Source organism: Chrysemys picta, chromosome 19, assembly GCF_011386835.1.
Source record: "Chrysemys picta bellii isolate R12L10 chromosome 19, ASM1138683v2, whole genome shotgun sequence".
NCBI lineage: Eukaryota > Metazoa > Chordata > Testudines > Emydidae > Chrysemys > Chrysemys picta.
The window spans coordinates 1,634,685-1,705,468 of record NC_088809.1 but is presented as its reverse complement, the minus strand read 5'-3'; the positions used below and the strand labels follow the sequence as shown (position 1 = coordinate 1,705,468).

Below are 70,784 nucleotides of genomic sequence, written 5' to 3'. Positions count from 1 at the left end.
GGAAGTTGACAACCGCCAAGCTCTGGGCCAGCAGGGGTCTCTGGTTCCTGGTCAGAGCCGTGGTCAGGGCCCAGCTTTGTAGCCCTGGGCTGGTTGTTTGGTGGCCCACACATGGAATGAGTTTAGTGGGTCTTAGCCCAGCTCCTAGCAGACGGGTGCCCTGGCCCAAACACCATGGCTATAACCAGCCCAAATTGGAACTGGGGCCTGTTCTTGGCAGGCTGGGCAGAGAGTGGCCCCTGGGGCATGAGCACCCCTGGCCCTAGCGCTCCTCTCTCCAGGATACGTTAGTGGGGTGGGGGGAAGAACTGCTCCGGCTGCTCGGTTTCCAGGGCCCCTCCCGCTGGTGCCCAAGTCCCCCCACTCTCGCAGTGTGCGAATGCGTGTGCTAGCCCTGGAGCAGGGGCCAGGCCCCTGGGCGCTGCTGGCCGTGGGCCAGGGCACTTGGGCTGGGCTCCTTTTGACATCAGTCCCAGGGGAATGTGTGTAATGACACCCCAAGTTCTGGTGCAGCTATCACAGGCCATTTACCAATGGGAAGAACTTGCCCCTGCATCCAGGCCTTGCCAGTGCTTCTCTGACCCAGGGGAGCAAGGCGGGGGGCAGTGCTGCTGGGCCAGGTGGTTGGTGTGGGGGTTGTGCCCATGTGCAGGGGGCTAGCTCCACACCAAGCAGACAGGAGCCCAGGAAGCAGCCTCAGTCGCTGTCCCCACAGCTCTGTCGTTTCCTGGGCAGACTCTTGGTTGCAGCTGCACCAAAGCCCCGAAGGAAAGGGTTAAAAGGGGGAGGGGCCCAATATGAGCAGATACTTGATATGCAAATGAGGCCAGAGTAGGTATTATAAGTGACTCAGCGGGAGGCCCTGGCTCTGGAGTGGAAAGAAGGAGCCCACTCCCCCAGCCCGAGCCAGGTAAGTGCCCCGAGCCTGCTCTGCCTTCCTGAGGCTCACCAGCAGGGGCCTTGCTCTCTTTGATTCTTTTGATTCTTCCCTTTAATGACATGTCCGTAGTCCCCAGGGGTGAACCTGCTCTGCTCTGGCCCATCAGGGTGAGTTGGCTGCATCCCGTCCCACCCCACTGGAGACTCCCGTGGGCGGGTGGGTCACATTTGAAGAGAGCTTGGACTCTGCTACATGCTACTATCCCCTGGCCTGGGTGGTAACTGCCATGTGCTTGTTCAGTCTTCCTGGGGCAGGTTCTGCCAGGGCTGGTCCCTGGAGATTCCAGAGGGAAGCTGGTTCTCCTGGTGATGGCAGCCAGGCTAAGGGAAAGGGGCTCTGGCAGTGCCCCCTTAGACTTCCCCAGAGCTGCATCAGTGGGGCAGCCGCAGCAGAGAGGCCTGGGGCCCCTGGTGCTGCTTTATCACAGGCTGGACTTTCGTGGTTTGCTCCCTTAAGTCCCAGCTCCCTCTCAGCAGCCAGCAGGCATCTGACAATCTCTGCACTAGGGAACAGAGAGGGGCCTCTCGACATGAGAGGGGGGAATGTCCCCAGGGATGCAAAAGACCAAAGCCCAGCTCTGTGTACCCCTGACTTGTGGGGGGCCAGGAAGCTGGCTCTGTGCCCATCTCTGCACTGTGGGTGTGGAAGCTCTGTTTGGAGGCTGGGGCATTGCGTGCGGAAAGGCCTGTGTTATGGGGCTCCCTTCTCCAGGAGCACTCCCTGCTCTGTGTGTCTGAGGGGCACTGCCACGTCCAGTGCTCATGCTGCTCTGGGAAGCCCTTTGGCAGGAGGCTGGTGCTGGCTGGGGATGGTAACTGGAGGGTAATGCCCCACATGCCTCCCTTGGATGCCAGGAGGGCAGGACAAGCAAGGCCAAGATCCAGGCATTTCTTCTCTGGAGACTATTCCGCACCCCCATAAGACATCATGCGGGGCTCTGGCACCAAACTGCCTGCCCAGGAGCTGGGAGGCCCAGAGTCCAGGCCTACCCTGGCTTTATAGTGTACTCCGTGGCTTTAGGAAGTCCTAGGGCAGCCGAGAAGCTGGTGAGAGGAGGGAGTAGTGGCTGCTCTCAGGCAGGCCGGCCGGCCTGGCTTCGTGCTGTCCTGTCTCAGCAGCTATCTGGTCTCGCTCATAACGCTAATCTCCTGGTGTTTTTCTAGGTTCCCTTTTCCAGCGCAGGCAGCAAGAGTGTCCACCCGCCATGGGGGCTCTGGGCAGGATATCATCGTATACTGTAAGTTTGCTATGAGACACTACAGTATAGATGATGTACTATCCTGAGCTTCACCCCTCAGCCAGGAGCTCTACTGCAGGTCCAGCGTACGGGAGAACGCCTGGCCAGCTGGGAGCAGTGGCCCAAAGCGCTTCTAGCACAGCACAAGTTCCTCCCCCTCCCACAGAGGGGTGGAGGGCTAAGCACTGTGGGGGGGCAAAAGCCTCCCATGAAGGCCTGGCCCTGCCTGTGGCAGCCTCACCCCTTCAGCCTCTTCCTGCATTCAGGGAACTCCTTTTCCCTGGGTTTCCAGTGTGGGACGGAAACAAGCGCTACCTTCGCTGCTGCTCTGGAACACCTGCATGAACAGGCTGCAAGTGGGGAGGCAGCCAATGGGAAAGAAAGGGTTAACAACCATTCCTCCCGCCAGGCTGGGAGGCACTACCCTGCTAAGCCATGGGGGGTGGGAGAGGGAAGAGTCCACTGCTGCATGGGCAAGAAGCCGCTTTCAGAGTTGGCGAAGGCACCTGCCAAGAAGCTGAGCCCATGGGGCGTCAATGAAACCGTTACCATTACTGACTTTAGTAATGGTAACGGTTCTACTGCCGCCCCAGCATCCGGCCAGCGAGAGCAAGAGGAGCAGCACCCCATTGCCGGGGGGAGCAGCACCCCTCCAGGGTGCCAGCCTCTATGGGAGGCCAGCAATGAGACCCTCCCCCCACGTCCTCTCCAAGCTGTAGGGGGGAGAGCTTGGGGTGCCCTGCCTGGGGGTCACATTCCCTTGGGCCAGACCCCCTCTCCCTAGTCCCTCTGCCAATCAATGAGAAATAAAGGTGTTTTCTTTGATGTCTGGATTTCTTTTCCCTATTTGTATAATCCCAGAAAACAGCCCTCCAAAGGTAGAGCCCAGCACTGGTGCTGCCTCTGCCCCCTGCAGGGTGGGGGGCAGCGAGTTTCCCCTCCTGGAGTGAGACCGAGCACACGAGGAGAAACCTGCCCTGGGAGCTCTGTTCTTCTCTCCTAGAACCTGCACCCGGTGTCTCCGTCTGCCATGGTGCTGGCTACAAGCCTGCAGCGAGAACCAGCAATTCAGGCAATTCATTTAGCTGCTCAAGGGGGGAAGGAAAGGGTGGTATAAAAAGTACTCAGCAGTCTGCTCCCCTCTAGTGAGGCACCCTGCTCCTGCCATGCAGCCCCCCTGCTCTTCTGTTCCTGGCCTTCTCCTTCCTTACTCCACTGCCCCACTGCGTATCCTCAGCTCGACGCCGGACAGGTAGGAGCTCTTGTGCTCTCCCCCAGCTCAGTACCCCCTCCCTCTGGGGGTTTGGGCACCTCACTCACCTCTCTGTGCCTTGGTCTCTATCCAGCTGGAAAGACGATTTTCCCCGCTCCCCGCAGGGGGGTTGTGAGGCTAAGCAGGATTTCAGGGGTGAGAGATGGCCAAACCCCTCTGCCGGGTTCCTCCTTCAGAGAGAGGCCATTCTCTCACTAAGGAAAGGTGATTGGATCATATGGGACACTGCCACCTGCTGCTCACCGCATGCTGGCTGCATGGATCACCTGCACGCCGGGGGCCCTGTCCCCCTATTCTTCCAGGTGGTGCAGTAAATAAAGGCAGTGGGGCAGGATCAGGCCAGCACATGGCAACTAGTCCTTGTCCAGACACAACAATGCTACCAGGGGGGCAGGTGGGTCAGCAGCCCGCTGTGCCTGCCAAGCACGGGCTGGGCAGATCTAGGCTGGGCGTGTATCAACGCTGATCTTGCTGGGGGCATTGAGAGTTTACGGCCCTGCAGGGCAGAGGTGGGGATGCTGGGGTGGGGTGGGCTGGGCAGCAGCAGGGCGCTGGCTGAAGGTGAGCATCACAGGGTCCAGAGCTGGGGGGTTCTGCAATGCAAACAGCAACACAGCCGTGGGGTGCGTTAGCTGGGGGAGCATCTGTAGGTCCACGAATTGCTGGGGGCTGCAGGAGCAGAGGGGTAGGGTGACCAGACAGCAAGTGTGAAAAATGGGGACAGGGTGTGGAAGGTAATAGAAGAAGCCTATATAAGAAAAAGCCCCAAATATTGGGACTGTCCCTATAAAATCAGGACATCTGGTCAGCCTATGAGGTGGGGGTTTGGGGGAGGTCAGGGGGCACTGGAGGGGAACTGGGCGGGGGTAGGGACCATGGGGGCTGTAGGGGGCCCTGGGGGAGTCGAGAGGATTGCACTGGATCGAGGGGGGGGGGCTGTAGGGAGCTGAGGGGATTGTAGGGGCCCTGGGGGAGCTGAGGGAATTGCAGAGGGCCTGGGGGGCTGTAGGGGTCCTGAGGGGATTGTAGGGGCCCTGGGGGGGCTGTAGGGGCCCTGGGGGAGCTGAGGGGATTGCAGAGGACCTGGGGGGCTGTAGGGGGGCTGAGGGGATTGCGGGAAGTCTGGGGGGGGGCTGTAGGGGCCCTGGGGGAGCTGAGGGGATTGCAGAGGGCCTGGGGGGGTGTAGGGGCCCTGGGGGAGCTGAGGGGATTGCGAGGGGCCTGGGGGGGGGCTGTAGGGCCCTGGGGGGGCTGAGGGGATTGTAGGGGCCCGGGGGGGCTGTAGGGGCCCTGGGGGAGCTGAGGGGATTGCGAGGGGCCTGGGGGGGGCTGTAGGGGCCCTGGGGGAGCTGAGGGGATTGCGAGGGGCCTGGGGGGGCTGTAGGGGCCCTGCGGGAGCTGAGGGGATTGCGAGGGGCCTGGGGGGGCTGTAGGGGCCCTGGGGGGTTGAGGGGATTGCGAGGGGCCTGGGGGGGCTGTAGGGGGCCCTGGGGGAGCCGAGAGGATTGCACTGGATGGGGGGGGGGCTGTAGGGAGCTGAGGGGATTGTAGGGGCCCTGGGGGAGCTGAGGGGTCTGGGGGGGCTGTAGGGGCCCTGGGGGAGCTGAGGGGATTGCGAGGGGCCTGGGGGGGCTGTAGGGGCCCTGGGGGGTTGAGGGGATTGCGGGGAGTCTGGGGGGGCTGTAGGGGTCCTGGGGGGTTGAGGGGATTGCGAGGGGCCTGGGGGGGCTGTAGGGGCCCTGGGGGGTTGAGGGGATTGCGGGGAGTCGGGGGGGGCTGTAGGGGCCCTGAGGGCAGGGACCCGGGGGCGGCTCTGCTGGGCGAGGTGCTCAGACCCCTCCCCCCCAGCAGGGGGCGCCCCGCCCGGCGCAGACTGTGTCTGTGGCGCCCCCGACGGCCGCCCCGCGCCCACACTAGGGCCGGGCCCCGCCCCTCGATGTTCCCCCAGCCAATGGGGCGGGCCCGTCGCACTCCGCTCCCACAATGCCCCGCGGCGGGTGAAGATGGCGGCGCCCGGAGAGCGAGGCGGCGGGGGCTGCAGCTGCTGAGGCCCGGGGGTGTCATGGCCGCCGTGGTCCGGGCTCTGAGCTCGGCGCTGCAGGCGGGGAGATCGGGCTGGGCCCGCACAGGTGGGAGAGCCTGGGGGTGGGGCCGGGCTGTGGGGCCTGTTGGGAGAGGGAGGGGGAAAGCTGGGGCGGGCCGGGGGGAAGCTGGGGAGGGGGAAACTGGGCCGGGTTTGGGGGGGAGGGGGAAAGCTGGGGGGCCTGGGCCGGGGGGGAAGCTGGGCCGGGTTTGGGGGGGAGGGGGAAAGCTGGGGGGCCTGGGCCGGGGGGGAAGCTGGGCCGGGTTTGGGGGGGAGGGGGAAAGCTGGGGGGCTTGGGCCGGGGGGGAAGCTGGGCCGGGTTTGGGGGGGAGGGGGAAAGCTGGGGGGCCTGGGCCGGGGGGGAAGCTGGGCCGGGTTTGGGGGGGAGGGGGAAAGCTGGGGGGCCTGGGCCGGGGGGGAAGCTGGGCCGGGTTTGGGGGGGAGGGGGAAAGCTGGGGGGCCTGGGCCGGGGGGGAAACTGGGCCGGGTTTGGGGGGGAGGGGGAAAGCTGGGGCGGGCTGTGGGGCCTGGGGCTGGGGGAAGCTGGGGAGGGGGGCCGGGGCCGGGGTGTGGGGCTGTGGGGGAGGAGGAGCCGCGGGGCTGTGAAGCTTTGGAAGGCCCCTGAGGGCTGGTTCTGGTGCACTTAGGGCGGACTATGGGGCTGCTGTAGAGTGATTATAGGACTCTGGTCCCCTGGCAGCACAACCGTCCCAGATGCTCTGCTGCCGCTGCTCAGACGCTGATAAACACCGCGGACTGTCAGCCTCAGCCGCCAGGAGCCAATCTCCCCACTCCCTGCAGTGCGCAGCCCCCGTCTTCTGATCAGGGAGCTCTCCCCAGACCTGCAGAGCCACAGACCAGTGGGATGGGTCTGGGGGTGGGGATGCTATAACTGACAAGTGTAGAGGAAACCTCCATATACAGTTACTCAAATAAGAGTTTTTGCCCTTTAATGCTTAGGTCGCATGTAGAGAAACTCTCCCCTATGGTTACTCATCATACCCTGACACCCGTTATACAAACAGCACCCATGTTCAGTTTCCTGGCAAAAGGAGCACAACCAGCTCTTCTTCCTGCTATCCCTGTGAGAGTTCAGTCCTTAGGAGTCATTGTTCAGCACTTTTTTTTCTGTTGGTATTGAGTGCAGTTGCTATTTAGCTTTGTATGACCCACCTCAAATCAGTCCATAAAGCCAGCCTCCATCTCCCAAACAAGCCCCTTTGTGCTTTCTCCCTTGCTGCCCCTCACTTGTCAGGAGCTCCCAATACATATCTGCAAAGCCATCTCATTATCCTCTGTTGAATTCTTCCTTTGGTGTGATGTCTACAAAAACTTGATAGTGGCCGGGCCACTGGTGTGAAACCAGTGTGTCTTGCTGACTAATATCCTCTCGTTGTTTCTTTGCACTTGTCCGTCTTTTGTCTTCTACTTGGATTGTAAGCTCTTTGGGTCGGTTCTATCTTCTTGTGTGTTTTTACCGCAGCTAGCACAGTGGGGTCCTGGTCCAGGACTGAGGTTCCTAGGTGCTAGCATGTTACAAATAGTAAATCTCAATGTACAGGCATAAAGGACAAGTTACTAGCCCTGAAGCATCTTGTAGAAAGTGAGAATTCTTAGCAGTCTGACAGCATTGCAGCAATGCTAGAAGTACTAGTGTAGACTGGGCTCAGATGCCTTTATCATCATGTTATCTAATATACTCATAGCTGAGCTTAGTGACTTGGTGGTAAAAATGCTTGTGCCCAATCTGCACTTGTGGTTCCATTGTTAGCACCAATGCTAGACCAAAGGTGGGAGAACTGGTAAAACTTCTCTCTGCACAGGTTGCCAAAGAGGCTGCTAGATTTGGACAGTACAATTCAGACACAATTCCCTAAACGAATGCTGGGAAATGGTGCTGACCTCTCTTCAGGTCATTGTTGAACTTGAAAAGCATTGTGGAAGAAGCCGTGTGAACTGGCACATGAGAAGGCATTCTAAGTGTAATGGGCAGCAAGGAGGGAGGTTGGGGAGAATTACAGGCAGGGGCTTCAGCCACAGTGTTTGCTAATATCTCTTCCGAAGTGATTAGTCCTTTGTACATAGTTCATACTAATGGTTTAGGAGCCTTGATTATGGAATTCTCTGGCTACGTAGTGTGTGTCCTTGTCATTACCATCCCAACTGTAACTGTAATCTGTTAGTGGGATTGAGGAACCCATATTGGTAAAATAAATCCAATTTCTCGGCTGTGTTTTGAGGCCGTCTTGCTTAGAATTTCTTGTAACATTTTTGGTCCAGCGTGCAGGAGGTTTAAGTTGGTATTTCTGTGTTGGTTTTTCAGTCAGTGGTGCCTGTTTCCTGGAGAACAGAGTCCAGAGGGTCAACATTTTTCCTGCTTGCTTTTATGGAAACAGTTCTGCCCTGGATACCATCCTAGGCATTTCCAGAGAGAAGACAGAATGTGCACTAGGGCAGCATCCACCACCAGTGTCTTACTGCAAAGGTAAACAGCTGCCTGCGTGATTTTTCTCAGAGGTGTTGAACAATAAGCATTAGGGGCAACCCCTAAAGAGGGCATAGTGGAAAGTTGGAAAACAGCCTTGGAAGAAGTGACTTGTAAAAGAAAGTTCAGGCAGTTGTAAATAGCTGGATACCCCATGAGGTGGGGATTAAAGGCTGTACATTCTTGTAGTCTCTCAAGATTAATCTCTTAGCCACTTAATATTGTGTTTTGTGCAGTGATATCTTTTTAGTCTCTGGTGGACTAATCCATTAAATGTGTACAGTCTGGTGTGACTGCAGTGTTATTACTTGAACACCTTTTTTCTCTCTCTGCAGCTGAGCAAGATAACTTGTTGGTGCACCAACCAGATGAGCCAGAGAACCCCAAGGTTCTGAGAGTTGCCATCATTGGAGCACCAAATGCTGGGAAATCTACCCTCTCGAATAAACTCTTGGGCAGAAAGGTAAATCTGTTATACCTCAGTCCCTGCAGCATCTGAGAACCAGGTTACAGATCGTTTTTGTCGACATTTCTTAGATGTTGTACACATCTTACTTGTTTCCTGCAGGTTTTCCCAGTATCTAAGAAGGTGCACACCACACGCTGCAAAGCCCATGGGGTCATCACAGAAGAAGACACTCAGCTGGTAGGTATTCCACATGTGATAAGGTAACTATCAGCAATAGGCATTATTACCCAGATGATCCATAGCATTTTGCTTACCCCCTGCAGTCTACTTCAGTTACACAAACATGAGTTTTAGCTTCCTGTCAGTAATTACAAGGCGATCCTTATTGGTTTGGCTTTCTCGTTCTAGATCATCCTGGACACACCTGGCCTCATCAGCCCCATGAAAGCCAAAAGGTATCTCTCTTAATGTGGGTAGATGGAAAATCCAAGTGGGCAAGGTTTGAGGAGACCGGAACATGAGTTCCACTGTAGGAGCTTGTAGAGCAGAATGAAAGGGGTGTAATGGGTACTTACTTGGGATAGAGGTGTGGTGTTCATAGAATGAGAAGGTCTTTGAGCCCAGTTCTTGTCTCTGAACTACCTTACAATTACCAGCATTACAGTAGCACCTAGAGTCCACAGTCTCTGTTGAGAATCCATTGTGCTAGGCACTGCACTCTCAGAGAGATGATGTAGGTCAAAAGGTGGCACTACACTAGCTGGGTACTAAAAGGGAATGTGAAATGGAAAAGAGAATGTGAAATTCTTCCACTGTGCCATGGTGTGGAAAAGGAGGCAGTTTATGAGCAGATGCACGTGTAGTTCCATAATTGATATTTGTCTTTCAGGCATAATCTGGATAAATCCCTGATACATGATCCATGGGACAGCATGAAACATGCAGACTTAGGTGGGAACCCAATTCTCATACTATATCAAGTCAAATCCTGATGTGTCTATGGTGGGTACTTATATGGCTGCCATTGTCCTGGTATCCGAATGCTGCTCCACTCAGTATAGGGGCAATGGCAGCTCCTGGGTGTGCGGGGATAGAGTGGCGGGGAAGTACATACAGGAACTCTCCACATCTGTAACTGGGGAAGAGTATGGTACACCTGTACAACGCTTAAAGAGGCAGTGTGGATGATTGGGCTGGCCTGGGTTGTTGAGGATTAGTTTGTATGGCACTGGGAAGATGTGGAAAAGTGCATTATTTTATCACACTCGCACTTTATCTACACTCACACTCAGACATACACACGCTGCTGTGGAAGTAAGAAAGGCAGTGATCTGAAGAAAGAGGCCACAAGCTGAGGGGCAATTAAAGGCAGTTGTCTGCCAAGAGGGGTTTCAAATGTCTCTCTCTGTTTGGCAGTTCTGGTTTTGGTGGATGTGTCAGAACGCTGGACACAGAACCATCTGAGTCCCCAGGTGCTGCAGTGTCTTTCTCAGTTCCCACAGATTCCGAGCGTCCTGGTCATGAACAAGGTAAATGAGAGAGGAGTCCGAGTCTTCTGTTTTCTACAGTGAGTTAGTGCTTGGGCATTACGTACAGGGCCTCTTTCCTTGATACCTCTATTGAAGGTTAAACTAAATGTTGGTTTCTTGGCAAATGCCACAGAAGAGATCAATCTATCTGAAGGTTTCCAGTGTTTTGTAACTTACTAAGGGGTGACTTAGGCCTGCAGCAAATAGTGCCAACCTTACAGCTGTGATTCATCTCTCTTTCACCTCAAGACTTGGATTATTACTTGAGACAGTTACATTTGTCCCAGTTCCAGCTGGAACAAATTCCTGATCAATCTCTCTATTTCAGGTGGATCTGCTGAAGAGAAAGGCCCTTCTGCTGGACCTGGTCACTGAGCTCACAGAGGGAGTGGTAAATGGAAAGAAACTGAAAGTGAAATCTACATCTAAGATGCATTCAGACTCCACCAGAAACAGTCCCCTTCAAAGCATCCAAACTTGTCTGTCTGAGAATACATCCAAAGAGTCTGGTTATCTCCAGGATGCCAGTGAAGTCCAGAGGGGCTCTGGCTCAGATACAAGTTGTAACATGAGGGCATCAAACTCTGATCATATGTTGGAGGGCACAGAGAAAGCGCAAATTGCAAACCACCAGGTATCTAGAGACTTAAAGAACAAGAAAGGCTGGCCGCACTTCCAGGAGATCTTCATGCTAGCCGCTATTCATGGAGAGGCAGTGGAGACACTGAAGGTAAATTATCCTGAAATAATTGCATTATACCTTGTGACTTGCACCTTCTCATTCTTGTGGTCACCCTAGATAGCTTAGTTATACTGAGCCTCATATCGTGTGAGGAAATAGCCAAATAGCCTTTCTTTGTCTGACCTGTCCCCTTTCTCCTGGCCTGCGGTCTGCAGCTCCCTGAGGAGTCCCTGGTAGGTTGGTGATGGGGTGCCATCTGACCAAGGGAACTGTATCATGTCAGACTACTTAAGAGCACAATCTTTGATTTATTTCCACCTAGGACTTTTACTGGTGACTTTGGATCCCCTTTAACTGCCCCTGTTCTTTGTGTCGACAGAAGTACCTCCTGATGCAAGCCAAGCCAGGTCGATGGGAGTACCACAGCAGGGTTTTGACAAGCCAGTCGCCCCAGGAGATCTGTGATAATGTCATTAGGGGGAAGCTCCTGGAGTATCTGCCACAGGAAGTGCCCTACACTGTGCTTCAGGTAGGAAGTAGCTCAGTGAGAGCAGCCTTTCCTAAGTGTCCATATGATGAGAGAGACCCTTCCTGGTACAATACTCTGCTGAAACCTCTAAAGCTTTGGGTTTAACGTTGGAGGGCATGTGGCACTGCATTATCCCCAAGTCCTTCACTGGGGAGGGGGGCCCTCTTGATGCCTGCTGTGCATGTGTGCTTGGCCACGGGAGGACAGGCAGCTGGGAATAGGAGTCTCTGGGGCCTGGAGGCAGGGGAGTTTGCTCTTCTGAGGGGTTTGCTGAGTGGTTGGGTTTGTGCTCTAATGTTGCAGAAGACGGAGATGTGGGAGGAAGGGCCGAGTGGGGAGCTCATCATCCTGCAGAACCTGCTGGTCCAAAAGGAGACCCATGTGGTGAGTATTGTGGGAGAATCTCTCTGCTCTTTTGCTGCTGATTGGGGGAGTCCATGGGGCATTAGAAAGGAGGGTCTGCAGACCCAGTGCAGGAATAGGATCCTTTGTGCATCCATGGAGTTCAGTCACATTAGCCTATAGCAGAGAACTGGCTAAATGTGCCCTGCGCTAGGCTTGCTGTACAGACTGAGTCCCTTGGGCTGTGAATTGCAGGTGAGGCAGAGCGTAAAGTGCATTAAATATCTGTAACCCTGTGGTACATCTAGACAGAGGGAGGCCAAACCTCCCATTATATACTAGACAGGGTCTACTCTGTACCTTCCTTACCTTCTGACTAGAGCATGAAGGCACAGCATGGGCCAGCCTCATCTGTGAGTTGGCCAGTCAGTCACTCAAGGTGCCTCTCTCCCCTTTGGCACAGATCATGCTCTGTATCGCAGGTAGAGGGTACAGGCCTCCTGGTGCCAAGCAGTTGGTTTCTCTACATATGGGGCACGAGCCTGCACTGTTCTGTGGTGACAGATACCCTACAGGCAGGGTTCAGGGATGCTCCAAATCAGTGTTTCTCAACGACCGGTCTGTGGACCAGCATCAGTCCCTGAGATCTCCTTGACACAGTTTAGGAAGGCAGCAAGCTGATCTCTGGTATCAAAAAGCTTGAGAAACACTGAAATGAAACATCCTCTTTATCTGCTTCCCCAGTCACCACGTTGCTCTCTAGGGCTGCCTCTCCCTGCAGTTAGGTGGCACTGCCAGACGTAAGGGAGGTGAATGTGATAATCCTCTGTCTCTGTTTTGTGGTACAGAAGATGCTGATTGGTATGGGAGGCCAACTGATCAGCAGGATTGCTCAGGAGGCCGGTGAGGACCTGATGAACATATTCCTGTGCGACGTCCGCTTGAAGCTCTGTGTGAAGCTGAAGAAATGAGCTGCTTATTTAGATGTTACCAACTCTTGTCTGACCACTAATGAAGCGATGGACGTGCTGAAGAACATGGAGACGCCCCTTTCTGGCGGGCTGACGCCCCCTGGCAATATCAGGGCACTGAGATCCCCCCCGGGCATAGAGAGGGATGCTGAATAAACCAAAGAACTAAAGTAGAATGTTGTTTGTGGGGGTCTGAACTGCAATGAGTTTAATGTTGGAATGTGGTGAAATCTTCAGACATTGACCCACCCCAACAGATTATCCAGCGAGAACTTGGAGTGGATGTTGGGGAACCCCCCCCCCCCCCACACACACACACAGTTTTAGTGCTGCATTTACAGAGCCATCTGTCTTTGCTCCCTCTGCTGCTTCTTGGCTTTTGTGTCCTTTGGACTACTTGCCCACTATCTGTACTGCCAAAAGCAAACAACTGTGGCTGGATGTTGTGCTGAAAATGATGATGCTGCAGTGGCAGAATATGGGGTGGAGAGAGAAGGGAGGAGGCAAGAGCAAAAATTGAATCTCTAAGGCCAGGGTCATTTCTGAAGGTCTCAAACAGGTGCCACCTGCATGCATGTCCAGATACATATATTGTATTGCACCTCAGTGGGCATGAGTGATATGAGCACTGGTCTGTCAAATACTCCCCAGACCATTAATGTCCACTGTGAAGAAGTAACTCTCCAGTTTCCCTCAGGCAAGAGCTTAAAACACTTCTACAGTAATTAGTGTTCTAGGAAAACTGCAGACTCAGCTATGAGTAGGCTGAGTGAGTACTGTCAAGTGAATGCTGCCTGTATAGTGCTTGGGGGTCCTTTGGCCTGAAAGTGGCTTTGTAAATATAACTGTCCTTTAAAGTTCAAAAGGACTGCTGTCTTCTGGCAAAGAAAGGGTTATCGGGTGTATTCCCCTCGTCTCATGTCTTCAGTGCTGCAAGGCCGAGTAACGGTACAACTTGGAATGGTGGCGTTCCAGCTGAAAAGGCTGCACCAGCCCAACTCACGTGCTGATCGTCCCTGTGATTGCAGCACGTCGTGCTGTGTCCTGGCCCTTCTTCTGCAGGCTGTGGAAGATGAGTGAATGAGGGATCATGGAAACGGCCTTTAGGAGCCAGATGTTTGTTGACGGGGGCTGGAGCAGGGGATGTTGCTTGCAAATAGAGCCTCTCATGCCTTTTTAGTGTAGCTGGGATAGCAGGTGGGTATTGCTGAGGGAATCACTCTGTTGGTCACCCTCAAAGAGGGACGTGTTGGCTAACAGCGGTGGTTCCCAACTAGAGTGCACCTGCAATAGATGCATGGATACTGTCTCCCTTCCCCAACGCAGTTGGCACCCTGGCCTCTTCATTCTCCTCTTTTCTATTTTGCAAGCATTTTTGTTGTCTTGTTTTCTCTCCCTTATCGTCCTTTTCTCCCACTCACCAGAAGGCTGTGGGATGTTGATTGGGGCTCTGGGGAGGAGGGGCCAGGCTGCACCTGCTGTTGTGACTGAGCGGAGTGTCAGGAGAGCAGGGAAGGGGAGCGTGGGTCAGTGGGCCGCTGTCTGAATATGAAGCTCTGTATACCCGAGGGGCTGCTGCAGGAGGCTGGGGGAAAGGGAAGTGCCTCCCAAGGAGCTGCCTGATTTTAGAAGCCGCAATTAGAGCAAATTGGCATGGGGTGGAAAGTGGATCCACTGACAGGCTCTCTCTACTCCCATTGCTCCTTATCTCCTTTGCACTGCCCCAGGGGATTCTAGGTGTGTCCGGCGTGGCCTCAAGAGTTTGCATTTCGCTACCAACTGAATATTCAGTAGCTTCATATAAAGGTGCCCCCAGCAGCTTACCTCACTCTTCCCCAATTGTGTGTTGTCATGGCAAGGCAAGACTAAAATGGCACCCATCCCTTACTGTTGTTCCTAGTGAAACTTACTGGGGAAGAGAATGTGGGGAGAGGATTCAGCCTGTTTGGGGGGCCAAGTGGCACAGTCGGTGGGAGGAGACTGGGTGCTAGAACAGCTTTATTGCACCAACTTCACCTGTAGAGATCTGGGGTCAAGTGAGGATGAGGTGTCATTAGGCCCTGCCTGTCCCGTTATTTGCAGAGTGCCCACCTTAGCTTGAGGCAGTTGAAGAGAAGCCCCAGGTTGGAGAAGCAGGGATGTCGCAGGTTAGGCTTGAAGTGCATTGCAGAGCTGGCAGGGACCTTGGCCTTGACTGGTAGCAGGTGACACAGGTCAAGACTGAAAGCCGTGGAGGTTGAGAGTAAAATCTGGATTGTGTGGCAGTCTAGCCTTGTGTTGCCCTTGCAGTAGCTGTGTTGGTGTTGGCATGGACTGGCACAGCCTCTGGGGACAAAGATGAGATGAGCTGTTTACTGGCACCGAGATGGATTGACTGGCATATTATAGATATGTATCTAGACCAGTGTTTCTCAAATGCAGTCACCAAGGTCGCATGCAGCCACCAGAGAATTTTCTTGCGGCCACAGCCTCCTGGGCGGTAATGGGGGGAGGGAGGGAAGCAGCAGCCCCCTCCCGCAGGGCCACCAGCAGTGGTTGGGTCCTGCCCACCTCTGGAGACACACAAGCTGGAGGAGCAGGCAGCCAGTAAGTTCCCCACCTTCCCAGGGCTGGTGGGGTCAGGCTTCAGCCCTTGGGTGGCTGATGACAGGCTCCAGCCATAGGGCTTCAGGCTCCGTTCCCCAGCTGTACGGTAGTGAGCTCTGGCCACAAGGTCACTTCCCCCCTCCAGTGCCCCTGGCCCCTGCTGCCTCCCTATCCAGTGCTTAATTTGTCCCCAGGCTCGCCGGGGCTGAGTAAGTCTGCTATGAAAGGTGATATTTGTATGTTTGTTAATATCACTTTTCACAGCAGACTTTGTAACTAGCATGTCTTTAAAAAAAAGGGGGGGGGGGCAACCAAAAAAAGCAAAAGACATAAGAAAAAAGACAAGAACATACAAAGCACCTTGTTTGTTTCTATTGTTTAGGCCCAGTAAAGAATAGAGACAACTGTACATTATTTTTGAGTCTGGAAAAAAAATCCTAAATAAATTACAATGATTTGGACATGTATATGTGCATATTTATTTTTTCTGAAATTAAGTATTTTAGGAAAAATTGTCAGAGCGGACACCAGCAAGACTTGGTGGCCGCACTCTGAGGTCACCAAAAAAATTGTTGTGAGAATCCCCGATCTAAACTCATCATTCCCCTGCCGTATGGGTTTGCTATATAAATCAGGCGTTTGACTCCCTTATTTGGCTAACAGTCTGGTTTGTGGATCTCTGCGTGTTCCCAGAGCTAGACTTTCTAAAGGATTTTGCCTGTGGTACGAGATCTCTTGAGACATCTAGCTACATTTCACATTCTGTGGTGTTTACAAGCAGCCCTGAGGGAGGAGGCACTTAAGGAGCTGCCCAGGCAATTAAAATAAGGATATCCTTCAGGTCCCCCGGGAGTTCCCAGCTCCTGTTTGAACCCAAACCTCTCATGAAATCCAGTGCCAGTTTCTCCCTCTCCAAAGAAAAGGGGATGCTTTAGTGGCACTGACGAAACCCACCGGACCATTCAAGACTGTGCCATGGAGAAGATAAGAGCATCTCTAAGCGACAGTGAGCTGCCTTCAGATTGTGAGGTAATGGCCTGACTTTCTCTCCCTCCATGCAGGGGATATTTTGGTTCCTTGAATGTTTCTAACTGGCTTTTATATTCCACTGACAATAAAATGAGGTCCCAGCTCAAGCAGTCGTTTCTCTTCCCCTTTCTGTCAGTCAGAGGAGACAGCTGCTACCTGGGATCTGTTTTTGTCCTGATTTTAGTTGGAATCTTTCATGTATCTTCTTTCTTCCCAGCTGAGCTTAGATCACATTTCCATAGCTGTGGATTGTTCGCAGGTGCTTCTGAAGGTGACCCCTTGCAGGGAAGAAAGACAGGTAAGCGAACTTTGAGGATTCAAAAGATTTTCATTTGATGTCAGATACAATGAGGAAATCATTCCTTTGTGGAGTGTTGACAGACAAAGGTCAGTCTCAAGCTGCCACAAAGCATATTTCAGTGATTTTCCAGGCTGAAGATCAGAGCCCAGTGCCTGGAGCTGGTCTCTAGGAGTGAGAGGTGATGGAGAATCAATGCAAAATGTATTTCCTTGAAATGGAAATAGTGTGTGTGAAAATGGTTAGTCGCCTAACTACCCAACTGACTCAGTGAGAGACGGTGCTTAGGGCCTGCTCAGTCTTAAATGTGAGGCAGTAGCTCATTAATAAGGCTTGGCAATTAGATTAATTAGACATCAGCCAATCAGTTCTCATATGAAAGGTACCATTAGCATTTGTCTGAAGACCCAGACTACGGAAAGTGCTGTCTTTCTGGAGCACAGATATATTTTAATTCTTCCTGATTTTGGGAAGGCAACATGGGCATGGAGGGGGCTAGTCAGGGCTCTTCATATTGTATTAAGCTAACAAATGCCATTGTACTAGTTAGGAGACGACAGGATGAAATGATAATGGGGTTAGGCAGCCATGCGATCAGGTGTCCGTAGGGGTTGGGAATCTGGAGGTCAGGTGACAATGCAGTTAGATGACAGGGATAGTAACTCGTGGAGTGAGATGCTACTGGGCTAAGGAGTAATGCCTGGCATCTAGATGCTGTGCTGATAGTCTTCAGAAAAAGCTTAGGAGTCTTGTTTGTCTCTTGGAAAACGCTTACATGTCACAGACTGAGGTTTGATTTCAGTTATTGGTAAGGTTCTGAACGGGTGGTAACTTTCTAACTGACCTTGTTTGTCTAAGAATGTCCTTATTTTACAGTAAGTGATTGCACCTAATGTTTATGGTGGTGGTAGCAGCTGTACTGAGAGCCCTGTGTCACTCTGGGCTCTACAAATGCTATGCGTTCTCACTTAAATAGTGTGAAAATACCATTGGGCTGAGGGCAGAGATGACAGCGTTGCTAGCTGCATTCCCATGGCTCAACCTACGGTTGCAAAGATGCAACTAAAATTGGACAGGATCTTACATCATTACCAGTCAATGGCTGGCATGTCTGCGGTCTCTTCCTGGTGCCAGCAGCCTGAGAGGAATCTGTGTCATGGTACAAAGGGGATCAGTAAATCATCACTCATGAAATAAAACCAAAAATGATGGCGTGGCAGGTTTGAGCTCTACGCTGGCTGGCAAGTGCATGCGCCATTCCTCCCTCTTCTACAAGGACAAGAATGTGGACACTTTCTTGGACTGAAGCCTAAACTTCATCACGTCTGAGCAGAACCTTCTAGGGAGGTTGCACCTGTTTAACCGATCGTGCAACTGACTTCAAGGCCTGTAGAGTGGACAAATGCCCCATATATCAATGCTGGTAACTAACCCCCATGGGGCACCTGCTTTGCAGCCAATGATAGGGACCGAAATGAGAAAGCAAGGCGTAATTATTTATGATATGCGAGTAAGTGCCATATCAGCTATACAGAGCAGAGTCCTGGCTTCCCCTGGTATGGAAACACAAGTGACCCCCTGTAACGTGCACTTACAATTACTTGTGCTGCACGTGCAGCACATGCAATAAGCCCTTAATAGGAAGTCAAGCCTCATCTCACTGCTAGGTAGGAAGAGCATTCACTTGCCTCAGTGGGCAAGAGGCAGGTGAAACAGCCAGAGAGAGCAGTAGACCAGCCACCTTGAAAGGAAGCAAAGAACCGCAGTTCCCCCTGGGTGTAAGGAATGAATTCTGAGGGCTGGTTGGGAGGGAGGTGTGCTGTCAAGGAGAGTCCCCACAAAGTGTGGACAAGATTACTAATGTTTAATGCTGACTGAATTCCCTGGCTCCTAGTAACAGTTGTGGCCACAGTCTACATCCTTCTGGCTGCCAGTGCATTCTCAGGCTAGGCTGCCATTACTTTCTCTAAAAGATGCCCTCCCTTTCCTCTTCCTTCCAAAGGTGTGAACTGTCAGTCTTTCCGGATGGGCTGCACCTGCTCCATTCTTTGATGGCACGTGGTGTAGCAATTTGTTAGCTGTCTAAAGTGATGAATGCTGCTCTCAAGCCCTCAATTTAGCGGAGACTAAATATTCCGCTTAACTTATCTGTCACCTTGTTTTTCTACACGGGGTAGAAACCCTTCAGCCTCATTCCTCATGTAAGAGTGGTTCTGTCACCTTAGTATTGTCTGAAAGGTTTATCCCACTGCCTATATAGGCCTAGTAGCATATTAGGAAACGGGTTTTAAATAAGCTTTTAAACTCTCTCAATGTCACTTGGGCCTGTGACCAAAATGTCAATGTCAACGCCAAGGGCCAAAAAAGCTGTTTTGTAAACTATATGGAACGGGTTACCTGTTACCGTAGGTTTGTATTCTCTCCATTTTACATTTGGGGAAACGGACACAAACAGGTTTAATTAGCCTGTCGCTAGTAGAGGGGAGATTATCCTGTTTATGGTAGTGCCCACTGCACATTCCAGACAGAATATAGCACAATTCTGTCCTGAATTGCTAGCTATAAAAGGATGGAGGTAAGTGGGATAGCACAGCTAGATTGGACTGGAAGAGCAAAGTCCATGCTGTCTTTTGAAGGATGTATGGTCCCTTCATGCACTGCACAGCAGAGTTGCTTTCACTTTTGTTCCCCCTTATGCTAATTACTGTTCTGCAGTAGTGCCCAGCAGGTCTGGGTACCAAGCCTTGGCTCTGGATTATTACTTGTACTTCTATTACAGTAACAACAAGGAGTCTGGTGGCACCTTAAAGACTAACAGATTTATTTGGGCATAAGCTTTCGTAGGTAAAAACCTCACTTCTTCAGATGCATAGAGTGAAAGTTACAGATGCAGGCATTATATACTGACACATGGAGAGCAGGGAGTTACTTCGCAAGTGGAGAACCAGTGTTGACAGGGCCAATTCAATCAGGGTGGATGTAGTCCCCTCCCAATAAGAGATGAGGAGGTGTCAATTCCAGAAGAGGAAAAGCTGCCTCTGTAATGAGCCAGCCACTCCCAGTCCCTATTCAAGCCCAGATTAATGGTGTTAAATTTGCAAATGAATTTTAGTTCTGCTGTTTCTCTTTGAAGTCTATTTCTGAAGTTTTTTTGTTCAATGACTTTTAAATCTGTAATAGAATGACCAGGGAGATTGAAGTGTTCACTTACTGGCTTCCGAAGAAGTGAGGTTTTTACTCACGAAAGCTTATGCCCAAATATATCTGTTAGTCTTTAAGGTGCCACCAGACTCCTTGTTGTTTTTGTAGATACAGACTAACACAGCTACCCCCTGATACTTGGCTTATGTATGTTACCATTCCTGATGTCCGATTTGTGTCCATTTATTCTTTTGCGGAGGGACTGTCCGGTTTGGCCAGTGTACATGGCAGAGGGGCATTGCTGGCACATGATGGCATATATAGCATTAGTGGATGTGCAGGTGAATGAGGGGGGGGAGGTTGGTGCTGCCAGGGCCCTCGCGACAGGGGCCATAGGCGGAGCACGGCGAGGGCAGGCAGTGGTATGGCCACCCCGGCGGGGGGTGGGAGGCGAGTCTGGCCCCAGCACCCGCAGTCTGCGGACGGACGCGGCGAGTCGGGCTTAGGGCTGGGGCTCAGGGAGCTGCTGCTCGGCGCCCGCACGTTTCCGTCAGGCACGTCTGGGGACACCACAGTGACAAAAGCTAAAGGACCCCTCCCTCCCCGGCTATGAAGTGCGCCTGCGCGGGCCCCGAGGGGCGGGGAACGCGCCTGCGCCAGGACGCAGCCGGCATCGCGCTGGGCGGTGAGAGCGCATGCGCAAGAGGCGGCTGGTGGTGGCCTGGCGCAGCCACCACAGCGAGAGCGGGGCCGGGGAGCAGCGAGCGGCGGCGCCATGAGGCCCGGGCAGGGACACCGAGAGTAAGTGCGGGCCGGGGGGCGGGCTCCGCGCGCTGGGCTCTCGGGGTCCGTGTGGCGCGCGGCGCGGCCCCGCTGCCCCAGGGAGGGGCACAGACCGGCGGCCGCGGGCCTGGATCGCCCCCGGGGCTGTTCGTGCTGGGGGCGGAAGGAGTCGGAACCCCCCCCCCCCGCCCCGGGTGACAGACTCGCTCTCGCCTGGCGGGTCCCCGGGAGCAGACACCCCGCCGGCGGGCGGGCTCGGCAAGGCCTGGCGGGGCGCGGGGCTGACAACAGCGGCCGTGGGGAGGCGGGGAGCGGTCACCGTGACAAAGGGATCGGGGCTGCGTGCCCTCGGCCTGGCTTTCCGGGGCTGCTTTGCGATGCCCCCGCTCAGTCCCGACCGGGCTGTTCTCGTGCTCGAAACTCCTCCCGTGGGTAAGGCGGCAGTGCGGATTGTTACCTTTCACTGGCTAGACTATTGAACTATTCACACTGGCAAACCGTAACGCTGTTCGGAACCAGTTAGGCTGGACTAGAGTTTACACACGATTCCCTAAGCGGGGTAAAATGCCACGGTGGCAGGGACTATAATGAAAAACTGAGGATTGTTCCGTGTCATTTAGCGAGAGTTGATAAAATGTGACTTGTCCAAAGTGGCATATTATCTCATCGGTTTGTGGGATAAGACCTGGCATCAGTGACCAGAAATATAACAATTCTTTGACTGACAAAAAGACTGCCCTTTCCCCTCAGATATGAATCTAGCCATGGTGATCTTGCCTTTGTCACCTTAGGTAGACCTCTGCAACATGCTCTTTCTGGAACTGACCATAAAGACCACCCAGAAGATTCAGCTTGTTCAGAATCCAGTGTTCCACTTCTAGGCAGGACAAACTGGCTCCATTGTCTATGATAGCTGCTAAGTCAAGTCTAGGTTTAATTCAATGTCCTGTCCATTATCTAGAATCCTAATTGAAGTGTGATCTATGTCAGTGACCACCAGTGTTTTCATCTGAGTCACAGCTGTGATTACCAGGGATGTTTTGTTTGTTAGGCACCAGTGTGGATTTGTCAGAGCCAGGGCATTCTCAATCTAGAACCTTCAGCTGTGGAATTTGCTGCTTATAGAGATTTGGGTAAAAGTTTTGCTTCCTTCACAGCACAATGCAAACACCTCTTTATTCTGGTTTTCCTCTAATTCTGTGGGTGAGTTTCCCCAGTATAATTTTGTGGATTATACTGTTAGAGGATGGAAAGGAGAATCTTGGTCCTACCCACCCCTTTGTAAGAAACTGTATTTCCCAATTATGTGATTGATGTTTTAGAAGTGTGTGTAATAATTTTGGAACAAGGGGACTGGCTCAGCTGATCCTTTTTAAAAGAAACAAAGTCAGGAAAATCCAAGACAAGATATTTTCAGAAAGAAAATGGCTTCTTGACCAGGTCCAGGACACATGTACCGTTTTCAGGGACTGAACACAATAGGTTAGCTCTGGTTCTTTCCTAGCAGAGACTACTGTGTCTGCCTTTGGGGAACTAGTCCCAGATTCTTTCAGGAAGAGAGAGGTCACTTCTTTTTTAGAAAGGCAAAGAAAGGGGAGGACCTTCATGAGCCTTTTTATGAGGTGTGTACACACATTTGAGTCCTTGCAGAGAGAGAGAGGGTGGTTTTGAACCATTTTTACTAACTATAAAATGTCCTTTTGCCAAGGAATGTGGTGTTAGATTTGCTCTAATGTATCAGCACTGTAATAAAAAATTACTCTTGTTGGGTTTGGAACAGGAAGGGGAATCATTAGTTACTGTACAACAGTGCTAATGCACGTTTATTCCTGATAAAGCATGTAAGTGGTTTGTGATCTTTACTGATGTTGTAATGCAGAAGTATGAGTCACAAAGGCTCATATTAATCAAGATTTTGTAAATTCTTTCCATTTGGCAAATTTTGAAGCTTCCTGGCAGAAAAAGTATGTACAATAAATACCAAACCATAATGAAAATCATTCGCATTGCAGAGGTTTACTTGTCTGTTTCCGGCCCACTCAGCAAGTTAACTATTTCACTGCCTTTGGGTATGCAATACATGATTTTCCAGAGCAGGACCTGAATGGCTTTATAGGTGTATGTGGTATGCTTTCCTGCTGGCTCTGCTTTAAATTCGTCTGTATGCCTTTTAAAATAAATTGTGGCTATAGGCTGTGCATAGCCCTGCTACACCAGGGGTTTAATAACAATAGTTTATTGTTCCTGTTTATTAAGATGACATAAATTATTTCCTTTCATTAGCCACTGAAGCCTCATGGAAAACCGTTAGGTTTCTAAATAAATAGTTTTCTGCTGAAGTACTTTTTCCTCTGATTATAAAAACACAGGTTCTCTTAATAGTTTATTGCTCTGTTGGATTCCTCTGTGATGTCATTTCCACAAGAGCCAATGTGATGTCACTGTAATAGGGTAAATCTTATTAGGCATACTGGGTTTGCTAGTTTCCAGGTATGCAATAGGAAAAAATAATGTCTTCTAGTTCTAGGATTGCTGAGTAAAATCCCATGGCCTGTGTTCTGCAGGAGGTCAGAGTAGATCATCATAGTGGGCTCTTCTTTCCTTTAAATCTATGAATAGGTATGTTTCTGATCAGACATTTTATTTTGCTGTAAGAACTTGCGCTGTCAGTCCAAGACTCGTAACTTTAGGTGAGCAATAAATATTTTGCTCTTACGAAAATTCAGTGTGGTGGTAAATCTGGGGAAGTATAATGTATATAATATGAAATGTATTTTATAAGTAGAATAAATTTAATTGTAGTATCAGAGGGTCTGTTGAGAGAGAGAACAACAAATGAATGTTGGAGGGTAGGGAGGAAGCCAGACTTCCTTTAGTGGGTCAGTTGGAGAATTAACTGTCCTGAAGTAACATTCATATTTTTGAGGAGAGGAAGATCCAGGCCAAAACAGGACAGATTGGGAGATAAGGGAGATGAGACTTTCAGCAAGAGATGGACCTATGTTTTTTTGTGTGTTTTCTTACAATGACCTATCTCTTTGAGTTCCCTGTAAATGGATCTACACCACAGTTCTCATAATAGAAATTAAATAGATCTAGTCTGAGACGGAGAGGCTAAAGAGCTGGCATCTCTCAGGGAAAGACTGACCGAATCAGAGAAAGCAAGAGCGGGGGGAGCATTAGATTAATTGACTTCAAATTTATGAGCCTACTTGAAAGAATGGTATGAAAAATTGAAAATATATGAAGAAACTGCACTGAATTTTACTGAAGTCCTTCCACAGAGTCAGAAGAGAAAAGGATGTGTATCACTGAAACAAGAAATGAGCAAAAATAGACAAGTCTAAAGAACAACATAGGAGAGATTATTGCTGGAAGATGCTGGCATCTCCTCAGTTTTTACTCTTCATATAAATTGCTGTATACATGGATTTTAAAGTGTAAAAAAATCTATTTTATCCTGAGATAAGACTACGCACACTGCCTGAAGATACTTACAGGAATCTGTACCGCTTTAATGTTGACATTAAATAATGACCTTGCTTTTAATGCTCTATCCATCATGTTGTGAATTTTCTCAGTGGAGTAAACAACATACTGCTGGCAAAATAAATAGCATTTTGCATAAGGGCCTGGTGTGGGTTCCCCCTTCTCTCCATATTCCAACCAGATCCACAGTGCTTCATCTGTAGAACAGTTTGCCAAAAGCGTCTCTGCTAATAACATCTGAAAAAAGAGGTTGGTAAATGCCCACTTAGGAATGTTTTTCCCTAGCTGTATGTTTTCTATAATTGTAAGGCAAGTGAGTTTTATTTATGTTTAAAGTTCTCATCTAGTAGATACCTATTTACCTACATTTGCATTGGCGACTGTTGCTGAAGGAGAGTTTCAAGAGGTGAAATTAGGTTCTTTCAAACCATGAAGTATCTGCATTTTCCAGAAATGCAGCCTGCTGTGAAATGTGCACATGCCTTAGCATGTCTACTCTTCCGTATTCACATTCATGACTGCATGAGGGATTTAAGGTCTGCAATATGTTCCTCTTTACTGAGTACTATGTTTTTCTGTCACTCTGCTTTTTCTGTTCTCATCAACCTCTCCTCCACTCTTGACTTCTGGTCATTTTTGGACAGCGCATGAGGGTGCAAGAGCAAATGACTCCTGCACCCCAACACCCACCAACTAATCCACACAACCAAGACGTTCTGCATTCTCCGTAAATTGCTTTGTCTCTCTTGGTGGATGGACCAACTCTTAATAGTGAGAGAAATAACTAATTTAACAGGTTGGTGGATTCATAGATTCCAAGGCCAGACAGACCATTGTGATCATTGAGTCTGACCTCCTGGATGTTACAGTCCATAAACTTTCCCAAAATAAAAATGTAAGGATGCAAAATGGACTTTTGGGGACCGCCTTGTGTTTCCTGCCTGACTCAGTTACTCCAAGGACCACCCAGTCCACATGCTGGGCTTTATGGGACTTCCAAAAATGCCACTGAGAACATATCCCAAAAACTTGTCTGCCAAGGGATTAGTGATCAAATGGCTGGGGTTACTAGATAAATGCTTAAAGTGCATATTTTTTCCACAGACGATGGTAGTATCTGGTGTAACTGAATACTTATATAGGGCCATATTGTGATATATTTATCACACTGAGTAGTACCTGAGTGTATAAATAGGCCAGTTGACTTTCGTGGGATTACTCATGATGTAATATGAATAAGGGTTTCACAATCTCCCCTACAGTGCCTTTCATCTTCAGAGCACTGCACAAGTATTTTAAACTTTTTTCACACTGTAAATTGATGGGGTTAATACTTGCAAATTGTACTGGGGCAGGGAGGTGGGATAATATTCCCATTTCCCAGTGGTATTTTTAACTTTCCCAGTAATAGTTTCTAAGCCTAGCAATCTGGATGTGGGAGTATACAGTATATATATATTTTTAATTGCATGTTGTTGTTTGAGAGGAGTTTGGATAACATTCTTCATAAGAAAGATAACCTCTCCCAAAAGAGTCTTATTGCTATTCCAAATACTGACTTATGCTAGTGAGAATAGTTCTGACAGTTATGCTTGCCTGGCACCACATGAATTTGGGTATGACAGATTGATTGATTTCTTCAGCTCAGTCTATGTGAAGGCTAAATCTTCATACTACTTCCTTTTTCAAAAGCTTTGTTATATTTAGTGTTAGTAACAACGCTTTTTGAAACATGCATCTTTTAAAAACTACTGAGGTGCAGGGGATCGAATACTTACTGCCACCATTTCTCTACTACTGGTAGGATACTTATATCTGTTCATTATTTCAGAGCCTCCTGTTCGTTTTGTATTTCAGATAACCTTGTTACAAACATGCTTCTGTTCTTGTGCACAGGGATTATGAATTGCCTGTGCTCATAATATTCAGAATCTTGTTATCACATATCTGAAAATTAGCCTCTCCAGAACATGTGAAAAAATACAGATATCCTGGTTTGTGGAATAACTCCTGAAGGGCACAATTTAATTAGTTAAGGGCTGCTTTTGACATCGAATAAGTCTTGCTTGGATAGCTTTATCTATGTTTGGGGGGGAGTGGGCAGGAGAGATTTTTCAATACAATATTCTAAATTGGCATGGTCTACTGTGGTTGACCCAAATTAAGATAGAATAGCTTCTGTAAAATTTGAAGAACTGTGCTGTGCTTTTTGAATATAGAACAATGAAATTTAAGTGCATCCATATACGTTATATAAATAACTAAACTAATCAAAACACCTAAATAGATTAGTAGATGGATCTACTCTAGGACAATTTATTAGAAATTGTATTTACTATAAATGTAACACTATAAATTCTAATCTTCAACATAATTCTAGGTAGAATTTTATTAAGCATGTTCCTATGCTTATTAATAGAATTGTATGTGTTAGATTGTCTTCAGTGAGTGAAACAAATCTTCAGCGTCATTGTCTGCAGTGTAAGTAAAAATTGAAACTCTTTTGTCACAATGGCTAAAGTAGTAGCGTTACAAAGAAAAAGGTTAACCATTGAAGTAAGCTTTTTTTCTTTTTTTTAAACCAGTAAGTCAAAAAATGATATGCAAAGTGATACGTTACTGACGTATTTAGTACAGGCAGCCCAATTAAGATGCTGTATATTGTTTCCAGTAGGATTCTGATTGTTTCTAATTTTGGAACTATGTGAGAGAAAGTGGAAGTAGGTGAGGTGATGTGCTTTGCTATTCATAGTGAGTCCAGTATCAATTTTTTCCCCCCTAGAATCTTGCTTCTCATATAACCTGTAATGTATCGTACTGAGAAGAGGTAAAGTACTTTGGTGTTCTCCTTTTTCTTTGTTTCACTGCTAAGATAATAACCAAGTTCAGCTCCCCACAAATAATCTTGTGTGTGGTGGGCATGGGGTTCCTGGCAGAGCAAAATGACTAACCTCCAGAGGAACAACGAATGAAAAGCTCATTGTATTCATGTATTTTTACCTGTTTTCATCAGAGAGCATATTTGTTTTTTCAGTATTCAGTAATGGATTTTTTCCATTCTCTGCTACCATTGTATAACAACATGACTTGCTGTATCATGCCATCCATATTCTTGCTTGCACACTCAAAACTTCGAGCATGCATTTGAGATGACTTGTATATTGCAGTCTTATCCTTTATGGATATTGTGTTGTCTCCATCCATCCCTGAATGCACAGCATACAGCACTTTCCAAAAGACTATTTATAATCCAGCATTATCTTTATTTTAATACCAAGATTCAAGTTAAGCCATAGTCGTAGTAAATAAAAATTACTGTGGAAAGGAAAGAGCATCATATGAGTTTAAAAGTGAGACAGTATTACTAATCTCTGAAGTAAATTTCCACCGCTTGTATTCTATGGCAGATATGCAGTGGAACAACATCTGGAAAGGACAGTCCTTTGTAATTACCCAATCACTTTTCCATTCAGCCAGGTCAATGGTTTTAAAACATCCATTTGTTCTGTCATTGTTTCTCTTGGTACCATCTCTTAAATTGCACCGATCTTAAGGTTCCTTCTTTTCTCTGTTTTATGTCTATAATAATCAGAAGATACATTGAATGCAATCTCCCCTAACTGATGAAAAATTATGTGTAGAACCATCTGAGAGTCTAATGTTGGCTTTATGTTGGTTATAATTGTCTTCCTTCTTTATGGCTGTATTTGCTCCCCCTCCCCAATTCTGTGAGATAATAGGATTGCATGGAAACTAAGTCCGCCAGTGCTTTTTGAGAACAGTGCCATTTTAAATACAAGTAGAAGGCATTGGCTTCAGTGCTGAGAGGATATTTGGTTGTTTGTCTGCCAAATTGCTCACAATTCAGAGGTTTACTCTTATTTAGTTAGCTTTTATCTTCAACTACTGGAAATTCGTCCAGGATGCTGGCTTTCATTTTTTTCATCTGTACATAGTTGATAATGTATTCTTACTAGAGCTCTTAATTCATATCTCCTTTATTATTAAATTCCCCACAGCTGTGAGCACTTGTGAACTAATATCTATGAAAACCAACCACATGAAAAGGCCAAAGCAGGTTAACAAAAGTATCTCTAACTAATTTTCCATGTTCTTTCTGTTCATACCACTTATTTTTTTCCTCTCCTGTAAAGGCTTCAAATGTTTGGATTTAGAAATTACTTGTTTTGGAACAGGCCACTTTGAAAGCTTTTTTTTTTTTTTTTTTTTTGTTAGAGGAATTGTAGATACTTACTCCCATTTAACATGGTCCAATTTGGCAAGGTATCTTTCCATCAGTACGTTTTTTTCCTCCCTTGATGTTCCAGAATTGTCTGACATCCCAGGATTAATGAAGATTAAGGCTTAGCGTGCCTGCATCTTGGTAGTTTATTTGTAACATTTGTAAAATGGCTGTGCACCATGTTTAAGAAAAATTGCCTTTCATATGTAGGGTTTATATTCTGCTTGAATGTGTTCTGCTCTATTTACTTGTCATTCTGCGCTAGCATGTGAACTATTTGATTTATGAATAACTTACTGCTGTTGAAACAAAATTAAAGTAGCTGTTGCGGTTATTTAAAAGGCAATTAAATTTGATTTTATTCTGTTGTAGTATCTCCTATGAAAATGCACAAAACTTGGTGTATGGGTGAAAATCATACTAAAAGTTTAGTGTTTTCGTTTTTTCCCATAAGCTATGTCTTACACCACTGGGACTTTCCAAATACATACTCAATTAAAATCTCATACCATTAAGTTTGATGCTGGAAGTGCAGTGACTGTGTAAGAAAATATGGTAGCCATTATGTGATCTTATACACATCCTTAAAATTGACAACCTGTTCTGGGAGATGTAATAGGCTAGGACAAAGGAGTTTTTCCCTCAGTTTTTCAAAAAGTGCTATGAATCTAACTTCTCAGGGAAGGTCACACAGATCCTCCTAGAACCCTGGACAGTTTATGCAGGAAAACCTTGATCTGTTAGAACTATGGTACAATGATAGAGAAATCTTCTTGTGCCCAGTGGTCTGATAAGGGCATGAACAGAGTGTAATGTTTATTGTACAAAAAAATTCTCTCTGTATGAAGCACTCTGATCTCTTAATTTTGTTAGTACTGAATAGAGTAGAGTGGGTAGAGATGTTTTGGTTACCAGTTAAAATACTACTCTTGACTTTGCTTTTTCTTACTGGGAGGAAACTATCATGTCCTTCCGAATTTTGTAGACCATTTAAAGAATATATAGCTTCCTGATTTGTTACTGGTATATTACTGTCATATAGAGGACTTTAGAATATTTTATTTTTGGGAAACGTTAATTTCCTTAACTTTTTCAAAAAAGTTAAGTAATGGTGCAAGATATGTTTTTATTTAATCTAGATGAGAGTTTGCACATGTAAACTTTCAGAGTTAAGTCTGTCAAGAACACCTGGAGCTGGAAAAAATGAATTGTAGCTTTTGAAGGCCTAGCTAAAACTCTATTTTTATGCACATGGTACGGAAAATAAGGTAGTAAATATACCTAAAGGTATATTTCCATCATATATTTGCTATAGATTCCAACTGTTGGTTACAGTAGTATTTTGAGAAATGTTGAACTAATTTTATACATGTTAAGTTTTTCAACAAATATCACATTTACTTCAAAGAAAATTTAGAATAAATTTGTCCTCCAGCCACCTGCAAATATATCAAAACCAAAATTAAGCAGGAGTAACTTCCCATTATAACAGTCACTTACAGTTTAGTGATTAATGCACAGGTATGGAAGTTTGTCTATCAGAGTTCAGTTCTCATTGTGTCACTGACTGTATAGCATTGGGCATGTGAGTTTGGACTTGGTGTAGGTCTCTGCACCTTCTCCACAAGTCCAGTGGTAGAGAGGGGAACATACGCTGATTTCCAGATTCTGAACCCCATATTTTGACGTTGTGGGACCTGAAGTACTCAGCCCCTCATGACTCTGCAATTCATCTATTTGTGCTTCTGGTCCTCCAGCTGTACAATATGATCATATCTCACAGGAGTGTTGAAGATTATTTCATTAATGTTGGAAGGTGCTATAGAATTGCAGAGCATTATTGGAGTCCTCAGGTTTTGCGAGAAGATTAGAGCTGATACAAGTATTTATGGAAGCCTCTTAATGCATCAGCTGTGTTACTATGCAAAAAGAACAGGAGTACTTGTGGCACCTTTTATTTATTAGAGCATAAGCTTTCGTGGACTACAGCCCACTTCTTCGGATGCTGTAGTCCACGAAAGCTTATGCTCTAATAAATTTGTTAGTCTCTAAGGTGCCACAAGTACTCCTGTTCTTTTTGCGGATACAGACTAACACGGCTGCTACTCTGAAACCTGTGTTGTTATGAAATGCTTTAAGGAAAACTCAATAATTAAACTTTCTAAATGTTTACTAAATGACAATGTCAAAGAATGTTAAAGCATTTATTTAGGAATGCATTACTGATTCAGTATCTGTTTAATTGGTTTCAGAGTAGCAGCCGTGTTAGTCTGTATCCGCAAAAAGAAGAACAGGAGTACTTGTGGCACCTTAGAGACTAACACATCCGAAGAAGTGGGCTGTAGTCCACGAAAGCTTATGCTCTAATAAATTTGTTAGTCTCTAAGGTGCCACAAGTACTCCTGTTCTTCTTTTATCTGTTTAATGAAAGAGGTAGTTGTCTCAATGGGGGACTGCAATTTTAATACTTCCCAGCAGGAGGCCTAATTTGACTTGTCAAATTCTATTTCAGATTTGACAAGTCAAATTAGGACTGAAAGAGTAGGCTGAACGATTAGAAAGCATTGGCAATCAAAAAAGGTAACCATTACAAAATCATCTTCAACAGTTAAAATGTTAATTATATAGTATACTTTAATTTCCAGTGGACTCGAATAACAAACCAATTTTGTTTTCCTTTGCATCTGTTGATCAAGATGGAAGCTTGTGCCTTGATCACTATATTTTACTATAAATAAGATATATAATTTGGAAAATTTTCTGTGTGCTGCTTTAAAAGTACTGATCATATTACCCTTTAGTCCATCTTTCAGCCCAGGTCTCCTATTAATGTTAATGAAGTTGAACCTTCAGTCCCTTCCTATGTAATGCACAAGATTGGAAACATTTGTTGGATGCTTATTTATACAATCTTGTGTTTTTTGCAAATGTGAAATAACATGAACTAAAATGAAAACCACTCTATAAAAAGAAATAGAATGAAAAATTCACTCCACCGTGGGGGCCTATGCCCAGATCCTTACTCCAACTGTTGTGATCTAACGAATTGCACCTCTGCTCAGGATTGGCCTGGATGCCCCTCTGTCGTTAAGGGGGAGTCAGCCAGGCCCAACTTAAGCTGTGCTTTGATCTCCTCCTCCAGATCCCAGTGGGTCCAGCTTTCCTATCAGTTCTGGCTAGTAGTGTGTGCCCCTCACTAAATTGGAAGGGGGAATCTGCACCCTTCCTCCCAGACCTTCTGAATGTTACCAAAAAGGAGGGTCTCTGCTACTTTACCCCTCTTTTGTGTGTTTGGGAATGAGTGGGAGGGAAGGAAGGGTTTCCACTACTTTTGCCTGCTTGAAGAGAATGGAACAGGTCTGTAATCTCCTTCAGTTTGTGTTTTTAAAGCCCCCTTTCCCTCTGAGTAATTCCCCAGCGAAGAGCTTTCTAATTGTATTGTTGAGAGGGTCAGCGCAGACTCCCAGGTTCTGCCCAGCAGCAATGAAAGGGACCAGAGGCGCTAGGTGCACCTGGCTGTGGGGCCAAGCTCGGAGTAAGGGCAGCGCCGAAGGAGCTGTCTGGCCCCAGACTCAAGAAGACAGGACCAAGTCAGTGCCCACGGGGCTCGCGTTCTCAGGGTTATCTTTACAAGCATCCAGCCTTCCCTTGTTCAACAATGAACTCTTACATTCTTCCAGAACGGCTGTTAAACTCTTCCACTGCAGGAGGGCCCTGAGCCCCCTTTCCCAAAAGCCCGGGGGCGACAGCCGGCAGGAGTCACTCCCCACGCTTGGTTGCAGAGTCCGCGCTGGGAGCCCAGCGGCGCTGGGGCAGGAATCAGGTAGGGCCGCAGTGCTGGGGGCCGCCGGCGGGCTCGCCGCTGGACCGGCCTGCTGGAGGGACGCGGCAGGTGCAGCCCGGCCGAGCGGGCGCCGCTCCGGGAGCGCTAACAAAGGGCCCCGCCTGCCGCTGCCATTGGCGGGAGGCCGCCATCCGGCAGGGCCGGGGCGGGGCCGGTTTCCGGCGCTGCGGGAGCCGAGTGCGGGGAGCTGAGTTTGCAAAGAGGATGCCAAGCGCCGAGCCCGGTGCAGCCGCCGCGGCTCCCGCGGCCCCGACGATGGGGGCTGCCTGCACCGCCTCTCCGAGCTGCGCCCCGGTAAGGCTCCGGCGCAGGGTGCAGCCCGGTTCTGCTCCGCACGCCTGGGGTGCAGGGTGGGGGCGGCGGCCTGCAAGGGCCCCTTTCCGGCGGCGGGTTCCTGTCCGGCTCGGGATGCGGCCCCGGGGATGGGGGTGAAACCGAGCCCGCCCGAGAGAGGGGTGGGCTCCCTGCAGACCCCCCTGGGGCAGGGCTCCGAGCGGCCGGGTCGCCACGCAGAGCTTAGCCTGCCTTGGAGGAGTCCCTCCCTGGCCACTGCGTGTATGGACTTCCTCTCCTTTTTCTCCTGCAGAAACCCGGTGATCCCTGATTTTCCTTGTAGCTTCCTCCTCCTTTCAGGCAAATAGACTATTCCTTAGCATCTGTGAAATGCCTCCTCCCGCCGAATTTAATTTGACCCTATTCATTTTGATTGGAAGGATTACAATTAAACCCATCCCTTTTTAAACTTTCCCTGTTCTCTCTGTAGACAGGACTCTTGGCTTTGATTTTCTGGTTTGCATTCTGTACTGTCCATCTAGTTTTGCCTGAACCTGGCTCTAGCAAGTGAAGCAGATTTGAGATACTTCACTTCTGGTTTGGGCCTAAGCGACCTTACCGTATCATAACTTTGAAGCTATCCTGTAAGACAAAGAAGAGCATTTGAATGCAGCAGAAATCAGGGTAGTGCTGATTTTGACACTTAAAATAATTCCTAAATGGATTTCAAATGTAAAGCTTTAAAATTAATGCTTTGTAACCAGCTGGTGCATGTGCTAATTAGGTGGCTATGCTGATTGTAAACTTTCTGTAATTAGGCATTTCCAACTAAACATGTGGAACAAGTATATCTTTTATGTTGATTAGTCAAGAGCTGGCATGACTAATATCAGGTGCAAAATGCTAAGAGAGCTGAATATCAGTTTTTTTCAGGCACTTTGGAGATATTAATTAAAGTGATACGGAGTTCATTCTAGTAAGTGAACCAACGCTTCCAAAGATCGTTGTCACCAGAAGGCAGGCAGTGATATGGTGCTGTATTAGAGACTAGTAGGTTCTTATCACAGCATTGGCATGGCTTAGGTACAGCCACAAAAACTGTGAACTTAAAGCAGAAAGGTCTGTTCTTAATTAACTGAGATCTTCCGCTTAAGAAAGTAAGCTACATTTGCTAGCTCCTTCAGATACGTTTGATGAATTTTTTTCTTACCACCCATGATACCAGGTTAGTAACTGTTGCATCATCATGTTTATTTCATTCTCTAATAGGAAGTCAGTTTTTGTGTATAAAGTGCAATGTTTGGGAAGCCTGTTAACAGTTAACTCTAAAACACAAATGAGCATTGCAGCAGCTATTGCAACACTGGGTTTTTAAAAGCTTTTTTTAATTACTTTTAAATATGAGATTTAGTTGAGTAGGTGAAGTGGCAGTGTCGGCTGGACACACTTATAAGGCATTGAATTGCATAGGAACTGTTGAGTCATCAAGTACCTTTGACTTCCTAATAAAAGTAAAGTCACAAATTTTGATGGGGCTCACATTTTTCATCTGTGAGAGTATTCAGCCACCCTACCTTTATGAAAATGTATTACATGACGTTAATTTATTTTCTGTTTAATTTTTTATCTTAAAAATGTAATAGTAGTAATATGCTCTGTCAGTGATTTCCCCAAAACTGTACTCGGAAGATGAAACATTCAGCTATATAATCATAGGAGGTCTACACTAATCTCTATCATTTAACTTAGATGCAAAATAGGAAACCATCAAATGTTTACTTATGAGGAAACAATTATGTGAAATCATGACTTACCATAGTCTCTATAGCTAAGTGGTTGAAACACATTGCACTACTGAGACTGAAGTAGCTGGTTTAATTTTCTCCTATTGTCCTGGTTATTTATGAGCAGCAGTGCTTAATGAGAGGAAAAGTGACTTTTGTTCTCTTCCCTGAGAGAGAACCTATATCAAAGCCTTCAGAAATATTAATTGATTCCTTTCAGAAGTTGAAGGAAAGGAATAAGATTGTTATTGAGTTTCTTAACGATTGGAGTAGCAGTGCCAAAACCTTGCGTGATTAAATGTTGGTTTGTTGTTTTTAAAGTTGGGGATGGCTCTTGGTGCTCAAGGTGAGAGAATAGTGGACAAAGCAGAACTGTGAATACATTCACATGGAGATTTGCATTACGATAGTTTTTTAGCTGTTTCAAGCTTGTCAGACACTTGCTGAAATTAAATCCTGTGTGTGTTTAGAGAGGGGGTTATTCCATGAGATTTTACTGTAGGAGGCTTAACGTTTGAGAAAGCTGTTTACAATGTGTCTGAAATAGAGGGTAGAGGACACAGTGGAGACTATTATCTGTTTACTGCTCAGATAAGGAGGTGGAATAGATTGCTGGCCTGTTTCTGAACTCTCTTAATGAATGGTTGCTAGGCGCATTGCATCTCAATCAGTTTAATCCTCAAGATGTCATTTACAGGTCTGCTCTTTGTGAGTGCCAGAACTATGCACTTTCAAACTATACCGGCCAGAATTTGCTGGCAAAGCAGCCTGGAATTGCTTGTTCAAGAATTAGGTGTGTGTATATATATATGTTGCTGAGTGATCCAATTTTAAAGCGCCTGGTGTCACAGGGCCATCATTTCATGGACATGTGCTAGATTAAGTCTCCAGTGATAAATAAGAGACAACAATGTCATTAGCATCTTTCCTAGATCAGTTTAGTATACAGTTTACTTGTTTGACCATAGATTAAGATGAAGTAAAAATTCCTTATTTTAAAATTTTGACTGCTTTCTGGCTTGTTGAAGTGTTTATATTTTGGCTAAATTAGCTAGGGCAGTTTTTTAGGGTTAACTTCTGAAAACTGTTAAACTGAGGAAAAAGTATTATCTAACATGTCTGAGAAAATAGGACAGTGCAAAATACTGGCATAAATAATAAATTCCCAATTTAAGAATCTTCCTGTGAAATTGGGGGTGAAAGTCCATTGAAGCAGGATTCAGGAAAGTAATTATATATGTTTTGTGTATTATGTAAATGTCTTATGCTGGCAGTATAAAGCAAAGAAAAGCAGTTTCCCAACATGGTTAAACTTTAACAGACCTGTTAAAAAATAAAATACTAAGGCACTCTTTTTAAATAGGTTTTCCGTGAAAGATATTCATCTTATTGCAAATAAGAATGTGTCTGCGTGAGCTATCTTCCTTTTGCATGGAAGATTTCCTTTAAATTCTGCATGATAGGAGTTTGACCTACTGTAAGTGAAAATTGAAGAGTGAGCAGTAGTGGAAAATGCTTTGGATTTGTTGACTGTTAAATGCATTTTAGTAACGTTTATAGACTGCACATTGAAATGAGATCTGAGTCTGTTGCATAATTATATTACAAACTGCACATGAAAAGTTAAGGTAGGAACTTAGGCCTTATGAGTTAAACATATTTTAGGCATAAATGAAAGCAATATAAAAGCTGCTGCAGAAGTTAATGTGAGCCTCTTGAAACTGAAATTTTGAAAATGATTTGAAATAGTCTTGACTAAAGTGAGATCAGTATATTTAAAAAAAAAAAAAAAAAAAACCACGAGGTGTGCTTCTCCAAATGGAGCATATGCAGTCTCCTGTGTCACCAGCAAAACCAAGCTGGCACTTGGAGTTTCACTGTAGGAAGGAAAAAGTCTTCTAAACAGAATGGTGTGAGATCATAGAGTACTTTTTATGTAAGTGAAGATATTATGTGCTGTGGATCGAGAGCCTGTCTGTAAAGTACAGCACAGGAGTGTTACAATCAGATTGTAAAAAAAACAGAAGATTTGCCTAACCTGTCCTTCAGATGGCTGAAATGGGCAAGGAACACCTGGCATTTAGAGAATTGCAGTACTGGTGCAATACTTTGGGAATAGGGTTTCTTCTTCATGACCTGACTCTCTCATCTCCACTGTGAGATTGTCTCGTGATCCGTGGAGACAGACCCCATTTCAAAGCAGCTAGCTGTTGGAGGAATGTGTGCCTGTCACTGTGCTCCAGCATGCTAGAAACAAAAGTGCAGAAGTCCCCACATCCATCTATACCCCCCATTCCTGCCTTGAGAGAGTGAACCCCGAGCCTCATCTTCTCCCTACATTGCGATTTATGTCAGTATTGTGTAGACAAATACTTCACATCCCCACTACAAAGTTTGATCAATGTGTATATTCAAAATCGTTACCTGGGAATATGTGGGATTAAAATCTTGGTACTCAATTGTATGAGGACACCTGCTCCTTCTTGCACCTCTGTTGAAAGATCCTTTCCTTCCAACTATAGCAATTGCCAGGAGAGATTCATAACCGTAAGTTTTGGTGACAGGTTGTCCTTGTGCAAATTTTGTAAGGATTCAGAGTAGCAGCCGTGTTAGTCTGTATCTGCAAAAAGAAGAACAGGAGTACTTGTGGCACCTTAGAGACTAACAAATTGATTAGAGCATAAGCTTTCGTGGACTACAGCCCACTTCTTCGGATGTTCTTCTTTTTGTAAGGATTGAGTTCTAAAATCCTATCCCAAAATCTTGACTCTGGTGGCCTCCAAATTTCCTTTAAAGCAAACACTTTGCTGAGCCTCTTGATCTTCCATGTTAGGCTTGATGGTGCCCCTTGAATATGAAGAAGGCTGTTGGTTATTTCCTTGGCAGTAGAAAGTTTTTTTTTTTTTTTTTGTTTTTTTTGTTTTTTTTAATCCTCAGTTTTATTATGGTGTATAATTAGAGAAAAGAGCCAGTACTTTTCAGTCCAGATGCACTCTAAACAGATCCATTTTTGTATACAGATGGTCTGTGCTTACTGAAGAGCCTGTATGAGGAGAACTTAAAGCTCGTTCTACTGGAGGAGTGGATAGCAGCTTCTTTACCATCTATTTGTTGAGTGCCATTTGTTGAGATACCTATAGTTGAGTCCCACCTTTCCAAAGCATCACTCTGTCAGTATTTATCACAAATCCCATTGAATGCTTCATTCTAGGAGAAAATGTTCATGTCTCTTTTCGACTAACAGTACTCAGCCCTTCTCCTAAGGATTGTCACCGCTAACTAGTATCTCTCAGAGGGATTTGTGGGAGCAATATCACAAAGGAATAATAGGTTACTTATTGAAGTACTACTTGTGTTTTGAACTTGTTCCCTCTGCAGATCCCCACTGACTCTTCCCCCTCTATTAGAGATTTAAAAGATGTGCCCTTGGCTCCAGAATGCTGGAGTAACGTGTTTCCCTGTCTGTCTGTATCCATCTTTTTGTCTCTTGTCTTTTACTTAGATAGGAGCATTCTGGGGTAGGCACTGTCCTATTGTTCTGTGTTTGCACAGCACCTAGCACAATGGGGACCTGGTCCATGATTGGGGCTCCCAGGGGCTATGGTAATATAGGTAATGCACTCCTTCGGTGTTTGCTTTGAAATGGGTTCTGTTGGCAGGTCATGCACTGTCAGAGGGGATCAATGGAGACAACACATTTAAAAAATGTTACTTTACCTCTTCAGTTTCCCTTCACTCCTCTGAAAATAGCTTGATTTGTTTAGTGAGTCTGTATCGCTAGGATTCAGTTCCATCACATCTTTTCTCACTGTGTTGTATGAAGTATGAGGAAGTGTTTTCAGAACTGCTCTGATTTCTAGTTTTATAATTTTACAATTTCTTGATCTGCTCTGAGAGTCAGCACCTGAGCACCTTTTGTCTTACTCCCAGGAAATACTGCATCTTGTTCCTTCCTCTTTATCAACAAATGTAATTTATGCTGTCTCTTATCTATGCCGTAAGACATGGAAAAAGAGCAGGACTCTTCAGTAGTGGAAAACAGACTTACATGCTTAATGGAAATATTTTAGCCTTTAAATTCAAGTCAATAAAAGGAATATAAAGTTTTGTGTTGGACGTATAGTGAGTCAGTTCTGGTGATAAAGCTTTCGATTTCAGACTTTAACTTGCCTACTGAAGGTTGGCTAAGCACATTAGTAGTTAATACTGTCATAAAATTTGCTTTAATGTCAAGCCTTTTCTCTTAAATGAAAGTTTTTAGCATATATCAACTGTAGAAAGCAACATTAGATTTAAGAAAATAGCATTCAATAGTCTCTAAGCACTTTATTTTTGTCTGCTTTGTAAGCAGTCAATAGGCCAAACTGAATTATACAAATATGGTAATTCACTATGCATTTGAATATGGCTCAGTAGTGCCGGCAGAGGTGAGAGATTTTTGCCATCCAAGTGGTTTATGTAAAATTTTGGGTTCCACTTCTAATGCCCCAAAAAACAATTATAAATTTAGTTGTGTAAGGGCACATCTGTTAATTTCCTGCTGAGTTGCATCATAGGTGAAAGAGCTCCAGGAAAACCATAAAGCACATATTTCTGCCAGGCTGGATAAAAATTCTGATTAGTGTCGTCCTTTTCAAAATCAGAAATGCGTTTGACAGCATTCTTGAATTTTGTTGTGTGCATTACTTTTCCAGAATATTGCTTTAATCAGTCTCTCTCTTTGCATTAAAGAGGCAGATTCAGCTAGTCAAAGCAAGTTGATAATTGCTTTTCATTAAAGGTACCAGTGCCAAAGAGTGGAGCATGTCTTCCAAGAAAAAAACATTAATTATAACTTCTGTAGAGCTTTTATCAATCACATAGTTATAAGCCATATGAATGCAGTTAAATGAAAGTGGAAGATTTTACCTTTCCGCCACCTTGAGAGAGTGTTTTTTCAGGCAGGTCAGTTTCTTCATGGTCAGATTTGCCTGGAGGTTAATATTAGGAGATACAGTAACTCCTCGCTTAACGTTTTAGTTATGTTCCTGAAAAATGCGACTTTAAGTGAAACGATGCTAAGCGAATCCAATTTCCCCATAAGAATGAATGTAAGTGTGTGTGTGGGGGGGGTCAGGTTCCAAGGAAATTTTTTTCACCAGACAAAAAACTATATATTATATAGATAGTCACACAGTATAAGTTTTAAACAATTTAATACTGTTCACAGCTATGATGATTGTGAAGCTTGGTTGAGGTGGTGAAGAGGGAGGGATATTTCCCAGGGAATGCCTTGCTGCTAAATGATGAACTAGCACTCGGCTGAGTCCTCAATACGTTGTTGTAGCCTCTCACACAAGGCATCACGAATACGAGGGAGGGGAAACAGCATAGCCGACAGAGAGACACCTTGTGTGTGGAGGGGACGGGAGAGAGAGAGATGCACACTGCCCCTTTAAGTAAGCTGACCCACTCTTAAATGCATTGTCTTTTTAAGTGGATCAGGAAGTTGAGACGGCAGCTGCTGCCCCAAGCTCTCTCTGGCTCTCTCCGTCTGTGTCCCCTCCCAGCTCTATATGGAGAAGGGGTAAGCGGGGTGCAGGAAGCAGGGGGACGCCCTGACATTAGCGCCCCCTCCCTCTGCACAGCAAGCAGGAGTCTCTGGGAGCAGCTCCAAGGCAGAGGGCAGGAGCAGCACATGGCAGTGCGGGGAGGGACAGCTGAACTGCTGATTGATAGCCTGCTGGGCGGCTGCAGCACAGGGAACTTAGGGGAGCGGGGAGCTGATGGGGGGGCTGCCGGTCCACCCTGGTTACAAGCCCCCACCAGTTAGCTGAAACGGGCTGCTCTTCCTGCAAGCGGTGGACAAAGCAGGCAGCTACCCAACAATGTTAGAAGGGAGCATTGCACAACTTTAAACAAGCATGTTCCCTAATTGATCAGCAATGAAACAACCTTAACCGGGACGACTTTTACTGTAGTGGTTCGGGGGCAGGTCCATAAGTGGCGCTTTTTCTCAATCAATACTGGACCAGTGCCATTGCATAGTCCTACGACTAAGAGGTTGTATGTTTCTGGAGACATCTCTCTTTGTAGGAGATGTAAAATAGTGGTCTTAATTTCTTTGGTTTGTTACATCCCAAATTACTGGGAGTTCTGCAAATTACTGCACTGAAGTCCTGTCATATCTATGCTACAGCTGCAATTATGATGTTGGGGCATTTGTCAAATGTGACACTATTTGGCTTTGGTCCCACACACCCTGCCCACCTTTTCCAGGTTATAGCGTAGTTACAACATGGTTTGATTCTGTCTACACGTAATTTGTCGTCAGAACTTGAAAAAACTACTGATCAAAGGTAAGTAGGAAATTTTATCTGCTAAGTGGGAAAGCTTCAGAAGAATTTAAGCTTTCTCTCTGCAACCACAGATTTCTTTCTAATGAGAATCTGCATCAGGTTATACTCTGAAGTTCTGCCTCCTTGAGTCTGCAGACAGAAATTTCTGGCTCTGCTAATACTTTAGGCTTCCAAAAGTCTCTTGCATGTTCTGGGCAGTTTCTCTGTTGCTATTCTGAACTGTGGGTAACAGCAAAACTGGCAAGAAGAAGCAGGTCTGTTCTGCCCCTGGGGAAAGTTTCAAATACAGAGACCCTTGCTCAGGGTAGCTAGGAGGTGGTAGGTGTATGGCTGAGTGTGTGTGTGTGTATGCCCTTTTTTCCCATTCAGAAGCTTTAAAGGGTGGCCTTCCTGTTTCTCAGAAATGTACTTAATGGAGGCTGATATGAAAAATAGGTCTAGGCTAGCACCCTGGTAGGACACTCGGTACCTTCACCCTTCCCAATAGCTGAAGGCAGGAGGCTGCTCCTAAATCTTCCTGGTGTTGGTCCACCCCTCTTGTATCGACCTCTGAGGAGCAGGTGTCTAGCAAAGTTTACTACTAATGAGAATACTTCTGTTTGAGGGTCTCAAAGCACGGTCCAAATACTAAGCCTCACCACCTGCCCTGTGAAGTAATAAAGTATAGATTCATAGATTCCAAGGCCAGGAGAGTCCACTGTGATTATCTAGTCTGACTTCCTGTATAATGCAGGCCAAGGAACTTCCCAAATAATTCCTAGAACATCCCCATTTTATAGATGGAGAAACAGCTGTAGGAGGGTGTCTCGTCCAATGTCACACAGGATGTCTGCAGCAGAGCAAGGAATAAAACCTAGATCTGTAGTCTTGTATCTTAATCACAAATCTACTGTTCCTCCCACCCAAGAAACTACTGCATTATAATTGGGTTACACAGTTGTATGGCAGCTGGGACCTTAAATTCAATACTAACATAATTTAATACTGAAGCAACTATCCGCTTATTGAACATGTCCACGTGTCACAGGCATCTACCCAGCACTGACTATAAAGTCCTCTCCCAGCATGCATCAGGCCTGCTGTAATGTGCCGGAGCACCTTTCTTAGTAAGGCTGGACTTGGCTTTTCATTTTGTTTTGTATGGAGACTAGTGTCTCCTCCCCACATTTACAGTACATAATCTGTGGATAAAGATTGGATTTTCTGTTTATTTTCAACTAGATCTGTTTGGTTTAAGTTAAAATTAATTTAAAAACCAGGAGTGTTTTCCTTCTGCAGTCTCGGGCTACTAAATGGCTGAGTTATTCTTCACACTTTACATATAGTTAAAACTTGTTGCCTGTTGGTTTGAATGTACATTTTGAAGAAATTTGGTTGTAATTAAACACAGGAAAATAGTCATTAATTAACTGTCATCTTATAGTCACAATTTTCCTTACTCGGGATGGCTACCATTTCCCCAAACCTATGGTGAGTAAACTGAAGCTACCCAAAGCAGGCCAAGCTAGTGTCACCCTGAGTAAATTTTATTTTGTTAATGAGTTTTTAAAAGAAAAAACTGGAACAAACAGATTGTCATATGCAGCCACCAGGACCGCCCTACTCCCAATATGACCTTCAATTCACCACATTAATCCTCTGTTCCTTCAACTACAGGAGTAACATATCTTGTGTGTGGAGCAGCCATTAGCGAGAAATATCACACACTGTTTACTAATGGCTTACACAACTATTTGCTTGACACCAATAGAATGCTGGGAATTGGAACTCCTGGTTCTGTTCCCAGCTTTAGAGGGGAGAGTGGTTAGTAGTTAGAGCAGGGGAGACTGGGGACCTAGGAGTTTCCACTCTGGAAGTGGAGTGAAGAAATATTACATGCAACACAGCTATGTCCCTTACAATAAAATACCAATCCTTAATTACAGCTTCATGCTTTTTCCATAAACACACCAGTTAACCTCTGCACGTATGTTTGTTAATGTTGCTGGGGTTGTAATTGAGTTTTGCATTATACTGTAAGGGAGATTAATGTGTAGTATGTTTCCTTATCACTTGCAGGCAGGAATAAGTTCCTTGTGACGATGCAGAATCTTTCACTGTCTGTGAAAATATGCTCTGTAGGAATTATGCGGTTAAGAGGTTTCCCATAATTTGATATTTTCTTTCTTTTTAAGGCTTGCATTGGGCAGATGTTACACTTTAACCAATCTTAATCCATTTGTTATGGAATTATTTAGCTTCCAATAGCTTCCACGACTTGGTAGGTAGGTGCTATGCAAATATGAAATAGTGGCATGATCCCTGCCCTGAAGACGATGGATGCCTTTTGTTGTTTCAAAGATCTGGTCAGGAATCTGGAGGGCATTTTCCTAGGATATTATATTAGTCATTGAAGAACCCTTGTGACATCTTTTAAGAGTAGGGAATTTAGCCTAGTGTTCTGGCCAAATTCTGATTTTGGTAACTGCACTCTGTCTACCTACATTACAGCACTACCTTGGATACAGTTTCCTTCAAAACTTCTGTGTAGTGTTGGTCACTATGAAACAGTTATCACAATCCACTGCAGGATGTCTAAACTTCGTTGGTGGGTAACGTGTGTCACCGTTCCTGAGTCAACGGCACCTCTGACCCCCTTTGTAGCTTCCCTGATGGCGTGGCCTTAGTTCTCAAGCTTCTAGCTGTCACTAGAAGATGGCGTCCAACAACACTCTCCCTCTAGACTGGGGAGTTAGGTTGCAGTTCTTCCTGCAACTCCCTGTAATCACCATAGCAAGTTGGCTTTGGTTCAGCACATGCAGTCCTGTTTTCTCAGGCAATGACAGGGTTAACCAATGACCAACCTGCCATCATAAAGCAATGTATTATTTATTTAGAACAAAATCATTACAGAAGAAACATACTGTTAAAACAATAAACAACTTATCTGCATTTCTGACTTACCAGGTGTCACCCATCTTCCACATGGAGACCCTGCCAGGTTTCAGAGTATTTCAGGTACTCTTACATGGCCACTTTATACAGGTTTCAGTTGTTTGTTTGCCAGACATCTCCATCCAATCACACTGGTATATGCAGTTTCCGCCAGAGGATGAGACTTCTCCAAACTGGTTACTGACCTTAATTACACCCCAGTGATTTTTGTTCCTTTAGGAAACTCCTGTAACTCCCCCCTGGAGCCAAAATACAATCTCTAGCCCATACAGATACTATAATATTTATAACGTTGATACTATTGTCTTTGGTCCATATTCCATATAATGTTTATCATAACATGGATGTAGTGTTAGAAGGCCTTTGTTTTGAAAGTCCCTTTATAAAGGGAAGAGGAATTCAATGAATTCTGAGTAAATTAATACAGACCACTTTTTGGATACAAACAAGTTGATTTTTCCTATTTCTTTCCAAACTTTCAGGGTCCAAGTAGTCTCTCTGCTTAACCCCAGACTGGGCAATAGCATATGTGTTTCGAGTGTGATAGAGTGCTCTAAATACAGCTTTGGAGCCTTGGCCAGGCCCTGTAGTCATTCTGCTTACTGTCTATTCTACATCTCCCCTTCTTTATCCTAGCCTAAGGATAGACCTTCAACACCTGGTAGGAGCTACTACCTACATCTTGTTGCCTGGCAGCTCACATTGCATATTTAAAAATGCAAAATTAACTCTAAAAATAGATTTCTCATAATATGGATGCTTTCAATCCACTAAAATGAACCATAGATTTGGGGTGTGGGCATAAAGGGGAATATTATCTACCCTACTCTTTGATCTTTGTTATGTGAGATGAGAAATGCTGTCTTGTTCTGAAACATTGCAGTTAGAGGAATAGTGGCTAAAGGAGGGGATTGAGAAGCTAGACTTCCATGTTCTGTCCCTTGCTCTGCCACTTCCTCCAAAGCCTCAGCTGATCTGTTCATGTAATAGGGCCCCCATCACTGGAGTACAGAGCACCTTGCAAACTTTAACTTATCCTCTCATACCTGACAAGAAAGAGATCATCCCTTGTATAAGTGACAGTTGAAGCACAGAGTGACTAAATGACTTGCCTAAGATCACATGGCAGAACCAGGATTTATACCCAGGTCTCATGAGTCCAACCCAGTGTCTTAATTACAAGACTAGCCTTCCTTCTATTTAATTTTTGTCTTGATTTTACGCATCTGTAAAATGGGATATGCGCAATTCATGCCTGTCTCAGAGTGGTTGGGAGGCCAAAGTAGCGTTAGTAAGGTTCGTTGAGATGCCTGGATGAAGGACAAAGAGTTAATAATTAAAATTGGAAGTAAGCTGTAAATGGGTGGAACCATTTTCTGGTCTGGCAAACAAAAATGCAAAATATAAATGGGCCAACCAGCAGAAATTAAGCTAAAAGCTCCCCTTCGCCCAACCACCTGTGTGGGTCTGAGCACTAAATGCAGTTAATTGGCTCCATTGCAGCAGAGATCAGAGACGCCCACTCCTATAACAGGACAAGCTATTGAGTTTTTTCAGATACTTTTAGTACTGATAGGTTAACTCAAAAGATAGTAAGTTTTCTACATAGTCAGTAGATACATTATGGAATTAATCGGGTGCTGCCATTTTGGATCTAGGTAGTTATGAAGTTAGACTGAAACTTTACGTATTTTAGAAACTCTGCACCTTTGTATTTTGGTTTTTGTTAAGACATATTTAGTGAGAAGCATTGTTAATGGCTTTATTTTGGCCCAACTAACCAGGCACTGGTGGAATTGCATGCTGATTTGCAATGGGTAAGCCACACAAGCAATTTCCTGTTTGTCCACATCATTGCTAGCGGCTTCCTTTGCCGAGTACAAGCAGGAGTACGCTTCTTGCCAGCAACAGCGTCATTCCGATTAGGGCTTTAGTTCAATTATGTCTAATTAACATTTATTGCAGATAGCAGTGATAATTACTTCCAAGTCAGTTTGTTGGCGGTGGTTATCCCAAGGCTAGAGTACAAGTTGGATGGATTTTAATAACTGAAGTGACGCATTGCTCTTCTTTTTTTTTTTTTTTTCCCCCAAGTCCTCATTTATACCAAAGGCCAGAAGCTATGTAAAACTCCATTTTACAATTAAAACCTACTGTTCTACTCTTCAGCAGACATGTAGTGCTGTATTTTAAAATAATCTATTAAGACCAGCCTAAAATGGCTTTTTATATTCAAAAATCATATATTGGAGCTTGCTGCTTTATCACAGTAAAATGGATTTGATGGTACTGATGTCATTCACAGTAATGACAGGTTTCAGAGTAGCAGCCGTGTTAGTCTGTATCCACAAAAAGAACAGGAGTACTTGTGGCACCTTAGAGACTAACAGATTTATTTGAGCATAAGCTTTCGTGCTTTTCATGCATCCGAAGAAGTGGGATGTAGCCCTCGAAAACTTATGCTCAAATAAGTTTGTTAGTCTCTAAGGTGCCACAAGTACTCCTATTCACAGTAATGCATACCTGTGATGAGATTATAGGGGTGATATTTTAGTCTTTTGGCTGCCTTTTAACATCTGTTCAAAATTACAGATATTGATTTGAAGTCAGGTAGCCCTTCTTGATAGCTTTCAAGTCCATAAGGATTGTAATGTTGCCAGTGTTTGTTTCATGAACTCTAACTTTAAAGCCCCTTAGTTTTCTGTTTTGAGTGTTGCCTTCAGTGGGTTGGGGAAAAGGGCAAAAAGTGGACCCATATACATTTCAGTTTCTTCTTTCTTGCTTTTCAAGCTAATTAATTTTGTTGTCTGACTAACTTTATAAATGGTGGGCGGCCTAAAAGTGAAATTGTTTACAAGCAAAGTCTTAATTAAACTGCAAGGAGCAACATTGATTTTATTGAACCTCTTACAGAGATCTAGAAGAGGACCTTCTTGATTCAGACCATCAAAAAACGTTATATTGGTAGAAGCTGATATGACACTTCAACTCATACAGAAGGCAGCTCTCCATTGTTCATTGCTTCTCTCCTTGTTTACCCCCAGATAAACTTGCTAGAGTGATTTATTGCCGTATCAAGAAAAGCCGCCTCCTCTGTAATGTTACTTTGCAATTTTCTGCTTATAAAATGTTTAAAGGTTCTTGCATGTTGTATATGAATACAGTGCTGGTTTGATAGTTTAGTTATGAAAAATGGTTAGATATGTCAAATATATTGTTCCTCTAGTAGGTTACAGCAGAGATCCTACACAAGAATGTTTCCTTGTGGCTTTCCAGAAATGCAGGGGTGGTGGTGAAGGGGAGAGCAGGAAGTCTGAGAGATATGCTGATGATATCAATCTAGACTTTGTATCAAGTGATGAAACTGACTGAAATTGTAATAAATACCAATGTTGGCTAGCGGGGATGGTGTGTGGTGTGTGTGTATGCTCTTTAAATGTAACGCAGTGCCACTTGGTGTGTATTATGAAAGGAGACAAAAACGTAACCCCTAACTACTACTACTTAAATATGCTGATTCTTAAGTCACTGGCCTTCTCAAACTGACATTTGTAATGCCCTGACCTTTTTGAAAATATAGAATTCTTCCTTTCAATATTGTGTGAATTATGTAAACAATTCCTGCCCATGTAATTGGTATGAATGTGCTCAGGAGAACATAGTCTAATTTTTGAAGTATATATTATGGGGTACTTTGGGAGAGCAAAAAGGAATGAGCCTCAGTCTTCAGTAGTCCGTAGTTTTGTCTTTAGTATCTTAACTGGGAGTAAACAAGACAGTTTCACTAGGAGCATGAAAATCAGCTTGCTTGCAGTTAGTTTGTAGCAGGCATTTACATAGGCTTGTACCAAAGCAACTTTACAACCCTAGTTTGTCCTGGAGCATTTTATACAGGCTGAACTTCGTTATGCAGTGTGTATTTGGGATTGTGTCATAATCATAATGCATTGTTACTATTTATGAAATTTAATGCAGCTTCTATATGAATAAGGGGAAGAAGTGAAGCACATCCATGAGCCATAAGTACTTAAAGCCCTCACAGGGCTTAAGGGACCCCAGGGTGCTGGAAACTTTAAATAGCTTTGAGCTTTTCTTTTGTGTGGGTAGTTTCTGTTGCCTTCTCAAATCTGAGCTTTGTGACCTCAGTTGTGAAGGTCTATAGTTAATGCTGGAATTTCAAACATGCATGTTTATTTTCATGAGTCTAAAGTTAGACTTCACCAGCTTACTTTTTTCTAAATCAGACCTGTTTCTCATATTTCATTGGCCTATGTCAGTTTTGTGGGGACCATTTACTTTGCCTGTGTGAGAGTTTCAGGCAGTATGGTGTGTTTGAACTCTCAGCAAAAACTTTTAATTTGAGCATGTGATCTATTTATTAGTGGCAGAATTTGTAAATTAGAGTAATGGGACTTTACTGCTAGCACTGGGCTGTTAAGAACAAGTAATTTACTCTATGCTGTACAAGACACCAGAGGCATCTATGTTCCCCTGTAGAGCTGCTGTCTCTGAAGTTTGTTATTTTCTGGTTGATAAGCATAGAATTTTCTTGAAATGTTAAGTTCTACTATGGCAACCTCTGAGAAGTCTCTTGCTAAAACTGATGGAGCCCTTCCATAGATACCTCGGTTTAGGATGAAGTTAAGTGTAGGTCTCCTTGCCCTGTGACAGCTGAAATAGTTGACAGGTTTCAGAGTGGTAGCCATGTTAGTCTGTATCAGCAAAAACAGCGAGGTCCTTGTGGCACCTTAGAGACTAACAAATTTATTTGGGCGTAAGCTTTTGAGGGCTAGAACTGGTTCTAGCCCACGAAAGCTTATGCCCAATTAAATTTGAGTCCCTAAGGTGCCACAAGGACTCCTCATTGAAATAGTTGAGTCCATTCTGGGAATGAGATACAGAGTGCTTTCTACTACCCAGACAAAACCATACATACTCTCAGCCTTCTTCATCTCAATATATTGGCAACTTAATGGTAAAAAAACATACTAGGGGTGTTCATGATTAGTCCAAAACAAAGCATTATAAATCCAGAAAATTCAGAATTAAGCTGAAAAAAAAAATTCAGTTAAGGCATCCAAACAGCCCTAACTCAGCCCTGTAGTGATGTCCTATAATAACTACACTTTTACGATGATGACAGTCTAGTGTTGTGGTCCCAGATTAGATGTGATTGATTTTTAGAGAGTCAGTGTTTTTATCTTCTGACTTCAAAAAAATCACTAATGGAGTTTTTTGTCTGGGAATTTTCGTTTAAAAAAATATTTTTAAATTTCGGGAACAAGAAGCCCAAAGAGACTGCTAGTGATTTGATGATATGTAGTGTCAGCTTTAAATCTATTTTTATATTTAACTTTTAAGAGCAGATTTAGTGATCCATCAAGCAGCCAGAGCACCTAATTAATCTGGGTTTACAGCTGCTTTGCATTGCTCTAGCAGTGTAAAGCAACCAGAATATACTGGTGAATCTAGTCTTTCAGTCAATTGCAAATTAGCGGGCTGTGTTAGCGAGTGAAGAGCATTGGGAGGGAGCAAAGAAAGCTCAGACTGTGTCCTCTGTCGCTGCCTCAGTTCCCCCAACAATGCTGCCTCAAAGGAAGCCCTGATGCCCAAGCTAGTATGTAGTCTTGGAGTCTTCATAGACCGTGACATTTGGGCCTGGTTCAGTCTCTCCTACCACTGAGTCATTCCAACCAATAGAATTGATGCTTTTATTTCAGCTGGTGAGGAAGGGTTGAGTTGCTTCTGTCCCAATGGTCCACTTAAGAGTTAGCTGACCCTGCCTCTAGCCTATATAACAGATAAAGTGTTTGCATTAATCCATTATGGAGATCATTAAGGACAAAAAAAAACCCTGACATACTAAATTTATTAGAAGACAAGTTCATTTTTAACTGATCAGCTAATGAATTTACTTGTAAAATCTTAGAATATTCATTGTGTTCTCAGAGTATGTTCGGGAGGCGGGAATACTGTATTTTTCATTTTAAAAAAAGAAAGAAATTGAAGCATGTCTTAAGCTCCATTTTGTACTTTAACTATGTAGTCATAACCAGCTCCTCCATAATATGTTTTCTTAGTAGCCTCTAGTTCCCTGGCCATTATGAATTAAATTATTGGCGGTTGGCCTACAGTGGAGACCAAGAAAAGGTGGTAATTCTTTTAAATCGCTTCCATTTTTTAAAATATCATATGAATAAAACTCTTCCTTTAAGATATGTTTTGCCTTTGTCATCACAAATGTCCTATGTACAGATCTCCTATATTTAAAATGGGTAACTTAGCTTGTGGGCTCCTACATAGAATGAACTAGGCAAAGCTCAGTTTTGCAGCCTTTTAGCAAACATAAGCTCTGTGTAAGTTGTAGATGAAATGGAATTCTTAACTATGTAAATTGGTATGCTTTGGACACCAAGGAAATGCTGCTTTCTTATGATAGGAGTCTGACTACTCTCAACTTAATGCTGTCTTGGGCTGCTCTTAGCCACTTGTTCACATTTTTAATGTGTCATTATCCTGTTCATAGCTGTGGGTATGTGTAAGGCATTGATGCACTCAGTGGCATTTTAGCAAGAGGTTTGCTCTTAAGAGTCACAGTACTTTAAGACTCTAATGCTATTTAAAGACTGAACAGTTAAATAAATCCTCTGCATATCTCACTCTCGGAAGTGTTACTTGTTCAGTCATAAAGTATTGTTAGTGCAGTTTGTACTTTATATGGTGGTGCTTTTTTTTTTTTTTTTTTTTTTTTTTTTTTTAAGGGGGAGTACGTACAAAAATTGTTACATAAAACATTAGAGGCTAAGAGCTGTTTTAACCATGAAATAAGAGAGAGCACCAGATCCTGGATTAGCCGCTATTTTTAACAGAGTACAAATGAGGTGCTTACAGGACCTGATGATGATTGATTAAAATCTTCTGCATTGCTGAAGTTTGCATTGGAACTCAGTCATCTTTGTTCATTGTCTACTCTTCACTGAGAAACAGGCCTCAGTTATGCCAGACTTGTGAAACTAATAGAGGAGTGAGGAAAGAGAGTGTAGATACTTTCTGCTGAATCTGAGCTTTTGCTTACTCAGGTGAAGCAGCAAAAGTATATAAAGGAAGAATGCCAAAGTCTGTGGCAATTTACAATGGTTTTGTCATTTTTGGATTAAAAGGCATCTGAATGCTTGTTTTGTCTTTCATTCTTGTTGGGCATAATTTGGAGGAGGGAACTGTCCACAGGATGCCAGGAAAGTTCTCATGGAATTCTGCAGCTTTGTTTATATTCGTGAATAAGTTTCTTAAATGTAGAGGCCAAGCAACGTCTCTCTTCCTAAAATAATTAATTTAAGCTCTGGATGTGCCAGCACTGAAGGTTTTTTTTAATCCCATTGAGAACTCAGTTTGTTACAGGCTGAGACAAATTACAGGTGCAGGTTTAGAGGTCTTAAAGAAAATGCAAGATTTATGAGTTTAATGCAGTTATTACCATCTACTAATGATTAAATATAGAGCCAAAATGAAGTTGTTCTTTTGGTGTTTTGCATAATTATCTGAATTCTGCACTGCCTGGAGAGTTCTGTGTATTTATATTTCTCACAGGATTGCCCGTGAATTCCTTAGGCTTTCAAAGGGCTGTCTGTTTTGGGCTTGTCTGCCTTAATCAGTAGCATAGAATTGTCATGCTGGCTTTCAGTGCCCAAAATTATGGTGAGCTCCACTTCTACACTACTCACAACTGGCTCTTGTTTGCACATGTAACTTAGTTGACAATATACCTGGGAGACTTGCTGATAATATTTGGAAAGTATTCATGCTATGAAGATACAGCTTTTTCATAAATATTTGCAGAGAAAAACCTATAGGATTTCTGGTGCTTGGTTTTGATCAACCTTTGACCAATCAGTTGGCTCAATAAACAAGTTAATGTATTGTACAAATTGACCAACTGTTATGACGTGGATAACTTTGGTTATGTCTACACTGCAATTAACCTGCAACTGGCCTGTGACAGCTGACTTAGGCTCGGGCACAGGGGCTGTTTAATTGTGGTGTAGATGTTCAGGCTTGGGCTGAAGCCCAAGTTCTGGGACCCTTCCACCCCACAGAAAGTTCTCTGTTTTAACAAAATTTAGTGTGAAGATCCATGCTTCTGGGTTACACCACATGGCCTTTAATGCATGGTAGTGGTGAAATGATAATTCAGTTTCATGTATTAAAACTGTCACTTCAACACACAGCTGTTTGGGCATGTGTGCTTTACGATGGGTATGTCATGGAGTGTGTGCACAACTTGTGTAACATTGATGTCAGTCCCATTGTTCTAATGGGAACTGGTCTAGTCAAATCCAGAAATTTGTAGTACTCTCCAAAAAGGCATCCACATGGAGCTCTGATACCCCTGGAGCTCCAAAGAACCTCTACCTTCTTGTTGATAGCCCAAGGTTCTTGAAGATGAAAACAACATAGAATGCTACAAATGTTCTTCATTGCCCACTACTGTTAGGCTATGTCTACTCTACAGCTACAGTGTGAATAAACCACCCCCCGAGCAACGTAAATTACACTGACATAAGTGCTGGTGTGGACAGTGCTATGTCGGTGGAAGAGCTTCTCCTGCTGACATAGCTTCTGCTGCTCGCAGGGGCTAGAGTAGTTAAGCCACAGGGGGAGCTCCCGTCGGCTTAGAGCAGCTGATTTAGAGAGCTTAGAGTGGCACAGCTGTAAACTCTTTAGTGTAGCCATGCCCTTAAGTTTCTTCTAACTGCCATGGCCATAGCTGATCCCATTAGACCACAGAAGTTGCTAAACTTCCTTGCTCGGATACAGGATGTTGGTTCTCAATTGTTTCCTTGTAGGGGTAGAGGTTTGTTTCAAGTGCTCCCAACTGCTTGAAAAGAATTTTGTTAGAAAACTTAGTTTCACTTGTGAAGTCCATCACTTTTTCTTCTACAAAATCTATCTTGAACAGTCTGAGCTTTAGATATTAGCACTAAGATCTTGTTAACATGAGAATATAGCATCAATTTAACTAAAGGTGCGATTTCAAACCAGTATAGTTAGGGATTTGCAGCGGTTTGCACGGACACTCATATTTTGGTTTAGTTTGACATTAACTGGGAATAAATGTAAGCAGAACTGACACAAGGCACTCTAAAATTTAACTGTACAACTTTAACGTATAGACGAGGCCTAAAAGTCCTACCCGCCTATATTTTTCACCCATACACATTCCTATGGAGACCCAGATTTTGGCCTACCTTCTGTTAGCAGGTTTCAAGTTCATCATTCCCTTAAATAATTTACCTGTGCAGTGCTGAAATTCCAGTGAAATATCTGCTCTTTGAGAGAACAGCACCTGGAGCAAAAGGGATTAACCTGTTAGTGTGGTGGCTAGTAAGTGCATGCATTCCACTGCCTTTATTTCCCCAAAGGCATCTTGTTGGAGTGGCAAGCACCTTGCATAGAAGGCTGCTTTTTCTGAAGGTGCTTGTTTTTGTTTAAGGAGGGTTCATGGCTTTTTGTGCTTCTCTAAATGGTGCAAGAATATCAGTTTAACTTTTTTTTCCCCAGTATTTATTTTAACATTATTTACCTGGAGCAAACAAAACCCCATCATCACTTATCTTCTGACCTGCCATGCTGATAAATGGGCTGCTGCATTCCATTAAAGTCAGGATATACAGGATATGGTCTGGCTTCTTGGTGATAGTTGATCATTTTTCATTTGTTGACCTCTCTCTGTGTTACCTTCACAGTACGGTTTAAAACACAGGTTAGTCTTAGCCACCCTGACATGGTGCAGGACAATCAGCTTTCTTCACTGGATGAAACCTAAGCAGATATGTCTGCAGGGTCAGTCCCACTAGCTAGTCTTGTTAGTGTTATGAAGGGATTTAAAGACTGAGTTATCTGTGCTGAAAAAGCCATTTCTTAACTCTGTGCCTAGGTATAAATGCTTATAAAAGAATTATCCTCTTTAGGTAGATAGCTGATGTGCACCTACAGTTTCTATCTTCCTTCATTTTAGAAGTAGGTTTGATCTGTTTAGATCCAAGGCTGAAAAGGCAGTATAGGTTCCCTGTTAGGGGAGTTTTGTAACCCTGAAAGGGAACATAGTGTATGTCAGTTTTGCTCCTCTGTGCAATGTGCTACATGCCACATAACTCTGGATATGGGTTATTCATCCGTCTTGTAACCTTCAGGGAAGCTGTTTTGCTTATAGATAAAATAACTTTATTGCCTGGGTTTATTAGGTTGCAGTTGTGCAGCTTTCTCCATTACCCAAGGACTATAGCTGTTTTATGTCTTATCTTTGAACAGCAGTGTGGTAACTTTTTTTTTTTTTAATGCAATTCATTAGAACCACAGTAGGAGGGCCTGTCATAGGAAATCCAGAACTTTTTTTCCCCTTCAGAATAATCCTGCAAATACTAGTGCCAAAATTTGTAGTTTGTAGGTTAAATGGTAGAAACCTTCCAATACAGGTGAACACTGAGTATCAGCGTTTTTCATTTCCCAATTGATGTACAGATGTGCAATTATAAATTAAATTAAATTAATGGAGCTATCCCATCTCCTAGAACTGGAAGGGATCTTGAAAGGTCATTGAGTCCAGCCCCCTGCCTTCACTAGCAGGACCAAGTACTGATTTTTTTGCCCCAGATCCCCAAGTGGCCCCCTCAAGGATTGAACTCTCAACCTTGGGTTTAGCAGGCCAATGCTCAAACCACTGAGCTATCCCCCCCCCCATCCCCCTGCCATTTTAAAATGTCAGTTTAACCATCACAACCGTTGGAAAGCACATTGTTTCTATAGATAAGTATAAGATGTACTTTATCAACAATACTGCTAATTAAATTGCATTGGTGAACCATGGGTCCGGTCCCTCTTTCACATAGGGATGGCTGTTTGCTTCTATTTCATCACAGTACTCATCCGGGTATTAGAACCTTGAATTGTCTCTCTTTTGTTGCAGTGTGCGGAGGAGTGAATGCCCCATGTTGTGTTAGTGCCTGTCTGCCATGCTGGCCTGTCTGCCAGGACCAGGTGACCTCTCCTTTCAGCTTCTCTCTTACCCGCAGATGAACACTGGACTTCAGAAATGTGAGTGAGGCTTTGCCTTCAGGGTGTGGTTAATTGTTAAATCTGGCACTGGGATAGCTATGAAACAAACATTTAGGTACAGTGGAAAATCTATTGAATATTTGTCTTTTATGTTTTGTCGTGCCTTCAAGGCATCCATCAATAATGGTTATGAGAAACAGCTATCAAAGTTCAAGCATTAGCAGCTAGCCCTCCCAGTACAACACACTTAAATTCTTGCCTCTTTACTAAAAGCATTAGGCAGTGAAACTGTGCCTATTTGTTTGACTCTTAATATAATATTTTTTCTGGTGCCTTTTCACCAAATTGAATTGAAAAGCAGGCACCAATAGAAGTTAAATCATTCTTAATGCAGAGTTGTTGAAGTTTGTTTTGTTTATATAGGGTTGTATCGCATTCTGATAAAACACAAATAGTTGTAATCTGGCCAGTATTTCCAGTATTCAGAGTGCTCTCTCTCTCCATCCTGCTGTCTTTCCTGTGGCTCTGAAAATTCTTGCATAGAGTACAGCGGTAACAAAACAAATTCACTTTCACTAACCTCTTTCGTTCCTGTGACATTTGCACTAATATTTCAGGTGAACCTTCTATTCAGATGCCAGTGTTAGTTTAAGGGAATGGTTTAAATCATCCTCTCTTTGTTCCCCGCACTTCCCCTCATCCTTCTGAGATCACTTGAGTCACAAATTGATTCCACAGTTGGGGTGGCAAATAAGAAACTATTCCAAGAGTGTTTTTTAAAGAACTGGGTATAAAGATCTCCTTACAGAAATGTACTTTAGCCTGTCCCTAGTGTGTGCAACTTGTACACGGGGGAAATTCATGTCTCTTCGTTTAGCTTTTGATTTTGGACTTGCTATCACCTTTTCAAATCAAATAATTTACACTCCAATTATAGTCAAACTAAACAACATGTTATGGTCCATGACTTGCTAATTCAATTTGGCACGGGAATGTTGAGGAATAAAGGTAATCGTCTGCTAGTTATGTAAGTGGGGCCTCCCAGGAGAGAACAAATTCTTGAGACACGTGTGTCTCTTACATCACAGTATTTATAATTTCCCCAAATGTGCTTTGTAATTGCAGTAACAGTTGTGGCGTTAACACAGTTAATATTAACAAGCAGTGGGAAGGACTGCAAGCCAGCCTAGGGAAAGAACAAGTTAAAGAATATTTAGATGTATTCAAGTCATCAGGGCCTGATGAAATTTAGGGTGCTTCAGCTAGTTCCTTTAGTAATCTTGGAACCATTAGCAATTATTTCTGATAACTCATGGCGAATGGATTAGGTCCCAGAGGACTGGAGAAGGGCATACATAACACCTATCTTTCAAAAGGGGAACAAAGAGGGCCTGTGAAACTATAGACCAGTCAGCCTAACATTGGTACCTGGAAAAATACTGGAACAAATTATCAAACAATCAATTTTTAAGCATCTAGAGGATAATAGGGTTATAAGTATAGTCAGTGCGGATTTGTCAAGAACAAATCATGCCAAATCAATCTAATTTCCTCTCTTGACAGGGTTGCTGTCTTAGTGGATAGGGAAGTTGTAGATGTGATATATCTTGATTTAAGAGTAATGGTTTTGACAGTCCCACGTGACATTCTCATAAGCAAACTAGGGAAATGTGATCTAATTTAAATTACTATAAAGTGGGTGCAAAACTAAAAGATAGTGTCAATGATTTGCTGTCAAGCTGGGGGGGGTTTTCTAGTGAGATCCCATGGGGTCAGTTCTGGGTCTGGTCTATTCAATATTTTCACTAATACTCTCCACTCCATTGTGCAAGTATCTTTTTATAAATTTTGCAGATGACACCAATCTGGCACTTTTTGAAGACAGGATTCGAATTCAAAACAACCTTGAAAGTTGGAGAATTGGTTTGAAATCAGCAAGATGAAAGTCAGTATAGACAAATGCAAAGTACTACACTTAGGAAGGAAAAAAATCTAATGCACAACTACAAAATCTAGAATAACTGGTTAGGTGGTAATACTGTTGGAAAAGATGTGGGGGTCTAGTGAATCACAAGTTGACTCTGGCTATGACTATGCTATGGCTTATGTTGCTCAGGAGGTGAATAAACCACCCCCTGAGCGACATAAGTTACACAGACATAAGTGCCTGTGTGGACAGGTCTATGTCAGCGGGAGAGCTTCTCCTGCCAACCTAGCTTCTGCCACTTGTGGAGGTGGTTTTATTATGCTGACAGGAGAGCTCTGAATGTGCAGACTAGCCCTGTGAGTCAACACTGTGGTTCAGTTGCAAAAAAGGCTAATAGGACACTTCTGTTAATACACCCCAGAATACTATGTCAGACACGGGAGGAGATTGTCCTGCTCTATTCAACGCTGGTGAGTCCTCGGATAGAATACTATGTCCAGTTCTGGACCCCACGCTTCAGGAAGGATATGTACAAACTGGAGAGAGTCCAGAGGAGAGCAACAAAAATAATAAAAGGTTTAGAAAAGCTGACCTATATGGGGGGGCTAAAAAAAAACCTGGGCATGTTTAATCTTGTGAAAAGAAGACTGAGGGGGCCCTAATAACGGTCCTCAAATATGTTAAGGGCTGTTCTAAAGAGTCTGATCAGTTTTCCATGTCCACTGAAGGTAGGACAAGAAGTAAAGTACTTAATCTGCAGCAAGGGAAATTTAGGTTAATATTAGAAAAAACATTTTTGGATAGTTAAGCACTGGGATAGGCTCCCAGGGGAGTTTGTGGCATCCCCATCATTGTCGGTTTTAAGAACTGCTAGATAAACTCCTGTGAGAGAGGGTCTAGGTATAATTTGTCCTGTCTCAGTGGAAGGGGCTGGGCAACTTCTCAAAGCCCCTTCTAGCAGTGGTTTCTGTCGTTGCAGCAAGACAATGTGCCCAGAAAGGGGCTTTCACAATGTGATATGCAAGTAGACTGCCAGCTCATGGCATTCTCCCCCCCCCCCTTTTTTTTCCACTTTCCATCTTAATAATATATGTTGAATTTTGTCTTTTCAATTGAAGTATTGCTGACTAAAACTGTGTGGGAGGGGACAGAACTTTCTCACAAAGAAAACCTACAATTCGTTAAAAGGCTTCCTTGGTTGGAGATCACTTCAGAGTATTGGAAAACTTCATACTGAAAGGGCAAATTAGTGAAATCTTTTAATATATTTGTTTGGTGAGATGAGGGTCTGAATTGTGGGCCAATTTCATACTGCATTAGTTCTATATTTTCTAAAGATAACAGGCTAGCATCTCTTAACTTGATATTGCCAGCTCTTTCCAGGCACTGCTTAACATTGGACTGAAAGCACTACTATAACCTCATTTAGGCCTTGTCTACACAGGGAAAAAGCCTGCAGTAGCTACTCCCACATTTACTCTCGCTGTTCTCTGCATGTCTTGGTGCACAATAATTTACTGCACTTTGGAAGCGCATTAAGCTAAGCTGTCCAAGAAGTGCTCAATGAGTGTGTCCACACGGAGTTAGTGCTGAGTAGCTAGTGCTCTATCCATTTGCACCCTAGCTTGCTGCTCACTAATTTTCCTAGTGTAGACAAGCCTTTAGTGAAGAGTTTAGGTACTGTGTTTAAAAGAATGTAGCACATAAAGTAGCTGGCAGACGTTTAAACAGCACTAATGCTTAGCAGTTCCAGTTAGCTCTGATTTATATTGAAAATCAAGATGCCCCCTCTGCGGCAGATGTGTATAAGATTATTTGGTGCATTTCTCCAAATCCAGTATATGCATAAATAGTCTTGCTCCTGGCCAAAGGAAAGCTGAGTTAATAAGCATTTTTAATGAACAATGCGTGGCTTTTGTTGTTGTTTGGGGATGGCTGGGGAAGAGGATTTGAAATAGTCCCATGCTTTTTATAGAAGCCTTAAGAAACTGTATAACTGTACCAGATAACCTTTAGTAATAGCCGTTCAGAAAGCCTGAGGAATTTTTTCTAGATATAGCTCTCTGGATCACAGTGATCTTGCATTCTATTTAAAGCTCTACATAGTTCCTTCTTTTCTGTCCACCTCCAAATTAAGGGCTTTTTTCCTAAGGATACTGTATGAAGGAGGAGCTATTAGATGACATGTGAATATTGTGTCTTTTTTGAAACTGATAACAGTGTATATATATTTTAAAGACTTTGCAAAAAAAAAAAAAAAAACAAAACTCAATTTTGTAAGATTTCAAGGGAAACAGAGTAACCCTGAAATTTGTCCTTCACCCATGTGTGGGATTTCTCATTGGTCTCTTATCTGCATTCTGTCTTTACTTCTGCTTCTTAAGTATAATACCGAAGACAATATCAAAATACTTGAGGCAAAGAATGCATTGTCAAAAAAGCAAAATGCCTTTTTATTGGGCAGTGATCATAGTTTCCGATGCTGTAAAGACAGGTGCCTCAGGCCCTTAAAAGAAAAAGATTGATTGAGATGATGGTGGAGTAGCCACAGTTGAGACTAAGTGTGGGTTTTATATTCCTGGACTAAAAGACAAATCCACAGGCTAAAATTAACTCCTGCCCAAAGACTGAGGAGACTCATTAAACCTACAGAAAAATTGCAGCGGTTGAGAGCTTTACCCAGGAATTGGGTATAGCTCTTCTTTTTTTGTTTTGAATTTGATTATTGTAAGGATCCTTAAGGCTTGTTATACTTTAATGAATTTTAATGAAAACATAACCATAAGTAGGTTAGAAAGCTGTGGTTTAAAGCCCTAATGTGAAATGCACATAAAGAAAAATGTTAATTTCGTACTGAAATTAAGCAGAGACACATGCCATTGCTAACAAGAAAATATTTCTGATATTGAGAGGTGCACATCTAATTGTTGTATGGACTGGCACAGAAATCTGAACTGATCACAAGTGATGGGGATGTTGGACAGCAAAGACACATATTTTGTTTAAATTATGCTTGATATTTTCCCATTCATTTAGTCAACTGAGCTAATCTGTTGTTTTTTCTATCCTACCTAATCCCCATGACTGCTTCACTGTAGTCTTGGAATCCCTGTACTGGTTCTTCAGTCCCCCGAGTACACCTTAATTCCTGTTTCTGACTTATTCGGTTTTCTCTGTTTTGTTGCCCAAATTGATCCAACAAAGATTAGAGTCTACTGTGAAGAAAAACTACTGGTGTAACATAATTACATTTTATGTCATGTATGGGAGCCTCAGGAATACGTTCTCTTGATCAGTCCTAAGTAAATTATGGATGTTTTAGCTAGTTCTGGGCAAGAGAGGCATTGACTTTGTAAACTAGAATTACATAGGAGAGAAGGGGGAAAGTGAGGGAATCGATTGTTCACTTCAGAGAGGCCTGTTCAAAGGGGATATGAAAAATGGTTTGTCAGTTACTTAAGATGGGACATCCGGTTTCATCTTGGCACATGTTTAACTTGAACTGAGGCTTGTTTTCACTCTTAAAGTAAAACTATTTAAGGAACTCTGGGATTCAGAGCTATAGATGATAGACGCAAACTGTTCAGTTTTGCATATTAAAATGTGATCAATATTTTATCTGCTTCCCTTGTAATGCATTGTCAAAGTACACCCAAGACTGGAAAGGTGGCAAACTATCCAATATACTATATCACTAATAACATTTGTTACCCAGTTTGATATTCGACTTCTGAAATTCTTGTCTAGTTTTTCCATAGAATGTAAAAGAAAGATGTCTTGAAGCGTTAAGTAGAAACTATCTGAAATTGGCCAAGTTCACATAACCCCTGGTGCAGAAAGGCATGGATTCCCTTCAACCTGATCAGTTACTCTTTCATCAGAATTACCTAGGCCTTGGCTACACTTGCCATGGCAGCGCTGTGAAGCACAAGTGTAGTCGTGCGGCCAGCGCTGCAAGTACTCCACCTCTCCGAGGGGAATAGCTTGCAGCACTGTGATAGAGCGTGCAGCGCTGCAGGCGCTGATTACACTGGCGCTTTACAGCGCTGCACTCGCTGCGCTCGGGGTGTGTGTGTGTTTTTTCACACCTCTGAGCGCAGCAGGTGCAGCGCTGTGAATTGCCAGTGTAGCCAAGGCCCTAGCATGTTTCCAGGGTAGGCATCTCTGGAAAAGGCAGAGAAGATCAGAAGGAATAGAAGAACCTGCCAAAAATAAAGCCAACAAAGTTTTGAGAGCTGCTGACAGAAACCTGGCAACAGAGGAGTAGCATTGCTAAGCCTAACTTGGAGACATTCCTGACTTCATTAGAAATGCAAGAGCTCAGTCAAAAGAAGTTAGAACCTGCATAACAGGGTGAGGTGAGACATGAGAACAAAGAGGATGTTTAGGTGAATGAAATACTCATTTGATATTTCTCTTATTAGTAGGGAGGGTGGTAGATGCCAGTGCTTAAACACCATGGTGAGAGACATCTCAGAACCAATGAAGATGGATAGGTAAACTGCCAGCTGGCATAGCTGAGTGCATGCTGTGCTTATAAATATTTCCATTTTACAAAGGATCTGTTTAATTTCGTTATAACTGCTTCTCCTTTTGGTATCCATCCCATCATCTCCTGCATTGCCCTTGGTTTCTAAGGACCACTTTTCTTATAGAAGCAGTTCCCTGCCTTCAGTTTTAGAGACTAAAATTATATGCTCTGTAGACAGTGATTGAAAGGGAGCTAGTAATGCTGCTTAGACCTTAACCGTACTTGGTAGATAACTTCTTGTTGTTTGTTTTCCCAACGGCTGTAATCAAGTGCATATGTTCAAGCAGAGATTTGCCTCCCTGGTAGCAGCCTGATCTCTGTAGTTCCTAGGTCTCTTCTGCTTGGGACAGTGAGGTACCAAGCGCACTGGTAATGGCCCTGCTGAGCTCTGGAGAAGTCAGCTGCAGAACCCCCTACCAGCAAAGCACCGCAGTAGCATGTGGAGGATCTGTGGAGGAGGAGCATGCGTAGGAGCTGAACGTCTTGTTCTATTAGAGGGGAGCTGCTTTTTTGGTGGACAAAATCTGCAAGGTGAAAAATCAAGCAAAAAGGGAATGGGATTGAGGAAGACACAAGCCTATATTGGAAGATTTATAAAATTGCTTTTAAAACAGTAGCTTATGAGAGGCAGTCAGTATAGCTGTGAAGGGAAGTGTGCTGTCTGCGTGGAATGAGACTACAGCAATCTACAAGTGCATTCCACTCTCCTAGATTTTCAGACGGCCTTTGCTGAAATGAACAAATGACAGCCTGGTGCTCAACCTTCAGCCAGGTGGATATCTGCTAAGTGAGAATAAATGGAACAGGATGACTGTCTGGAATAATTTTGTCCACATGTGGTAGATAGTTGTGCCTTTAGGATCTGTTGTGGTACCCTGATTTTAACTGTTTGTTGTTAGGCTACTCTCCCAAACTGACCGTCATAGTGAATATGGAGATTAGTTGGGTAGGGATGGATAGAGTTGAAAGGCACAAAATAATGCATCTTTGCCAGAATGGGAATTATACAATATAACCTGGCGAAACTAGAATTGCTAAAGACTTCTCAAAGAACCTTTGCATATTTGCCAAAGACGACAGTTTAAAAAAATTTTAATGCCTCAATTTCAGAATAATGCTGAAATTGAAATTCAAGAAGTTTTTAGTTGAAGTGACTTTATATGGGGCTCACACCAACATTCTGTGCATTTTTCCATTCTGTTCGCTAACTGCTTTCTCTGTTTCCTAAACTAGAAGCTCAGGATTCCAAGAACGGATTAAGAATGGGGGATAGGGAGATTTAAATTCAGAGAATATTCATTAGGCTGTGGCATTTCCCCCACCTTATCCTGAGTAGAAAATACTCCGAGGTGCAGGCCATCTGATATGTTTGTAATGGCACATCTGTTTTGTCCATTACTCTTCGAGGATTAATGTAATTACAAGCATTTTCTGAATAAACTTACTTTAAGAAATGGTTTGGTTCAATTTTTACTCCCTTCAGGCTGATCTTGCCTGAATTTGAGTTGTGCGTCATGTTGGTTTCCACTGATGAAGAGAATCAGATAACTGGTGCTTGCCCACTGGTTTTGGGAAGATACAGCTCTTTTTTATCTTTTGAATGCTTTTTTACCATAACTTGCTTGTTCTGAGAGAAAGCAGTTTCTTACCAGGGTCAGTACTGACGGATTCCCTCTTTCTCCACAGGGGACACTACACAGAAGATGAGATCTGCACAGTATCCTACCCCAGCAGAATTGGATGCTTATGCTAAGAAGGTTGCCAACAATCCACTGACTATAAAAATTTTTCCAAACAGCGTCAAAGTTCCCCAGAGGAAACACATACGCCGTACTGTGAATGGACTTGATACTTCAGGCCAGAGGTATAGTCCTTACCCGTCTCAGCCCACCACAAAAACAGGCCTGCTCGCGATAGTCAAATCTCCAGCTAAAGGAATGATCAAAGACTTTGACGGAACACGCACACGTCTGCTGCCGGAAGCAATGATGAATCCCCCTTCCACACCATACGTTGCACCTAGCACTTTAAACCACCCCCAGGCGCTTGCTCGCCAGCAGGCCCTTCAGCATGCACAGACTCTGCCACACCCCCAGAGTATACCGCAGCCACAGACTTTGCAGCACCCTCAGGGTATGCTGCAGCCACAAAGCTTAACACACCCTCAGGGTATACCGCAGCCGCAGACTTTGCAGCACCCTCAGAATATGCAGCAGCCACAGAGCCTGCAGCATCCTCAGACCATGGCACATCAGACTCTGCAGCACCCTGCAAACACTTTGCTGCAGCCAGGTTTACATGGAAGCAGAAAGATGCCGGATGCAGATGCGCCGCCGAATGTGACCGTGTCTACCTCAACCATTCCCCTCTCTATGGCTGCCACTCTTCAGCAGAACCAGCCACCAGACCTGAGCAGCATCGTGCACCAGATTAACCAGTTCTGCCAGGCCAGAGCTGGCATTAGCACTACCTCAGTATGTGAGGGACAGATTGCAAACCCTAGCCCCATAAGTCGCAACCTGCTTATCAATGCAAGTACCAGGGTATCTACTCACAATGTTCCTACTCCCATGCCTTCCTGTGTAGTAAACCCTGTAGATCATGCTGCTGCTATTCCTTCTTCTGCCTCTGTTAATGTACCCATGGTAAACATCAACAGGGTGCCAGCTGCATACCAGAATGAAATGAAATCGGTTGCATGGAACCAGCATCAGCTTGCACATCTCCAGCAAATGTGTGGCGATGCTGCTGGACCTACTGGACTTGCGGGGAAGCACCTTCAGAGAGAGATTGCAGGGCAAGGTTTTCCTGGTAAAACTTCAAACTACCCTCAAGAACTGTGCATGGGCCAGTCTTTCAACTTAAAGCCTCCTATTGAGAAGCCTACACCTTCCCCACCTGTGAATGGATTGCAGGGACCCTTGCCATATACTAATGGGCACTATTTCCAGCCCATATGGAATAACATTCTGCCCACACCGAATAGTGACAGCTCTGGCTCACAGGACCTTGCCATGCCTTTTCATGGAGGACAGCCAGCAGGGGCACCACTAGATTGTGCAGCGGGAGCTCATTATAGAGCCGGAGCTGGTTCATCCAGCCAGAATAGTGTGATGCAGACCATGGATTACCTAAATGGGGACTTCCAGCAGGCTTGCTTCAGAGATCAGAGTATGGCTGTGCTGGGAAAAGTCCATCGCCCTCCCATGAACCGAGCGCCTGAACCAACTGATAGTCGAAATCTTCATATTCAGCACCCGGGGTATAGATAGGCTGCAGTCACTTTCACAGACAAAATTAGAGGTTTAGTCTTAATTTTAATTAATAAGCAAAGTATTTTTAATTTGCAAACTTGTGTGATCATTATAATCATTGAAACAAGACTTAATGTGTATTTAAAAGCTTTACATCCACATTTTCTCCTGTTGGCATCAAATATATAACATGTCTTTTGTTTCAAATAACTTGATTACACTACTGCACCCCACAGCTGTTTCTTCACCACAGAATCCTCTTTGCTCAGCTTTTGCCTTCTGCTTGGTGACTACTTGCTGGACTATTAAGTTGCTGCAGGGTTCACAGTTGCATCTGATAGCCAGCTCTTTAAAGAGCTAGTTAGCATAGAGGCTTACATTTCCATCTAAATGTCCTCTGCAGATTAAGAGCAACCGAATTTGTCAGGAAGTAGGGCTTAGTTTCAACTCTAAAGCCGGTTTCATTAAATGCATTAAACATTGACCATTTGCACTGTCTAGAGGCTTATTTAATTGAAAAGGAAGCCTACCTTTGAAAGGATTTAGCTAGGGTTATATATTTAGGCATTAACATAGGAAGAAGCTTTTTGCTAGCTCTTGCAGAGAGTTCTGTGTTTATCATTTTGACTTTGGTCTATCTCCAGAGTCAAAAGTCCCTCAGATCGTCCGGACGTATTGCTGAGGACAGGGTATGGGAGTGGCAGTTTTAGGATGTAGAGTACATAGCTGCAGTAGTAGCTGCCTCCTTCCCTCTTTGCTTCCACTTCACCATTTTAAAGCTAACTATGTCTGAACCCCTCGCTGCTAGGAGTCTGGATTTCCTGATACAAAGTGCTGTACTGAGGTTTTATTCCAGGAATCTAGACCCATTGACGACCCCACAAAGGGTTCAGTTGCTCCTCCGGTAGGTAGAATTAATTTCAGGGTAGATCAGCATATTTAGAAGTCCGTCTCCACTGTAAAGGTAAGGGCACATAGTGACTGGCATGGCGTTCTCACATTCCGACAGCATCAATGAAATGAAAGGTATTTGCTATGAAATGAAGCTCTAGCCATGAGACGTGGTGGAACTTACAACTCGATATTCTTGTATGTTAAAGCACCACCATAGACATGATAGAACAGTTCTCATATCTGGGAATTACCATTTAAGCTATTTTTAAAGTACTCTTTTCCCAGATTCTTTGTGCCTAACTACTTCTCTTCCCTCCCCACGTCACCTAAAGCAGCTAAATGAGTTGGTGACCAATAGAACACTAACTATTGGATAACCTCAGTGTCTCATTCTCTTCAGTCTATTGAAACATCCCTTCTTTTGACGCTAAATTTATTGTAAGTAGGAAGTTTCTCATCTCTGTAAGTGAGACTAATACTTGAACATAATGATCACAGTTGAGTTTGGAATTTAAAAAAAAGTAAATGCATTGATTCTTTATATGTACACTGGCTAAAAATATTGCTCTACACTGTAACTTTTAAGTGTAATATTTCTGTATGAATGTCGCCTGGTAGCGTGGGTTTGAGTAGCATTGTGTATGAGTGAACCCACTGGCCTCTGCCATTCACTGGCCTCCCTCACAGCCCTTTGAAAAACAAAGCCTTAAGTATTTGCTCCTTGAACTTTCCTTAATGAGCATGATTTAAAATCTTAAGACATCATACAAAATTAAAAAAAAAAAAAAAAAAACTCACAACAAACTTACAAGTTTTGAAGTGATGTCATAGTTGGCTAGAGATTCTTAAAGATTTTCGTAAATGGAAAAAATTAGAAAACATTTATTTGTATCTTTTAATTTAGACGTGTAGTTCTGGGCTGTAACAAATATTTAGGTTTCAAAGCTTAGCAGAGTACGTTTTCTGATTCCTTGCGTAAGATAGTACACTTACACCATGACATTATTTAAATTCTTTTAAGTGTACTATAAACCGTTCTTTAGTGATTACTCTTTAGCAAAGTTAAGCAGTCTGACTAAAGACGGATTAAATTATGTGTTGGCTTGTGTTGCCTTATATTTAAAAGGAAAAATTGCCTGATTGTGTTATGCCAAATGATAGCAACATGAAGTCCTAATTTATTGTTTATAATCGTATTCCTGCAGTCTTTGTGAAAACTGGTAAATATACATCTATGAAAGAACTAAAACCTAAGGCTTTTCATGCAATATTTTTCTGAATACATTATCTTGGAAGCCAAGGATTGAGTCTGAAGCTGCTTCCCTTCCATTTTCCCGGTCGCCTTTTCCCCTCCTCCAAATTGATCTAGGGCTGTGCTATGACTTTAACATTTCCCACTACGTTAGTTATCATAAGGTGTTCTGCTACTGAAATACCTACTTTTTATTCAGTTCATTAGCCTGCTGCAAATACAACCCCCAGACTGTGATTCTCCTTCTGCCCTCCCCCAAAACAGAGAGCTAGTGAAATCCCATGTTTTGGCTCTTGAAAAAAAGTGGTTTAAATGTCTGAAGATTTGCTAATGTTACAGTAAGCCATGGAAGATAGTCTGAGAGTCTTGTCATGAGTTGTTCTGCACTAATAACTGCAAATAGAATCATCTCCTCTGAGACTTTGGCCTGGTGCAGCAGGACTGTGAAGCAAAAATATTCAAGACACATCCAGGTAGGACATTCCATTAGCCTGTTCAAAAAATAAGAACAATTTTGCTATTAAAACCTACTCAGATATTTCGCCTTGTTCGGAGTCCAATTTTTATTGAAAATAACTACATTTCTGCGTCAGTGTATGACTAACAGCTTTTTCTTATACTTAAGAGATTTTTACCCTTTTTTTAATCAATGTTTTTGTTCACTTACATGCTTAGTTTATAGACACAACCTGTAAAAGAAACCTTTACTCCAACATGAACCCAGCAATAAGGGTCCAATAAAGGGCCCCACTGGATATGCGCGATTGCTCAAATGATGACAAAGGATAGAGTGGTACTTAGTATCATTTGGTAGAATCTTTTTATTTTGGGACTGTCTTGTGCAGAGTGATGCTCTGGTGTGGTTAGTAGGAGCCATGCTTTGGACTTCTAGAAACACTTCGCAGTATTCATTCAGTTTGATATTTTTCCTTCTTCCAGTTCCTGCTATAATTTTACTAATACAAAGATGAGTAACTGGTTCTAAGGAAAATAGAGCATTCTGGTCCTGTTCCATGCAATATTGAATGCTGTGAAAGTCTCCCTAGCTAGTGGAACACGGTTGTGCATGTGTTTAATTTGTACAGCACTTTTGTAAACTCTAGGCTTTCACTTGAGTCTTTGACATAGATGGGTGTCTTCCATTGGAATTTACACCACTGTTCCGATTAGAGCACTTCCAGCTTTCCACTCCTTCTCCACTGAAAGGTCAAGCACTTATGACCTCTGATGCAAATCTCTTGCTTCCCCATTTCCATGACTGTATATTGGTGAAATCAGTCTTGGACATTTATGGAAGAATTCTTTCCTTTGGGGGGGAAAAGTAAGGAGCTAAATATTTCATGTGTTTTTCTCAGTGAGCTCTGGACTACTTTATGCTGTGCTGTCAGCACCATAATCTATCCCCTCCTCATGCACTACACTGGTTCAGCACTATATTGCTATGCGGACACTTCTGCTGGTTTCTAATGACTTACTTCTGCCCAATGGAGGTTGTTACTAAACAGAGCAGAGAGGGGATAAGTGTGAAAGTGGTGTAAAGGCTTCCAATGGGAAACTTCCATCTCTGCTGTATCTTTTCTATTGAGCAGAGGCTTTGAAGCTGTTAAATCATCAGCCCAATTTGTTACAGCCCAAAGTTAACATTTTATAATGACACTTGTGAATTTTCTTTCTTAGAGAACCTTTTCTGAAGCTTATGATGTGAAAGATGTCTCCACAGAACTCGGCCATTCCCGTAAAAACCAAACAGAAATGTTTGCTGTGGAGAGAATCGGGAATTGCTGCTGTATTTCATTAAAACACATACTGATTATATACGCTGCTTCTCATGTGCTACCGGTATAACGAGAACCTTTTCTTTTCAATTTTTTTCTTTCTTTTGGTCTTCAGGAAAAATAAAAAGTAAAGCCAAAAAGTCCTGTTCCCTCTGCCCCTTCTGCTGTTTTTATGCAGTGCGAATGAATGAGGCTTGCTTGGCCTATGGTATTCAACTGATGTAACCAATGGCTTCAGGATGGACGTTTGCTGTAATAGTCTAACTTCTGGCCAAAGATGTTCCCAGAAAAATTTGGGAAGGGCTGCATCTGGGAGTTCAAATACTTTAGGAGCATCCTAGATATCCTTTTGCAGTAAAAGCACTAAGAAATTCTGAGAGACTATTATGTCGTGTGGAAAACTGCAGGCCAAAAAATGGTGAAATTCCTGAAGAAGTCTGGTTTTGGGCTGGGTTTTCTCCATTCTGGTCTTTCTGTCTCGAGAGCTGTGGGGATGTTATTTCTCTTTTAGTTTGATGTCATGAAAAATTGTTCTTACCTTGAAAACTCGAAAGTTACTGTCACTGTCCTCCTGTCTCCTCTCCACTGCATTTTTCAGGTAGAGTGGAGATGAACTCTCCCCAGATGCCAGTATGAGTGCTTTGCCAACTGGAAGGCTTAGAATGAAGCAGAAACAAGGTGCTGCATAGGCAAGTTGAGCACCTCTTCAAAGTAACCATCTTTTGTGAGCGTTCAGTGAGAAACTTCCCGTTAACCCATTGGTTTGTGGTGCGCTCCAGTTCTTGGGAGCAGCTCCAGTTTTCCCAAGCACACCTTGCTCTGGCTGTTCTTAGAAGCTGAATCCCCTTATGAATCCAGCATAAAAGAAACCACCTTACCCCATTGGAGACGCCCACAGGGGTTGGGTAGGTCAGGTCTCAGCAAACCCCAAAGTAAACAGATTGTTTGTTCTACAACACTCCAGTTGGAAAATGGGCAAAGTGGCTATGGCAAGGCAGACTAATCTACCACCTCCTCCGTCTCAAATAAACTGTGACTTGCCAGTTAGTAAAATGTACTGGCGTTTTCTCCTCCTGAGAAGTAAGAGGTATAGGAGGAAGATTCAGGGTGAGATTTTTAAAGGATTCTAAAAGGGTACTTTACCACACCTTATTTTAACAAGGCAGAGAGAATAAAAATCTTTGAGGAGAGGGACAAAGCTTGTGCTAGTTGGAAGGTCTGCTCCATTGCTCACCTGCTGTGTGACTTTCAGAAGTTATTAGATTGTATGCCCTTTCCATGTAAGGGCAAACTAAATCCAAGGTGGCATGTGTCTGTTTGGAAAGGTGAAACTGTGGAGACTCCCTTTATTCCTGTTAAGGATGTGCAGCAAGTAACTTGGGTGTGTCATAGCCACACAAGGTTCTTCATTTACTAGTATAATTTTTAAACCTGGATTTTTAAAGGGAGTTGATCAAGTTTGCAGGATTCTCTCCTATAACTGAAGGTTATAGCCAGGGACACTTTTTCCAGTCTATAATGAATATACATCTAATTTACATGATGTAACTAGAGCATAGGCAAAGTCCATCTTTCCCTGAGCAGAGAAAGGGACTGTATTGGCTTCAAATCATCCCTCCTGGACTTGCTGGAAATGCACTCAATGAACGTTTAAATCCCACTGATACTAACTTGTATCTTCCAGGCTGTGTATCATCATTCCCCTGATCTCAGAACTCTGGGTATTTTGGGCTGGTGTGGATGTCTGGTTCCGCTACTGGAAAAAATATTCCATTTATACCACGGGTCTCATCTTCTCCACAAACACAGGAACATTACTTGTAAACTGTTATCTACTGGGGGAGGATAGGCCTTGAAATACTTATCTCCTGGACATTAGGAGATCTGAACTGCTTATGCAGATGGTTCTTCATAGGTCACTAAAAAAGAACTCTGTTGGAATTTATTTGACCTGTTCCAAGTGTTGCTGTATCTTTGAAGGGCACAGGATAGGAGTAGGAAGTCAAGGAAGGGTTAAAATGTACCTGCTTGTACATAAATCCCTTTCTACTTCACTGAAGTCTTGTATAGCTGTAGTAATGAGAGACTGTGTGCAAATATTAAGAGGTTGTATGAACATCCCCACAGTGAGAGGAGTTAAAACACCCCAGAACTAAGTTGCCAACCAGTTGGGGAATGTAGTAAACGCAAATGATTAACAAGCTAAACCAAAGGCACCGAGCATCGTGCCCAAACAGCTGCAGACTACAAGGAGTTCCAAAGTCTCTAGGGCCTTCTCTGAAGCTCTCCCTTGGTTCAATTGGGATTAAGCTGAAATGCTGCTTCTCCGCTGGGTGCTTGCTTTCATCAGCAAGGGTGGGTGTGTGGGGGGGGGGGGGGTTTGTGTTTGTGTTGTAACCTCTTCTTCACTCTAAATTCCCCTGGTGCTGTTGTATTTGGGAAAGTGTTTGAGTTCTTGATGCAAGGCAGCGCTTGTGTCAGCTTAGCTCATGTCCTGAACTGAAAAGCATTGGCATATTTTCTGCCTCTTGATCTGGGGGGGGTTAAAAGTGAGTGAGTGCTGGTGAAGCAGCCCTGCCAAGTCCTTCCGGGTTACAGACCCCAGCAGTGGTTTAAGTTGTGCAGTCTAATACACATAACACTAGACTTCGCTACGGATGAGCTGTGAATGTCCCACTCTCTAAAGATGATCTATTGCTGCAGGATTTCCATAGCTGGGTTTTAGCTCCTTGGCATGAGACTGCTGAAATCCCTTCACTTTTAGTGGTTCTTTTGAGTCGCGAGAGCAACAGTAGCAAGGTAGACTGTGAGTCATGTCACCTATTGGCTGATGCAAGCTGTGTGTTACTTAATATAAATACTCTTCCTTTCAGTGAT

The 70,784-nt window shown here is 44.2% G+C and overlaps 2 protein-coding genes across 7 annotated transcripts; both read left to right on the top strand.

The window, feature by feature from the left end:
* Positions 1-5,412: 5,412 nt before the first annotated feature.
* Positions 5,413-15,533, top strand: ERAL1 (Era like 12S mitochondrial rRNA chaperone 1). Of its 2 annotated transcripts, XM_005298249.5 has the most exons (11): positions 5,414-5,579; positions 7,857-8,018; positions 8,354-8,481; positions 8,587-8,664; positions 8,836-8,882; positions 9,317-9,378; positions 9,844-9,956; positions 10,285-10,686; positions 11,018-11,167; positions 11,471-11,551; positions 12,358-15,533. In XM_005298249.5, exons 1-11 carry the CDS (start codon positions 5,513-5,515, stop codon positions 12,478-12,480), a joined length of 1,413 nt encoding a protein of 470 aa, XP_005298306.2. In that variant the 5' UTR covers positions 5,414-5,512; the 3' UTR covers positions 12,481-15,533. The 2 variants fall into 2 exon arrangements, with proteins under 2 accessions (XP_042713961.2, XP_005298306.2); XM_042858027.2 differs by lacking the exon at positions 7,857-8,018 and having other exon boundaries at positions 5,413-5,579.
* A 4,622-nt stretch (positions 15,534-20,155) lies between these two features.
* On the top strand, positions 20,156-66,673 carry FAM222B (family with sequence similarity 222 member B). Of its 5 annotated transcripts, none has more exons than XM_065573129.1 (3): positions 20,157-20,335; positions 54,186-54,313; positions 62,419-66,673. In XM_065573129.1, the coding sequence occupies exons 2-3, from the start codon at positions 54,232-54,234 to the stop codon at positions 64,002-64,004; spliced, it is 1,668 nt and encodes a 555-aa protein (XP_065429201.1). In that variant the 5' UTR covers positions 20,157-20,335; positions 54,186-54,231; the 3' UTR covers positions 64,005-66,673. The 5 variants fall into 5 exon arrangements, with proteins under 5 accessions (XP_065429202.1, XP_065429201.1, XP_005298307.2 ...); XM_005298250.4 differs by lacking the exon at positions 20,157-20,335 and adding an exon at positions 32,046-32,187; XM_065573130.1 differs by lacking the exon at positions 54,186-54,313 and having other exon boundaries at positions 20,156-20,335.
* Positions 66,674-70,784: the final 4,111 nt, after the last annotated feature.

Bases quoted from the DNA above. Each gene is read 5' to 3' on its own strand.
- ERAL1 (XM_005298249.5), top strand. From the start codon at position 5,513: ATGGCCGCCGTGGTCCGGGCTCTGAGCTCGGCGCTGCAGGCGGGGAGA. The intron at 8,482-8,586 runs GTAAATCTGTTA...TGTTTCCTGCAG, and splicing joins ATAAACTCTTGGGCAGAAAG to GTTTTCCCAGTATCTAAGAA. The intron at 11,552-12,357 runs GTGAGTATTGTG...TTTGTGGTACAG, and splicing joins TCCAAAAGGAGACCCATGTG to AAGATGCTGATTGGTATGGG.
- FAM222B (XM_042858028.2), top strand. From the start codon at position 61,170: ATGTGGAGGATCTGTGGAGGAGGAGCATGCGTAGGAGCTGAACGTCTT. The intron at 61,264-62,418 runs GTGAAAAATCAA...CTTTCTCCACAG, and splicing joins TGGTGGACAAAATCTGCAAG to GGGACACTACACAGAAGATG.